Source organism: Puntigrus tetrazona, chromosome 1 (assembly GCF_018831695.1).
Source record: "Puntigrus tetrazona isolate hp1 chromosome 1, ASM1883169v1, whole genome shotgun sequence".
Classification (NCBI taxonomy): domain Eukaryota; kingdom Metazoa; phylum Chordata; class Actinopteri; order Cypriniformes; family Cyprinidae; genus Puntigrus; species Puntigrus tetrazona.
The window spans coordinates 3,660,756-3,732,844 of NC_056699.1; the positions used below are offsets into that span (position 1 = coordinate 3,660,756).

General features: G+C 36.3%; 1 protein-coding gene across 2 annotated transcripts; it reads right to left on the reverse strand.

Moving 5' to 3' along the window:
• Positions 1 to 34,409: 34,409 nt before the first annotated feature.
• On the reverse strand, positions 34,410 to 40,490 carry LOC122353624 (SLIT and NTRK-like protein 5). Of its 2 annotated transcripts, XM_043251470.1 has the most exons (3): positions 39,764 to 40,490; positions 38,955 to 39,169; positions 34,410 to 38,125 (listed from the first exon to the last, which is right to left on the reverse strand). In XM_043251470.1, the coding sequence occupies exon 3, from the start codon at positions 38,066 to 38,068 to the stop codon at positions 35,465 to 35,467; it is 2,604 nt and encodes an 867-aa protein (XP_043107405.1). In that variant the 5' UTR covers positions 38,069 to 38,125; positions 38,955 to 39,169; positions 39,764 to 40,490; the 3' UTR covers positions 34,410 to 35,464. The 2 variants fall into 2 exon arrangements, with proteins under 2 accessions (XP_043107405.1, XP_043107397.1); XM_043251462.1 differs by lacking the exon at positions 38,955 to 39,169.
• Between the last annotated feature and the right edge of the window lie 31,599 nt (positions 40,491 to 72,089).

Here is a 72,089-nt window from a genome sequence, read left to right on the forward strand (position 1 = left end):
GCACTGAACAGTAAATGCAGAGACGGTTTGTGTAATCAAATTGACATTAATCACTGGAAATTAAATGTCCCTAACTAAGCAAGCCAGAAGTGACAGAGGCAAGGAACCAAAACCCCATCCAGGATAGAATGGAGAAAAAAAATAAAATGACTTTGCAGAAATTAGGCTCAGTTGGGGGCCAGTTCGAACCACCACTTAACTCCAGTTCATGTCAGATTGTGTAAATGATTTATTGTATGAGTGTGTGTGTGTGTGTGTGTGTGTGTGTGTGTGTGTGTGTGTGTGTGTGTCTGCTTTCCGTGATCTGTCCGCGGGGCAAAGCTAGGTGTTGGTGCTGTTTGGTGATGTTCCACCAAATGATCTGAATACAAACTGAGAAACAGAATACGAAAGAAACAGACTAATATTAGCACTGATGCCATTATTTTTACAATGTGACAAGTACATTGTGTGTTATGGGGAGTGTTCTTAGTTCAGGCTGATTTAATTAATGCTGCCTAACAATCCTTTAATGGATTTGAATAATAGAAGCGTATTAGTGTGTTATGTGCAAGACAGTTTGAAGGCGGGTCTTTAATCTAGATTTAGACTGAAAGAGTGTGTCTGCCTCCTGAACAGTGTTAGGTAGATTGTTCCAAAGTTTGGGTGCTAAATAAGAAAAGGATCTGCCACCCGCAGTCGGTTTTGCTATTCTAGGTATTATCAAAATATATACTTTATTTATTTATTGACTAATTTATTAATTTATTCATTGAAAAATGACATTGAAAACCGATTAATTTGTATGTCACTTGTATTGTTGAGCATGTTAATAATGCAGTAATTAATTAATCTAAATATGAACAGAATGTGAACATTCAAGCCTTTTAATTTCATGCTTAGAACCAAAGCAATATAATTAACTTTTTATAGTAGTAAATAAATGTATTTTAAACCTTTTACCTTTTGTATCATATACATCAGAGATTATCTTGATGGAAAAAAATATTCAAATTATTTAATGCAGTTGAAAAAGTAAAGATTTTAAAACAAACAAACAATTGTTTAAAGAAGAAACTGAAACTTGAAAAGGAAGGAAAAAAAATATGTTTAGGATAAGTGAGTGGCATACGTATGCTGATTAATGTTAGAAGCATTTCGAGTGGTTTTCATTTATTTATTTATGATTTAAGGGAGATTTTTTTAAACACCTTTAGTGTTTATGCGCGGTGAATTCAAGGCCTTTTTTGTGAAATTTGCCAGAAAATGTATCAATATCACCTCATTTGTTATACTGATGAGACTGCATAGCTTTACACACATGATGAAATTCATTCAATACAGTCCAGCTTTTTTTTTAGGAATATTGTCACAGTTCTCAAAGACTAGTCAACACTCTGCCACGCATTACATGCCTCCATTTACTCCACACAAGCACAAATCAAAGAAACAAAGAGAAATACCTCCAAAGCTGGTTATTTACGGTCAATTAGAATTAAACGTTTCCATACGTGGAGAAACAGGCAACAATGATCCAGCATGTGTAAGGCTTATCCCCGTTACTCCATCCAAACTTATTCAAGTCGAGGATTCAAGCACGAACAGTTTGAGAACCTGAATTACAGCATTTCTGCAAAAGCCGTAAGCTGTTTCTAAGCCCAACCTTTCCAATTCCCCAGCTCACATGTATCGAGACACACAAACCCATCAATGACTATAGTGATCCTTTCACAGCAGGAAATGGCTTTGCATGCTCCAGACCCGAAAGCACAAGCCATTCTGGTGGAGGAAAATGAAATATTTAAAACTTACCAATAGCTTTTTCCTAACTGGATTGATGTGGCCAAGCAGTTCCGTCTTATCATCACAAGCCACACTTTATTGCCTGGCCTACCTCGACGAAAATTAAAAGCACCTAGAGCCCTTTGATATTTTCATGGTTGTTTAGTGATATATATATATATATATATATATATATATATATATATATATATATATATGTGTATGTATGTATGTATGTATGTGTGTATATATATATATATATATATATATATATATATATATATATATATATATATATATATATATTGCTTAGTAACTGTCTTAAAGCATAAACACACACGTTTAGGCTTCTGTACATGCATATTTTTTTATTCTACTGACATAATTCTTCTGAAATATTGCCTAGCTCTTCACTCATGAAAGCCTCTACATCTTATGATCAATTCTGATTATAATTTCCCCACACACGCACGCACACACACACACACACACACACACAGGGAACTAATTGTAATAAAATAAAATGCATTTATTGTATACATTTGTTCACTGTGAAAAAACAATTAATTCAGATAAAAGTATGAACATGGCATGAGTATCACTAGCTGTTAAGGACCAAAAAAACTACAGTTGATTTTCTAAAATATTGAATCAAATTAGACTCATTAACAATAACTTAAACCCTCTTAAATGTATTTAAATAACATTATTTTCCACTAAATACATCCTACCTGTTTCTCACTTGTTTTAATTATGAATCACTGACAAATATGCATCATATTAAGTTTATTATGTTAAAACACTCCAAAATATGGACCTTTCAAAGTAATTTGTAGTATCTTTTTTAACTGTGAAATAAACTTTTATGGTTTTCCAACCTGAGGGCTTGAGCAGTTGATCGTCACCTTAATTAGCCTTTCTCTAAGAGACTTACACACATATAACAAGACCATAAAGTACTTCACTAAGTGTTTTGAAGTTGTATATTCATCTAATGACATCATTAATTTTTCAGATTTACAACCCTTCCTGAAACATTTGTGCTGACGCATATTTCCTCAGTTTATTGTCTGCTGTAGTAAGTAGTGTCATTTTTTGGAACGAAGCAAATGTGTTTAATTTTGAGGTTTCAACCCTTGCTTCTGGTAGACACAATTCATTCAACCTGTCTAGTACATGTTCGATCACACTCTCACACACACACACACACACACATTACAAAGTAACACATTCAAACAGAAAATTTGATGTGACAATGAGTAATAATAAACCCAAAACAATCTCTCTCTCTCTCTCTCTCTCTCTCTCTCTCTCTCACTCTCTCTCTGTTAAACTTCCTCCAATTTTGTCAAGATCATTATGATGAAATTTGAAGAAACATCAAGCAATAACACTAAGTTTCTCACTGTGCTTGTGAACCAAATAATATTTTCAAAAACATCATTCATTGTACACTAACTTGTCAACAGTGAATAAATAACAGCATTTTTATTTTTTAGTACAATGCCTATATTTATTATGTTTGAGTGTATAATAAAGTGTAAAGAAATATAAAGTATATAAAGTATGAAGTAAAAAAATAACCAGCATCATCAATATTAAATATATTCATAGTTGAGGGAAAGGTTTCAGTCTATATGCATTTTAAAAACAGTCTATGGTTAGCGTATGCTTTTTGAATTACAAACTGCCCAATTAATGTACATAATTCTATAATCTGAGTATATTTATGAATGCAAGTACATTTTTTGTTAATCTGTCAATCAATTTCCCTTACAAGCTAAATAAATAATAAATAAATGCATGCATATATATATATATATATATATATATATATATATATATATATATATATATATATATACACACACACACACACATATATACATAAATATATACATAAATACAATAAATATACACATTGTGTCTCATTATTATTATACAGATACTGTATCATAATTAGAAGCATATTTAAGATATTATGGGGTTAAAATGCATTTATAAATGTCATTATTTCTACCGATGGGTTTCTCTACCTCAGTGAAATATAATTAAAGTCAAGAATCGCACCCACATTCACAGTAAACCTTTGATTACAATATGTTTTCCTGAGAGGAACATTTAATATATTCTGTGCTGTAGGGACAAGGAGGTTCAAAAATTAGGATTTCACGGTTGATGACTTTGATTCAGATAAGCTGTAATCCCTATTTAAATCCTGCATAATGACTTCACTATTGCATTTTATTGTATTTATAGCTCATCCGCCACAAGACTTGTATAAAACGAGTATTTTTATTCTGAAGTGTACCAAAGTGGTCTAACATAGCAGCAGCACCAGAGGCCTTTGGATCAACGAACCAAAGCAGGGGGATTGACACCGAGACGGTAATGAAGCTCACGGGTGTTTGAATACAGCAGCATCTGATTAATCCCATATTGAGCTACATGCGGAGCGCAGAGCTTGTCTGTTTCTGCGTGTGTCTTAGGTTTCAGAAACAGCATTCATTTCAACCAATCAGTCTTTAGGGTTAGCTTAGGCTTACGGTCTACAGAACCATTCGCATCATCTTCTCATTTGCCATTCTCAGACTTGGCATGAGAACACCGAGACTGCGATGTATTTGCAGAACGAGATCCAATGCTTGTTTCTTACTAATTTTAGTGCACTGGCTCCAAAAATAGTGCCTGTTTTGCGTGAGCATGTCACAATTTCTCATAAAACATTATGCATTTTGTGCCATTTTTGCTTTTTGCAACCATTTATAAGTCCCATATACACATACGTGTATACATTTATGAAGAATGTTGCGTTTATATATTAAATCTTTAATATGAATTTTATGAACTAATATGAATATAAATATTTTATATGTAATCGCAATGAATCATTTGACAGCACAAATTACACACACACACACACACACACACACACTATATTATTATTTAATTGTATTTGCAGTCAAGTTTTGATGATGATGATTATTGGACATTTATGCTGTAAGATAGATAAGGTTTTATAAGTTTCGACCCCAAAGAATAATGTATGCTAAAAAGATTCATATAGAACATTTTGACTCTTGGGTTCTTGAACTTGAAATGCTCTGAAAGAACATAGAGTTCATCACAAAAATCTCCACAGAGATTAAATGCTTAAGTAATAAGGTTCTGTCTGTGAAATCATGCTTAATTTTTTTTTTTACTCGTTTCTTGGGAGAACAATAAAAAAAAGAAACCGCAATGCTGTGCTCCCAGTTTGTCGGAGAGAAACTTGCTGAAAACATCTCTAAGGTGTTGCAGTGTATATATTTTTTCCGCTGAAGAGGGCTATTGGTGTCACCTCCGCCTGCAAAATTGAAAGAGGAAAACAGATTGCTCAAGCCACTCCCATGCGTTTGATCATGAGCGGCCTATTCAGAAAAACAGAAAAGAAGCCACTCTGACAGTTTGGAGGACAACTTTCTCAGACTGTTGCGTCTCATCTTTCAAAAGACGCAACAATGCCTTTCAGGGTGGCTTTACCTCAACAGCTGGGCTTGTAAATTATTCTTCAGACTTACACCATGTACTGGCTTCTTTCCACTTTCTGTGCCCTCTTTTCTCTCTCCGTGTCTTTCTTTTCTTCGAACAAAACCCTACTCAGCAGCCTGGCAGAGATCACAGGTGGAGGGGTAATGAGATACATTTGCTTTCCTGTGCTCAGCTATACCTGGTGTGGAAAGAGATGTAATTCATTATTGAGTCGACCCTGGAGACTGTTGCTGAGGGAGGAACTGTGCGAGTGATTGACGGGATGGGAGACAGCGACATCATAGAGTTGGTGGAGAAGATCGCCAGATAGACAAACTGACCGGTCTAACAGCTCATTTATTGTCCATTGATTCCATACACATAATCCATCAGTGATATCAATGCAGATGACAAAGAATTCAAAGCCAGGTATAGAAAATATGCTGCGTTCTGTTACGAACATTCTGTTATTAAAGTGCCCCTATTATGGATTTTTTTCGAAAATGAGCTTTCATTCAGTGTGTAACACAGCTCTAAATGAATGAAGAAAAAAAACATCCTGCAAAGTTTTAAATCTGTATAAAGTTATTGGCTCTCAAAAGAAAGAGTTGACTTTGATGTTGACGTCAACATGAAAGATTAACCCGCTTGTTGGTCTTTTCACGTTGGTCTGAATGAAAATGCAAATTAATTCACTAGGTGCTGCTTTTGGAGTTTTAGAAGCTTAAAAAGCGGTCAATCACTGGAGGGGCTTGGAAAAATGAATCGTTGAGCGAATCGTTTGGGATTTTATTATAATAACATCATATTAATTAATATTATAATAAAATAAAAGCGTTTTTTGAACTTGCAAGCATGTCAACCTGCTGTTTGGGACCTTTCATTACCCAGAATCGGGCTCTTCGTGATCTCCGATAACGTTCTCAAAATGTTAGCACAAAAATGTTATTTATACATCATCCACGAAACGCTCCCTAAAAGATTATTTTTACTTAGTGCAGGGGAAAAATACCAACAAAAAAAACAATTTATTCAAAATATACATTTTTGTGTGTTTGACAGAAGCTGGAAACACCCAGGTTTGGATAAACTTGAGAGTGGATAAATGATGACAGAACGTTTTGACATTCTAAAAAGTAACTTAAAAAGTAAAGTAAACTTGCAACTGCATGAAAAGTAGCATATCTCCCCGAAACCAATTCTTCTGAATCAAAGTAACTTTGCAAGTAAACAGTCCGCTAATTCTCTAGTGACAGTTAGTTCACATGTAGTGACTAAGTCAACAAAACATACCTGGCTTGGGCCTGGTTTCACAAACTGAGCTTAGTTTAAGCCAGGACTAAGCCTTAGTTAAATTAAGATATTTAAGTAACTTTTACAAAAATCCCTTAAATGAATACATTACTGGTGTGCATCTCGACCGAGAAAACTGACACTGATATATTATAAAATATGCCAGAGCGGGGATATTTTCAGTGGAGAGAGCTCAAACATGCATTTTAGTCTGAGACTATCTTAAGCCTTGTCTGTGAAACCAGGGGATAAAGTATAACTAGATTAAATATTCCCAGAACTTACTTTTGTTAGCCAGGATCAGCTTTCCAAAAAAAAAAAAAAAAAGGTATTTGCGTTTGTGAAAATGTGAATGGCGCCGCCGTGAATGAGACTGGGGACAGAGACGCTTGTGTGAGTGCGTGTTTGCTGGTGAGACAGCGAGTGTTTATCAGCCAAAGAGAAGGTGAGTCGTTAAGTGGTTATGTATTCCAGACGGCCTCTGTCCCCTGGCCGTGCTGTATTCATGAGATAGCATGAGCTCTTATAAATGGATCAAAGGACAAAATCAAAGGCATTGCTCATGAAACCCTGCAGAGAAGCTCCTGTTTACAGCCTGAGTGCCCCATCTCCACATTTACCTTGACCTGAATAAAGCACGCACCTGATTAAGGTGCTTGTCATGGCCCGGTACCAGCCGTACCATTGAAATGCCCCTTAAGAAAGAAAAATCTCAAATGACATCTATTTAGATTTTCCCTATACAGTAATGAGATGAAATAGAGGACAAACTGAGGCTTTTGCTCCCAGCTTCTCAGATTCCTCTCTTTAGAAAAAGACACTCTTTGTTTTGGGGGAGATCTCAACAAAGTGTGATCAGAGTTGCCAAGACACCGAAATATGTATGCAAGAGTTTTTAATGTGTCTTATCAAAGTTTCTAAAGTTGCCTAGTCAAATGCCTAGTAAAAGGCATTTCCCACTTGTTCCAAACCTGTGAAAATGTTTTGAAAAACGTTGGGATCTGTAGAGACAACTGAGCACCATTTATTTTATCCCTACTATGGAAGTTAAAGGGGGCTCATCAACTGTTCAGGTCCCAACATTTTTCAAAATATCTTCTATTGCGTTCAAAAAAACAACGAAACTCTTACAGGTTTGGAACAAGTGGGGAGTGAGTGAACGATGACGGCATTTTCATTCTGAAAGTTAACTACTCCTTTAATAATTTAGAGGCCAGAGAATTCCGCCTATTAAATATGATAAATTTGGTTGGCTTTACAGGGTTAAAACAACATTTGTAACGTAGCTTTATTATATCCAAGAACTATGAAAGAGCACTAGAAATTTCCTCTGGGGAGATGCACAGGAAATTTACATGTGACGGATTTGATAAATTCTGTCCAATATGACTAAATCGTGGCTCCAAATGACAATACTTCAACAGCTGAATCACAGACACTTTGGATGGATGACTTGTGGCTGTGTGGGCTCGTCTCTGCCAGTATGAATGACTTATAGGACTAGAGGAACAGATGGGTTGTGGGAGACATTCTCGAGAAGCCAGAGCGAGAAATAACGAGAAATGCAGAGAGAAAAAGACTAAATGAGTGGGACACTAGCAAGACAAACCTCCCTTAAAGATACAGGAAACAAGCAGCATCTTGCCCACGATAAACCTTGTTCTCATTGTCATCGTGGGTAGAGAATATTTTCCGATCCTAGCTGCTCGCATCCATTTGACTGCACCGAAATACGGCGGCTTTCTGTGGCAGGACAGGATAATAGTGAGGAAATAAACGCACGTTGGGAGGACATGTCAAAAAGATAACTCAGAAGGGAGACGCGTCGTGAGAAACACAGGAGAAGATCCGGGACGCTGACAGTCAAAGGAGAGAATAAACATCGGAGCATAAAGAGTAGCAGCCGAGCCGGTAGCAAAGCATCATGGGGATGGGCTGACAGGATGTAGAGGGAGATCATTAGAGATGATAGAGAAATGGAGCAGGGGCGCTGAGAAGAAAGACGAGGGAGGAATGGAGACCAGGGGTGGACTCAAAGAGAATAGATGATGGTGGAAGAGCAGATCAGTAGGGTTTGGATCGAGCTCTGATCACATTTCAGGGCTTTTCGGCTTCTGTGTTCCATTTCCATGCACGCTTAAGAGTTTTTCTGGATGTAGATGTGTGCGCGGGCGGGTTTGTGTCCGGTTACTGTCACAGAGGGTTCTGAACCGTGTCTAGGTAAACAAGATTCTTGAGAGAATCAATTGGAATCGGTCTCCTTGGCTCACATCAAAGAACTGCCCTGGAGGAGGATTGCAGCCCAATGCAGCGCTGAAAGATGTGGGAAATTCTTCACTCCTCAAGGATGCTCACTTGTCCCTGATAAACAAAGGGGTGAAGTCCATTTTTTGTTGCTTTTGTGTCAAGAAATTCCAAACTTTTGTCTTTAATAGGACACTTATGGTTTCAGATTATGGCATTCATGCACCTCTATATAAAACTGTATTCCCATGTGGCTTGTGCTAGCAAATGACTGTTTAATTAATAATAATTACCAAACCAGGAGATTTACAATGGTGTGTTCCATCTAGGAGTCATAAAATAGAAGTACACACACATGAAAGACCATAGTTTTTTTTTTTTTCTAAAATCTAAATATATAACAATATATACATATAAAATTATACATTTACATAACAGTATATAAATATATATAAATATACACAAAAAAATGTCAGAATGGACATTGCAGCAGGTTTCAGGCACAAACTAAATGCGCATGGGAAAAAAAAAAAAGTTGCATGATGTATTTTTATGTTGGTATCATTTCCTGTTGCTATCAAACACAATTCGTCAGTGATAGGCTGAACATGTGGAGAACTGACAACAAAAGAAACTTGATACGAATTTAGGAGGTAACAAATAAAAATTTCATTCAGCTGAGAGCATGTCTGGGTTTATCTTTGATCATCCTTCATCTTATTCACCCATGTGTTTCCAATCTCTGTTATCCCAGTGTGAGACAGAGGAAAGAGTGTGAAAATACAAATAGTTTTAAGAAATATAACTTTAAAGATATGTTCTTTTCACATATTTGATTTCACTTCATCAAAGTTCATCTAAAATGTTGCTTTCTTCTGGGGGGGGAAGGAGGGGTTGCACTTTCATAACTCGGTGCAACACATCAAATAATCTGGACTTGGAAGATTTGAGAAATGTTCGTGTTGAGAAACATTTTAACTGACACCTTCGTTTATTTGTTTGTCCGTCCGTTTGTTCATTCGTTCAGAACAGATTTGAAGCATTCCATCGCTTACTCAGTGAATGGGTGCCGTCAGAGTTCAAACAGCTGATAAAAACATCACAAGTAATCCACACCACTCAAATCCATCAATTAACATCTTGTGAAGACAAAAGATGCGCGTTTGTAAGTAAGTAAGTAAGTTCCTTCTGGCCAAAATACAGTCCATAATATAAAAAAAAATGGCAGCCTTTAACTTCCCAAGGCGTTAATTGATAGGTTGGAGTGGTGTGGATTACCAGCAGATTATTGTGACGTTTTCATAAGCAGTTTGGACTCTGATGGCACCCATTCACTGCAGAGCGTCCTTTCCTGAGCAACTGATGGAAGGCTACATTTCTCCAAATCTGTTCCCGTGAAGAAACAAACTCATTTACATCTTTAGCAGCCTGAGGGTGAGTACATTTTTTTAGCAAATTCACATTTTGGGTGAACTCTTCCTTTAAGACTCAGTTGGTCTCTCTCTTTAATCTTATTATAGTCGAGAAGAAAAATTGAGATATTAAAGAGACTTTGTCTTTGAGTCGTCACAGTGCATGAAATATGTGCATAATTATTTCCGATTTTCTCATATATTGTATATCATACTGTGGCGAGTAGCAGCAACAGAGTATTTTTGGAAGGAGAAAGAAAATAGAGGCGCATCATCTGAAACGCTGATGACATGACACCTCCCTGGAAAACTTTTGATTGCTTTCCAATTTCGGTTTGCATTTGGACTAATCATCCACATCCTTTGTTTCAGCAGGACAGTCTGTCATGCTGTAAAGATCCATGAGGGAAGTACTCTCTTTCTCTCTTGCTCCCTCTCTCTCTGTATCCCGTATTGGAACCTGTGACTCGGTTTTGTTTTCGGTGGCATTAACATACGGAACTGCATTATGGATGTAGACAAGTGCGGTGAATAAATGTGAAGTTGAACACAGCTCATAATCTGTGGCCTGCAGTTCAAGTGTCCATCTATATTTCGCTCCAGGCATGTCACATGCTTCTACGACTATAAGTGCATTTGCATTGGTTGTGTGTGAAAGCATTAAAATGGAGAATACAAATTAGAGGCCACAGTACGAGAAGTGCGGCACAAATGTGTCTGCCTTGTGCATTTATTTCTGCATGAACTCGAACAAGATTCTGGATAGCGAATCTAACAAAAAACAGATGATAATAATAATAATAATAATAATAATAATAATAATAATAATAATAATAATAATAAATAGCAAATAGTAAATAATTACTATCAATAAAATAATAAATTACATTAGATTTTGAATTTTTTCAATGATAAAATTGTATATATATATATATATATATATATATATATATATATATATATATATATATATATATATATATATATATATATATATTATTTATGCATTTGTTTATTTGTAGAAGTCAACATTAGAATTTTAATTCCTTTTTTTTTTTTTAACCCCCACTTCACTGTTACAAGAATATTTTTCTTGAGTTACAGCAATGCAAATTGTAAAAAAAATTAAATTAATTAAAAAAAATCACAAGGCAACATAAAATTAAACTAGAACTTGTTTATCTTTTAAGTCAAATTTTTTGAATTTTTTGAATTTTTTTTATTGAACTTTTTTATTCACATTTTGACGTTTAATATGACATTCTCGGTCACTTTCTTGGAAGTTGCCCAGATCACTCAACCCTGTAGTTACTTACTTCACGTTTCTCTGCAGTTAAAAATGAAATGTCCAGAACGTTTAACACATTTAACGCGTAACCGAGGCACATTTTTATTAGGCTTTTTATCAGGTATGTATTACAGTGCTTTTATAATGCAGGCTTTTCAGCGCCTGTATCATGTGATCTACCTAGTAAACCTACTTAATTAGAAAGCTCATACATATGTAGCTGTATATTTGAAGAAAACTTTATAAAGTATCAATTTTCAAATCGTTCAGGATGTTAAAATTGTTTTGAACTCGTAACATAACATTCTGCAAGTAAATGTGTGAAAAGGAGCTTTTATTATTCAAAAATGTACTCGTTAATCATATTTTGTGTGAAAAGGAATACAAGTTGTGGGAGTTTTACTGCCTCTAGTGTTCATTTTAACTGGAAACGTATAGGTACTTTTTTTCAGTTTTGCAAAAATGTATGTAGAGGCATGTATTATCAGCGAGCCTAGGCTGAGATCACTATATGTACTGCACTTATTGTAGAAGCAAACATTAGTATGTTTCTCCCATCTTGCCCTAGATACACATCGAGGCATTTTCCTGTCACTGTAGGCCTAATCTGCTGACTAGTTTACAGTGTCTGATGCGTAGTTCTCTACAGGGACAGGGGCTCAAACGTGTGTAAATGAAATATGTGACATTTCCCAAGGGCCAGAGGAAGTTGTCTTAAAAGAGCAATCAATTTTTCCTTCAATCCAGAGAGGCCAAACACAATGAAAGTACTCATTCATTGTCTTTCACCTTAATTAAGCAATCCATCATGTGACTGTTTAACAAAACGGGGGGAAAAAGAGTTTCCAAGAGTTCCTTATGTAAATGGAATGTGCTGAGAAAAAAAAAAAGAGGAAAAAGGATACATGATATGATACATTTTGCCACTACAATGTATCTGTACTGTAGTCAAATGACATACAATGTATGTACTATTTTCTAAGCCATACACTACCTACCTACACACACACACACACACACACACACACAAATCACTGATGCTGTGAATAATTTTTAATTTAGAAACTGTTAGTAAATTTCACAATTAATTAGAAAGGAACGCCAAGGAATACACTGAACCAAACGTGGCATTTTGAAGTTGAAAGATTCTAGTAGTGTTTTATTATAAAACAATAATATTTGTTATATTTAATTCAGTCACTCAATCAAAAAAGTTATTCGGCTCTCAGATGTCTTGTAAGGAACTGTGATAAATAAATCAATCCATTCCAGTTGATTCCAGTTGAGCTCAATTCCAGTTGATTCTTTAAAGTCTTTAAATTTAAAAATTAAAACATTAAATCCATAAATGCACAGTTTAATTACATATACAAGTGCTGTAAATACATAAATAACTAAACTTAATTCAGATGTAAATGTAATCGTACATGAAAATTATTGTTACATTACAAGATTTCATGCATAGCTTAATAATAATAATAATAATAATAATAATAATAATAATAATAATAATAGATGTTATTATATTTTTTACAGTTTCTTCATTGACACTTTTTGTAATTTATTGATATTTATTCATTTGGCAGACATTATGTAATAATAATAATAATAATAATAATAATAATAATAATAATATTATTATTATTATTATTATTATTATTATTATTATTATTATTATTATTACATGCTTTTTCTTTAATTTATTTGTATGTTTTATTTGTGAATTATGTCAGATTGCTAGTCAATTATTTAGGACACAAGAGGTAAATAGGTAAGAAAGGACGACCTTATTTATCGGCTTCAGAACAGGGTCAGAATGTGTATTTGACTGGGTCATTGTAGGTCATATTTTATTTTGGAGCCATTGCAATGTCAATTTGACCTTGCGTTTGCAGTCTTTTTTTTTTTTTTTTTTTGCCTTTTTTTCACAAACTAAATGCAAGCTCATTTACCACCATCATACTTTAGAGTTGGATTCGTATTCTTTGTCAGATATGCTGGACACATTTGGGTAATATAATCATAATATCAGTCGAATCTCTTTCAATGAGTGATTTATTTATTTTTTTTTTCAATGTGACCGCATGCCTAAAGTAAAGACATTTTTGCATAAAAAGTCGAAGATGCATATGAAACGCTGAAATGGCTGCATAATGTCTGCTTTATCACGCACTATTACTAACATTCAGTGCGTACGTCACAGTATGCAGTTAGCATGCTATTATTCCATTTCCAGCATAGCACCAATCTCATCTGACAACAGAAGCATCTCCTTCGTTGCAACTGGGTCACCATTATGGTTTATGGCAACTCCAGATGGTTCTTTTTGATTAATGGTTTATTTTGTGCCACCCTCCAATACAAGCTGTTATGTGTTGCAGGGCTCTTTATGTGCGTGACTGGAGCACTTACGCTCCATTCTCACTCGCTGAACTCGCTGAGCTCCTTCAAAGTGACTCGCTGTGGCTCCTCTCACAAGTCTCCTCCTCGTTCACGCCAAGGGTTTGGAGACATGACCTTTTCTAGGCAGCGTCTGGGTGGTTTGATACAAAGCATCCTCTTCCCGATAACACAGCCAGCACTGACCGCTGGGATATCTGAAGACACGGATGCCGTTTCTTTTGGTAATTCATTGATATTTATTCGTTCGGCAGATGCGTTTATCAAGGTATGCATGATAGATGAATGACACTGAAGTCCAAGCAACAAACACTGATCGTAAGACTAAACTTATAAACCTTCAAAAACTATAAACCTTCAAATCCGATTGGTTAATCATTATGTTGTTCCAGGGTCAACAAAAATGTTAATCTAGAAACACCTTGCACTCAGCAAAATCAGATCCGTATCAAGGTATACATGCTTTACCGGTGTGTGTGACCTTGGAGGCAGTTGAGCTACAGGTACAGCGACACAAACACAATTTATGTATTCATTTCACTATATTCCCGAATGTCTTTCAACTGCTCTTTAATCTTCATTTTCACAGCCGTCCTTCAGCTTCACAACATGAATAATGATCCCCTTACTGTCATGTTTTTGGGTGTTTTTTGTTTACTCTGAAAATGTGGGAGTTATTTTAATGGTCAGTCATAAGGCAACTGTGCACACACATTTTCACAAGCACTGAATACTCTTATTAAAATACACATCTATCTATCTATCTATCTATCTATCTATCTATCTATCTATCTATCCATCCATCCATCCATCCATCCATCCATCCATCCATCTCCAGAACTTGATGTGTGTTATTGCATGTAATAACTGTTATATTGTGCATTATGCATGCTACCATTTTTGAGATGTAGTGTATAGTCAGCCTAGGCTCATACATTTCTGCAAAACTGAAAAAAAGTACATATGCGTACGAATCGCTGCGGTTTCCGTTTATTCCTCTTCACTCAAAAGCATGATTTACAATTACGATTTTTTTTTTTTTTTTGCTTTGTTTTTTCACACTTGACTTCAAAACAGTTTAAAATCAGATTTAAAAACCTGAAAAGGGTAGGAACGTCGTTATGGCACGTGCAGCTTCACATGTGTGAGTTTTCTCATTTACTCTGTCGCTCACGTGATACGGCTTTGCGTTCATGCGGTGAAAAGCTCCGGTTTGTAGCGTCTGCTCGCTGCCATTGTTTATTATTAATAACATTGTTTGCATACGTTACATTGTCCTGGCTTCACAGTGTGACATCAGTAAAGCCGACCGAGAACGATGACTGGTGTTATGCGTAAAGAATAATACCTACAATACATTACATGTGTGCATAATGCATAAACGTATGGAATTTCGAATATCCCATATTCTCCTCTTCAGCATGATGTCTACTATTGGAAGTTATGCTTATGTTGGTATTCTAATATGCTCAGATATTTAGGGAGATTATTTTAGGCTGTTGCATTTTGTTGTGTTGATGTTTGCCGTCTGTTTTGACTTGCCACCCAGAGATTCGATATGGCAGGATTTTACAAGCAATGTGATACAACAATTTGAACAAACTGGCATCATCTTGTCACCCTGATGAGCTCCCCAGAGACCAGCATCACTCTTTGATCCCTTTTTCCGAGTCCAAACGGATGCTGAGAGTAGATGGCGGTGTCCTGAAATAGTCTGAGCTCAAAGTTTCCCATATCATCCAGCCTTTCAACCCTTAGCTGCTTTTATGCGAAAGGGGAGCTGGAGGGGGGCGACCTTGGCAGATCTTTCATTTATTTTGGGCTACTATGTGTAACTCAAAAGGAACATTTCCAAAACACATGGGATCTCTTTTATTAAGAGTGCGTATGCAAGAGCTCGCGCGTAAGAGCTGCGCGCGAATTTTTTTGTGCGTGTGTAAAATTCATGATTCATCAGTAAGACTGCGCTTTTCTGACGGAAATGTTTTCTCGTCACATAAGCGCAAACGTATACACTGAGTTAATAATCAATGAGACCCGTTAAGCGCATTGACTATTTTCATATATTTCAAAAATGCGGTCACACCGGGAGCTGTGACCCCGGATCACAAAAAGCCCCCGGGGTATTTTTCTTGCAATATCCAAAAAACACTGTATTGGGTTAAAATTATAGATTTTTCTTTTTGGCCAAAAATCATTAAGACGTTAGATAAGGTCTTGTTCCGTGAAGATATTCTGTAAGTTGCCTACCGTATATCAAAACTTAATTTCTGATCAGTAATATGCGTTCAACTTCATTTGGACAACTTCAAAATGAATTTTTGTTCTCCCCTATTTGGTAGCACATGATCAGTATGGATTCCCATGTGAAATTAACATGCTTTTTTCTCAACGACTCAGACTCCTAGTGCAACTGTGTTTGTGTTGCTTTAACCTTTAAACATAACTTGACTTTGTATTTGTTTTTTTCTATAGTTCCAATATAACATGAAACACTAGAACGATCAATAATTCACTTCAATGCAGGACTACCGGAATGATGCTCGACAATTGCATTGGAAGTTAAGGCTGAGGTGAGAATCATTACCTTATTCCTTATTCAGTTGCTAAAGATTTCATACGGTGTGCTTTTTCAGCAATCATACATGGGGGCCAAAATCAATTAGGTGCAACGATAAGCCTTCTTCATTTTCTCACAAAGAGTTGTATTCGTGCATATTTGATTTTCCTACCTATTCCCGTCCGTTGATTGTAGCGAGCACGGCACATCAGTATCTGGCCACCCACCGCTGTATAAAAGCACTAGAGCGATCACTGCCTGTGAAAAGCAGTCATCCTCCTTCAGCCAAAAGCCTCCCCTCAGCAGAAAAGAGCAGGGTTACGGAAGCTCAGGGGTACAGTAATAACCATATAACCACTCAGCTGTGCCTAATATAGACAGAAGAAGGGCAGATAAACAAAAGGTCAGTAAGCATCATTCTTTCCAATTTACTTTACCCAGTGGGCGTATAGGTGGGTTAACAATTTAGAGATCCTTTATGCAATCTCAGGGTTTTTAGAAAGCTCTGGGACAGAGAGATTTCAGAGGGCCTTAGTGCATTTTAGATTTATTTGGCCTATAATTAAGTAAATCAGTTTTACATATATAAATATCGCAGTGAAAGAAGACAGGGAAAAATAAATATATAAATATAAAATAAATATATATATATATTACAGCATTTTCAAGAAACATTACTTACTGGTAATCAATGTTGAAAATAATTTTACATTTTTTTATTTTATTTTTATTCATTTATTTATAGAAACTGATCTATTTTTCCAAGAATTTTGGAAAACATATTATTATTATATTTTTTAATAATTGAAAGTTCAAATGAAAACATTACAATTTTTACAATTTTAAACAGACTTTGTGGTCACAATTATGAGTATGACTTAAACATGACATTTCTGAATTTTACTTATATCTAACATATTTGAGGAAATATGATAAGAAAAAAAATACTTTATCCTATATTCAGTGACTCTCTCTCTCTATATATATATATATATATATATATGTATATATATATATATATATATATATATATATATATATACATATACAAGCATTATAATAAGAATGCAATTTATAAGGTAATAAATGATCATTAATAAAAATCTATCTATTCAGAATGCATTGTAATGCATTAGTCCTTGCTGAAATTGATGAAAACACTGGAGAGTGGACATCATGTGACCATATAATACATATATGAGACATCTTGTTACCTTATTTATTGAAACGCCCCGGTCATCTGCTGAATATAGCACTGATGTAATGTGTTTCTTTTTTACTTTCCCCTTTGAGTCCGGAAGGTCTCGGCTCTGCAAGGTGCTATGCTAGTGTGTCACAAAGACATGAAAAGATTCTGGCCATAGATGTGGAGGGATGGAGACGTCGATGGACTGCGGTAGATGGAGCTGTAGGAGTCCGCTCTACGTCCTGTGGTTTTCATCTGTCTGCACACTGCTGTCCACTGCCTGACTGAACTACAGCCTGATCACTTCTCGACACCGACACAAACCGCTGCACAATCAACTAGTCTGACTCAGAAGCCGTATGAAGACTCTTCACACGACATGACCGATACAGCTGATCAGATGAACTCGCTTCCTTCATGTGCTGGAGTTATAAATTGGCTCATTCGTGACTATGAATTGAATTGACCCCCATTATGAAGCTAGTAGTAACAGTAGTAGTAGCAGTATTTAATCATTTGTTTATTCATTATTTGTTAATAGAAATAAAGCTGAAAAATTAAAAATATTCTAAAAAACAAACAAACAAAAAAAAACTATGGAAATTAGAAGTGTTACAGAAATAAAATAAGTTATCTAAAATGCTACAAATATTAAACTAAAACAAAAATTGAAAGTAAATTAAAAAATTAAAAGTAATTTTAAAAGTAAACGAATAAATACACACAAACACACACACACACACACACACACATAAATAAATGCGGAAATAAATAAATCCTTAATAAAAGCTAATTCTAAACACTAATAAATGATAAACTAAAAAAGTTTGGTGTATAAATGACGTACTCATAAAACAGAAAATAGAATCAGAAAGTTACCATTGATATTAAAAAACAAAAAAACAAAACCAAAAAAAAACTGATTGTATTGTAGTGTATACTCCGATTAATGTTCTACATATCTATTTCTAGCTATTTATATTTGAAATGCTATATAAATAGCACTGGTTCACTAAAAAAAAAACCATTTCTTTAAATTTGAATATCTACTCAAACAAATTCACTTAATCACAAAGTTAAAGGAATAGTTCACGTAAAAATGAAAATGATCCCATATTTTATTCACCCCGAAGCCATCCAATTTATGGAGCTTCAAAATAATGGCTGCTATCCAAAAGAATTAACAAGCTTGGAAGAGCCAGGATATATTTTTAAAAAACATACATCTGAAAGAAGAAACCTAGGATGGCTTCGGGGTGAGTAACATATAGGGTCATTTTTATTTTTGGGTGATCTATTCCTTTAACCACTAACAGCACAGCATAACATTGCATAATAATACAGCATGAATACAACATCTAAGTACATCTCTTCAGTTAAATCAATTAAATGTTTAAGTATGTTTAAGTATATATTGTTTAGGTTTGAGTTTATTTACCATTTAGCTTCATCAATATCTTTGCACATCATTCTGTTTTATTAATAACAACTAAATAAACTGAATGGCACACCATCCCGGTCAGCACACTAATTTTAACGCTACGGAATCTTCTCTTTGACTTCTCAAAGTCCTGCTCTGACCTCCGAATGAGAGACTTCTCTCCATTATCGCGGGGAATGATCTGAACGCCCTTTTCTACAACGTGTGTTGAAAGGGGTTAGAAAATTGGAGGACATGGACTAAGTGTCCTCGACTTGCTCACTTGAAGGTCAAGCGGTGAAAGCCCGTTGCAATCTGAAACGACCGTATGGAATTATCATATCGTTTGCCGCGTGTTTCGGTGGAGGCGTTAAAAGTTAAACAAGTGCAATGAGAGGTTCACAGAGAGCTTGTCCTTGCAGGCATTTGCCAATAAGTATGCTTCAGTGAGCCTTGAGTGCTTGACTGTGAATTGTGGGATTACCTTTATGTACAAAAAAAGAAGAAAATGATTCAGGACAAAACATTGAAGATAAATCCGACTTTGGGAGCTCATCTGGAATAAGAAGGCATTGTTGATAAGAACTGCCTTTCAACAGACCAAACATGTATGCGATGTTTAAATTTGCTGTTGAGAACTCTGCTGAGAATAAGAGATTTGTATCAAGAATGAGAATATTAACAATAACCATTATTATTAGTATTACTACTACTAATAATAATATACAGGTACTGTAAAATAATTTAATTAATTAGGAAAATAATTTAAATAAAATAATTGAGATTTTAATGTAACATACATGATAATGACACATAAATTACAAAATTGCATCATCAATAATAATATCAAAATCAATAATAATAATAATAATAATAATATAATAATAATAATAATAATAATAATAATTATTATTATTATTATTATTATTATTATTATTATTATTATTATTATTATTTGAAGTACACTTTTATAAATTTGCTTTAGAAATTACAGTAATTTATTGGCAGCAGTTTGCCAGTAACTTACTGTAAATGAACTTACAGTGAAATACCGTCATTCTGTAATACTGTAATACAGTTATTTGCGGGTAAGTAACTGAACAGTAGTTTACTGTAAATTGTAAAGAAATGCAGTAATGACAGTATTAATCCTTTGCTCTTTACAGTAAAATGTTGTATGCACATTTTATAGTACATTATTGTACGTATTAAAGTAAAATACTGTTTAAATTGCAAAAATTGCCCCTCTTAGCTGATTTTTATTAGAATGTGGCATACTTTATGAGTGCAAAACATTATGAGTGCATTTTTTTTTGACAAACACATAAATAAATATTCTATAACACAAGTCCCATGTTCCCATGTGTAATGTTTCCGTATTGTAGCTACACTGTACTACAATTAGCTACGCTACTTGCAGCTAATTGTAGCTAATTGTAGCTATAAACACGTATCACATTTTTTAAAAAGTCTATTTTTCTGTGTTACCCAACACGATCGTACAAATGCTGTCCAATGAATCTGTAACATGCTTTAATTTTCCATATTGAAGTTAACTGGCTTCATTTGCATAACCCATCACCTTCTCACTAAGGCTAATCTGATAAAATGATGAGTAAGTAGAAACAAGCTGGAGACAATTACCTTTACTAACAGCTGCAATTACTCGCCCTGGGTGTATTTTTCTATGTATGCACAAAGATGACATATTTATGGCTCCTCCATGGAACACGTTTACGTCATGGGTCCTTGGGGCCAAAATACCTCTCGGCAGCTCTCCTCACATCTCTCATACAGACCCAAAGCACAAAAGAACAATGCTAAAGCAATGCTGGAGATGTATTATAAATGACCCTGTGCAATAGCAGAATGCGTTGTGTTGCATTGTATTGTGATTTAACATGTTTAATAAAACTAAACTCTTAATAATAAATTGTATTTATATGTATTTTTTTATCATTAGGTTGTATTATGCAGATATCTGCATTATATCACTCATTGAGATACTTGCTATCTTGCCCATGTGACAGCTGTGAACCCAATCATAGTTTTAGGTATCACACATTCTGATTTATAAGGGTCTTTTTCATAATTCTCTGTGGGCAGTGAAATAAATGTCATTGAGAAGAACAATTTAATACAAAATTTTCATTCTGAAAAGAGGTCTTTGTAACCCTTACCCACCTCAAATGTGTATTTTTCTGCTGACAACTTATACTGTATGCTATATTATACTAGTCTTGACTACACCTGCCTGTTCAGAACATATATTCTGCCCTTCCAAAAAAAAAAAGGTCTTTTGGGGTCACAGGAGAAATAAGACTTGATTTCTCTGCTGTAATGTCTTCAGAATATATGCTAAAATATTAGTCTGATCTCTTAGTCTTATTATTTTGTCATTATTGCTCATACTGCATGCACATAAACACAGAAGCAATTAGGAATAACCAACAGCATCCCTGTTTATTTCTCATTTTAATTCATGTATTCATTTGAAGCAACACTGGCCTCAAAAACTATTTGCTAAATGCACTGACATTCAACCTTTTTAATGTTGAAAAAAGATGAATGTCATACTATATTAAAGCCAGGCCATTTATTTCAGCTGAAAAAAAAAAAGAACCATTTTTCATTATTACTATTTTGAAAAGCATGAATGCACATGATTTCTGACCTAAATCAAACTAGGTGGAAATTTGCTTTGATAAAAGAAAAGAACAAAAATGCGTCTTCCGTAATTATGTCACATGGCTGGCTTCCGCTTTGTACTCTGCTTTACAATGGGGCACATTTGGTCCTCTAATCAATTTCATGGGAAGATTTCCAGTAACAAATTATGCATGCTAAATAAATACACCTGTATAAAAAGAACATATTCACAGATGTCTAGTTTCCATATGGTTGTGAGAGACTGCCTTTTTACCTTGTCTTTATATATTCAGAAACTGGGGGGAAAAGTGTAAAGATCTCCCATAAGATCATGCTTTTTTCCCTTCTTTGGTCAAAATATTTCAAACAAAATATGGAAAAATTGTTTTGACTAACCTAACGGTTAATTTGCACTTTCCATCTTACAAATCATTTTAGTTAATGCAAGAAATAGTTCTCCCAAAAATGAAAAATTGCTGGAAATATACCCACTCTCACACCATTCAAGTGTTTCTTTACCACAACAGATTTGAAGAAATGTAGAATTACATGACTTGCTGACCAGTGGATGTTCTTGAATGGGTGCCATCAGAATGATCCAAAACATCATTAATCCACAGCACTCCGGTCCATCGTGTCTTCTGAAGTGAAACGCAGTGTGTTTGTAAGAAACAAATTTATCATTAAACTGTAAATTCAAATTGCTGGTTCAAGGCTAAAAGTCCTCTACCCATAATGTTACTTTCCCCAGTTATCTCATCTGAACAGGTGAGAAATATGCACTTACTAAAGGTCGGTCATTCTGGGACTCTCATTCTGTCGGCACCTATTGGTGAGCAAATGATGGAATGCTATTTTTGATTTATTTTTTGGTGAACTATTTCCTTTAGTGACATCATCCTCCGTCGTATTTCTTAAAGGGGGAATAACAGCAAAGCATCAACACTTTGGAATTAGTTGGTTTGTTCCACTCTAAAAAACGGCATCCCGTTTGATACAATCACTTTAAACACCATACTAATATTAACCTATCATTTTGATTGTCCGAAGGTTCATAAGGTATTGCAGAAAACGAATGACCAAACACGCTCACAATTTTGCTGCTATATTGCTGGCTTTCTTGGCAAGCTCTGCTAAATGGGTAGGAGCCTCTAAGGGAGTTCTTTTGTCCATGGTGATATTAAGCCCAGAACATGAGTGGTACATGCTCTTCCCACTGATCTCATCCTTTAAACCTGCCAGGATGTTGTGTTTCGCTTGTCATCCTTCCTGACAGCATAAACAAGAGGAGTTTATTTTCGTAAAAGAGCATTATTTTTGCTCTCCGTGTAGTACAATATGCAATCAGATACAAACAATCTTCTACTGAAAACGGAATAACAAGTTATACACGTACCTGTATCATATAAAACAACCAGGTGATGAATGAATGTGATGGCATGACTCATACATTTCAAACAACTGGCAAACAATTCGTGAAACTCGTTCCATTTTAATTTGTTTAATCTCATTGCATTGTAATGGAGAAGGTTACTTCTGATTCACAACTGGAGTTCAAATCTTCTAAAGAAAGGTCCGTGCAACATTGCAGGATTCTAATTAAATGCGACACATGCAAGCGCAAATAAGAGTGCTAAATTGACGTAAAACAACACAAATAATAACTGCAATACAAGTGCATTGGTCGCAGCATGCAGCAATCAAATCCGATGGGAATTCTGGTGCAATTTCCGTAAAACGCATTCGGTGAATTCTGTCGCCCAGTTTTGAGCAGCTGCATTGCACGAATTTGCGTGTAAAGGTTTGACTCGCTTACCTCAAATGGGTTGCTAAATCAAGCGATAAATCAAATCTGTTGTATTTATATTTCAGTTATTTAAAGCCAAATTCCAATTCCAAGTTGTTTTTCAGGAAAATTAGCATAACAGATAATCACTCGGTGGCAAACGCTCCGGTACGCCTTCATTTATCATGCTCGTTTAGTAAAGCATCTCGACTCATTTTTAGGATTCTACTGCTGTCAACATCAGTCACTGGAAAGGATACAATCAATCATTCCTTTGAGAGCAAGTGATGGCCGTTCGACAGGGAGGGAACATTAGTCAGTCACTTTTTTGTTTACGCCACACAACGCCGCCTGCCAAGCCTTGGCCCCCGTGAGCGCCACTTGTTTTAGTTGGAATAGCTGGATGTGGAATTTCAATCCATTAGCAGGCTGGCTAGCCTTCCCACCGGCTTTACTGAGAGTAGCAGCCATCAGATGAATGTGCATTCATTAACACCAGCGGACATTTTCAGCAGTAGCTAACATACAGTCTCATGTTCGTGGCGCAAACGATAATTGCTACATGACTAAAGCTTATCTTCTTCAAATCAAAGGCATGAAATATAACCCGGAGGAAAATTGCACGTTTTCATAGCTCAGGAGATTGAGTTCTTATTAATGCTTTTTCCTGCCTCAGATGATCTCCTGAAATAAGAATTGCATAGAGCTGTACAATTAATAGCAGCATATATTATTATATAAGGACATCTCTTATATAGGCCTACTAAAATATGAAAGGAGTGGTAGCTTTGTATATACAAAGACAGTTTGTGCTATTGTAAGTGTGATTTTTTTATTTCTTTTTCCTCTGGAGGCTCACAATCTTACGGCTGTCTAGGAGAAACAATTGAGATATCAAACAAGATCTCTTTTGTGATTTTTCTTTCCTACGGGAAAGCTGCTCATTTAAGGAGAGGCTGGTTGGCCAAATGTTGCACCAGATGGATTTTGTTAAGATTTTCTTTCTTTTTTTTTTTTTTTTTTTGTATGCAAAAGAGAGTCAGTATGCTTTTGTAAACTGTTAAAGATTTATTGAGTGCCCACCTTAGCACGGATCTCCTATGGATTTCTCGATAGATCTGTAAAACAAATCATTATTTGCCAAATTAAAGAACGTACTGTGGAGATTTTTCTGCAAGATAGTATTCTTTTGTGACAGTCGTGGCAACGTTTTACTTCAGTGGTTGTTGTATGCGTGGCAGCACTTTGGAAATGAAATGCCCGCTGAGTAGGGTTAAGGGGTCATTCACACAGAATGTGTGTTTTTTTGTTTAAAAACACGAGACACTGCGATCAGAAATGGTTTTAAAAAGCGCAGAATGCCTGCTTGGCAGTGTTGCTGTCAAATTGCTACTGGTAAACAAAATCTCGCTACACTTGCCCCGCCTCCGGGGTCTTCTGATTAGTCTACTGTTTTAAAAGTGGCAAAAAGTACAAATGTCAGGGCATGTCAAAACTTCTTCAGGCAACCAAAACACCCCCAGACACCAGAGGGTTAATAAGCAGTACTGCATGTGAAAGTTGATATTCTCAAACATCAAAATGTCGTCATATGTGAGATAAAAACACATTTTCTGAAGCAACCATACAATTTTTTTTTTTTTTTTTTTTTACAAGTCTTTAGTAAATAGTGTTTTATCATCACTCATGTGTTGTAAGACATACCAGGTGTTACCTAACATGTTTCTTACATCAGAAAAGCCATGCATTTGTACACAGTAAAAGTGCTTCATGATGCCGCAGAAGAACCTTGGTCTAAATGGTTTCATAAAGAACCTCTGAAGAACCTGTTTCACAAAAAATTCCTTTGGCTCTTCAGATCAGATAAAAAGAAAGAGATGTTCTTTTCAGAACCTTTGATTGAATAATTCTTTCAATAAGCTGGAATATTCAGTGAATAATGTGAAATTTTTAGGTAGTTTGAGGCACGATTTCACCAATGAGCCTCTAGTTGCATGGTAAATAAGTTTGTAAAATAAATCAAAAGTATCTAATGATGCTCAGTGAATAACTACATCCAGTTAGTGGCAAACGAGAGCCATCTATCAGGCTTGAATGAACATTCTGTAGTGCAAAAAAGGAAGTGCAAAGACCTTCAGTGGGAAGAAGGGTAATTAAATGGACCAAAAACAAGTATGAATCAATCCTCGCCTCGACCAGGAAGCCCTTGGGGATTGGAGCTAAGCTTCGTTCTGTCTGTGAAGTGCTGTAGAGGTGGAATAATGACCATGGCTATAACAAACACTGTCTGCCTGGACGCTTGATGGATCACGTGAAAGTACCTTTAATGTCCCAACTCTTAATCCTCTTTCTTCTTTTCTCATGTGTTCGCTTGTTCGTTCGCTTATCCCTCACGGCCTAATAAGCATCAACTTTGGCCTCTACTGTGTTTCTGGTTGCTTTCATATACAGCTTTAAAGTTTGCTGGACTACACAATGTGTCTGGATATGCCCAGTTGTATAAAGTGCAGTTTTTTGTACTTAAAAATCAAAACTTTGTGCATTCTCTGGTTGACGCAGAGATGTACTAGTCAATACAAACATAGACTCTTCAGTTTAACAAGACAAACTTAGCATTAAAGAACCAGTGCTTTTTGGTTTATAAAGAATTTTAAAGCTGCATGGATGAATAATTGATAAACTTGTTAAAGCATAACCGAATCGTTTTCCTAGCATTGGGCAACCAATGCGATACTGCTCAAGTATGCTTACTGTGGAGGCCAGCTGTTTAGAAGTTGACGAAAGGGTTTGTCCTCTGTGTCCAGACAGCAATAAACCCAAAATGTTTTTTTGTGAAGATCACACTTTGGATTCATACTGAAAAGGATTTTAGCATCCTCAAACATTTGACCGAAATGAGACGCTCAAAGGTAATACAGAAAAGTTAAACCCGACCTTTATGAAAGCAAACATAAAAATCCCGCGAGGACAAGAACGATCACGACTCTCCGACCAGATCCGTTGTCCTCCTCAACGCATCTTTGATCCATTTACCATACACCAAGAGCTTAGTAGAATTCAGACTTCTCATGTAATTTAAAACAAGAGCTCTTACCGTTCTCCATCCAAATCTCAAAGTATTGATAATTACTCATGCAGCAAGGAGTGACGGTTACATAACGTTCTCACAGTTGGGAACACACAGATACGTGGGGGACCAACACAGATTGACTAAGAATTATGCAAGCGATGCCATTGGAAAAAACAGGCCATGGAGCTATATCTGTCTGCAAACCTGTGACCTTGCTTTTGCAATCAACTATAATGTACGTGTAATTAGGTTAGCTCTCCGAAAATGAGAGTTATTTGTCATTATTTATTCACCTTCATCTCATTCCAAAAAAAAAGAGCTTACGCTATCGTATTTTCCACACAACAGGAGGGAGGAACAAAAAGCCTTCTGAATTCAAACAATAAACTTACTGTATAGTATTTACACAACACATTTAAAATTATACATTTTTAAAATGATATTTGCAAAAATAAATAATGATGACTCGTTTCTAGGTTTCTAGGTTTCAAAGTTAAATTATCAGCATCATTTCTCCAGTCACATGATCCTGATTTGCTTCTAAAAAATATTTCTTATTATTTTCAACGCTGAAAGCTCTTTTTGCTTCCTAATATTTCTCATAATAATTCTTCAGGATTCTTTGCTGAACAGACTAGATAAATAGAAAAAATAAACGCAATAAAGTGGTCAAAAGTCACTTTATTGGATCCTTACTGAATAATAGTGTTAATGTCTTGCAAAATCAATCAATCAATCAATCAATTTTTACTGACCCCAGTTCATTTGTTCCTCACACAGAGCTGTCGCTGTGTTTTTTAATGTTTTGAACTGAAGTGAACGACATACATGTATGAAACGAAATGAGGATGAGCAAAGAGTGACATTATTTAGATTTTCAGCTGAAGTTGTCTTTCGGATTTGGATTTGAGCGGGGGAAGTTGGTCACGGATTGGCGTGAAAAAGCAAATTATTTGGGGAAGGCTGGTGCTCGACGTCCTTTAAACTTGATCTGAAGGCCTTCCTAAGTCCTAGAAGCTGACGGTACGATTTGAGCGGATGCAAGCCTGTGATCAGCTAAACAGGGTGAGTTCAGTGCTGTAGCTGTGATTGGCGGGATTAGGGTGAGGCGTCTGCGAAGCATCCATGTTGACAGACAAGCAGAGGAAGGACTTTAGTGCTTAGCTCGCTGAGGTTCAAGGAGGGGAAAAACATGATTGTCGGGCTTCAGAGAAGGCCTGGGGATCAGAGGCACTCTAAATGAGTATAATTATCCATTTCTGTTGCCCCACATTCCCAGAGGGCCATTAAGAAGACAGTACATGAACCTGAGACCCTTCTGAAAACATTTTCGAGAAAAACGGAAACGTGTGCGGAGTGTAAAGCGCGGTTAATATGCCCAACGTAACAATATTTGCTGCACGCTACGGTTTTTGAATAGTAATGCTTAAAAGCGTGCTGACAAAAGCTCATCTTGTGCTCTGGCGCTACTAGTTAAAGCTTTTATTAAAGCAGCTTGTACAAATTAATAGTACGATTCTGACTCAGTTTAATAAATCTAGAAGCCCAGTTCACTATGTTGACTCCTAATTTACTAATTCAATATTCCTTTACCTGGGTGTTCCTAGAGGAAATTGAAAACATTAGTTCAAGGTAATTGCTCATGAATTATAAAATCACCATAGTTTAAATTAAATGCTGCTGGAAGATTGAAAGCAAACATTTTATAGCACGTTGTGTACAGCACTTATGGTACTGATCGAGCATTTTAGGTGAGACAATACATTTTAGTAGTACTACTAACAATCAGTACTAATTATGATATCCAAAAATGAAAATCCTGTCGTCAACATCTATCTATCCATCTATCTATTGTATAAGAACAGCATGTTAACATACAGTACAGTTCATGTAGTAGCAATAGTAGTAGGATGTGATTTACAGGAATTATTTAAGCTATATCAGAGGAAATGAAACAATAGCAGAATAATAGGACAGCTTATGAATTAACAATCAGATTTTTTCTTTGGAACATAAGAAAAGCACATCTCTAACGAGAGGCTACAGAAAACTGCAACAATTCACATAAGAATAGTTCATAAATAGGGTCCAATGTACTGTGTTTATATAAGAATTTTCCCTATTTATTTTTCACAGGTGCGTTACCTCTATTGCACTTTCAGAGGGCAACATATAATAACAATTTTTATATATTTTTTTATATCTTTTAGTTTGTCTTTCATGTAGCATCTTCATTAGGACAACATCAGTCTTACGCAAGGAGGAAATTACATTGTCTCTTCACCAGCACTTCATTAGACATGCTATCTCATGCACCCTGTTTCATTTTGAGAGCCTCAATTTGGATCATTGTTGTAGCTCCTCGCTGCGCTTTTTGCTAGAGACAGCAAAACCAGGGCAAGACAAAACGACCGGAAGAACAAAATCACACGGGATGAATTATACAGCAAATAAAGCTTGGCTAAAACATACAAACGAAACATACATTTCTTTTTTTTGCACTGCAAGAGGACAAAAAAAAAGACAATAGACAAAAAAATATGCTCTGTAAATGCCATAGGAAACCATCTCCATATAATGGGCATGAGTCATGCATGAAATCACATTGTTATGTACGGGAGATTATGTTTCAGTCCAGCATGATATGTGCACATAACTTTGTGTGTATCTGCACATGTCTGCGCTGAATAGGGAATTGGAGCCATAAGCCATTTTTAGGCAAAGTACAACCCATAAACCTCCAGAAATGACGCATCAATCTATAGAGACTTGTCCTTCACAAAAGGGCTTGAGATAAACGCAGATAAAAAGAGGCAAATAAATAAATGCAATGCTTGACATAATAATTAAAACTATAAAAATAATTAAGTAATAAAAAAATAAAAAAATAATAATAAATCAATAGTATTTTACCTGCTTTCAATTTTGCATATCATATAATCCACACAGCTGATTAAATTTAAATGTCTATAACTGAAAGCAATTTTTTTAATTACATTGTGTACCAATTTTTTTTTTCTTCAGTATTCCACAGCAAGGGTCATCTTTTTTTTCATCTTTAAAATGCAATTGATTGATTTAAAATATTGCGTAAATCAGTGTGATGATACATTACACTCGAAATCATATGTTAGTTAGTAAACACTGTGAATTTTATACGAAGTATAACACGATTTATTGTACTGCATGGAAGGGAGAAGAAAAAAAAAACCAAAAACAACTAGTTGTTTGCACTCAAACTGCCCAGAATCACGGATCAAGTACAAATTGAATGAGACAGTGCAGTTGAATCCTTACAGGCTGTCTTTTTACATTACAGTACGGGAGCTTTTCTTCAAAGCGACTTACAGTGGGTTTGAACTTAACATTGTTCCCGTGGAATAAACTCTAAAGTTTAAACTCTGCCTGCTGGAGTATTGCAGATGCAGGTTCATCAATCGATAATATACATACAGTACATGACATCAGAAAACACATTTACACATTATTCCCAGGTAAGTTCACCCAGTGTGACTTTGGCCGCTCTGTGACTGTGATGTTGTTAAACGGCTTGAAACACTCGAGGAGTTATACATTAACCTGTTGTATTTTTATTTTTTGTATTTTTTTTTGGCCAGACATCACAAGGGCTGGGATTCAGGGAGTCGGTACTGCAACGCTTGCCATTTATCAAACGACAGGGTTACTGTGGATGCCTATCGCTAGGTGCAGTTTTGTAAACAACACCAAAAAAGAAAAAGAAAAAAAAATCATAAATACAGCATGAAGTCTAAACCAACACAAAACCCATCAGGGTGTCACAGGCCCCGGTGCTGATAAGGAAATACAATAGTGGTCTATTGAACCCTGAATATATTTCAGAATGCTACAGGATCAAATCGCACATAAAAACATTATATCAGGCTCCCTATATGAGGTTGATCTCATTTGTATTTGCATTTATGCGTGAGCAAACTGCGTTGTGCTAAATAATTGCGACTGTCTCGTTTCATTTTAGGAATAGCACAAATCCACCTATTAACTGGCTAAATGTAATATTGTATGAATCTCGAAGGATGCATAAACGTTTATACATCTATAAAGTTTAAAACGTAGGGATTTGGATGCTTACAAATACTAATGAGATCACATTTCCGAACACATACAAGAGGAGATTAGACAGAAATAACATGTCGGGTTATTCACACAAGCTGTTAAAATGTTATATTTGGTAACAGATAAATAACAGCAGCATAATACGCCATTTAGAAAACACTTGAGGATAGTCAAAGGTTTGCGGCGTCCTTTTAAGAAAATTACACATTTGCAATCGTTTCATTTGTCTTTTGCTTTGACAGAAAGAGGTGGATGGTGTCGCGGAGGAAAACAGGTGCAGGTGGACAAACATTCATCCACTCACAAGTTTTAGGTAAAAACACAAATCTCCAAACTCACGCTGACCTACATTAAATTATATTTAGCTCTCGAAAAATGAGAACAGCATCGCCGCGTTGACGTCAACATCAGGCTTTCCTTTCTAATTCTCTTTGCTTCAGTTGTTAGTTTAGTCCAATGAAATCTAAAGGGAGTTGAGACGAAAACAAATTAGTCGTGTTTTCGCACATAAAACAGCCTGCGGCTCCTGCAGAGGGGCCTTTTTGGTGTCTCTTTGTTACGCTCGTTTCTCTACCAGTTTAAAACTGCTAATTCGCCGAAAATCTACTAATTAAAACAATTTTTACAACAATCGGGGAAGATGAAGCCACATCGGGTGCCATTTGAGGAATATGAATGCAGTTATATGAAGCACTGTTAGCCATGTTTATGGTAATTTTCCTTGGATTAGCCAGTAACCAACAGGTGTCTAGTTGCTATGGCGACTGCTGCCAGTTACCAGCCCATAAGCATGGCTAACTGTGTTTCTCACAGCATCCGAGAACTTGGCCACGAGAAGTGCGCTTTATTCGCTTGAATGGATGAAGTATGCAATCTGAATACTTTAGCTTTATAAACCACTTTATTTGCTTCTAGGGGCCCATTGAGGCCCAAATTAGGCCTTGTCCACTGTCCAAATCGACTGGATACTACTGAACACTTGATTTTAAGGATAAACACGGGCAGGAACAAACCCCTAAACCATTCAAAGCGTAATTATCTCCATTAGCTCCTGGCATAGCTTGTGCAAGTAAAGCAATATATTTCCAATTTTACATTACGTAGCACGTCCTTCATAACCTCAGCTGCACAAAGGAAATAAGCGGAGCATAACAGTATCTTGAATATAATATAGGAGTTCATGAAATAAAAGCACACTAAAAAGGGGCTACATTTAGGGTTTATGTGTTTGAACTGCAAATACAATTTCCATGCATTTGGATTACACTTTAACATATTGCAATAAACTTAATGTGACGCTTTTATAAACTAAACAGATTTTTGTAACAGCGCTAATAAACTGAGTGGATTTCCAATACCCAGTAACTCACTTTATATATTTAGAATTAATAATTCACATTTGTTTCAATCTTACATTTTACACATTGTTCTATAGGTAGCATATCTGAACCAAGTTATTTTTTCTATTTTTTCTGGTTCTAGGCAATTTGATTAAATGCATTTTGAAAATACGATTATGTAGCTCAAATCTAATAAATGCAAATAGCTCTTACATGTTTTCGTTCATGTGTCACATTACATTTACTAGTTTATGATAAAATCGTGTAATCACAGTGGATGGACATTTTGAATACATTTAAAATACTTCTTAAAATCAGGCCTAATGTTTTAGTGTAAAAACAACAAAGAAGAAAAAAAAAAATCAAAAGACTCTAACAACACCATACAGCAGCGACAGACCCGCTGAGATGCATGTAATGCAAAACATTTCATTAACCTGCTCAAAAACACCCACGTAGGGAGCCAAAGAATTGCATAATGACATAAATCAAAAAAAAGCAATGCACAAATAAATAACTAAACCATTCAGAAAAGCCATATGAAAAGGTGTGTAAACAAATTTGCAATGAATAGCAAACAAGACTTTGATCATCTCCAGGCCAGACGGCAAACTAGCATTGTTACAGAGTTATAAAATGACTCCCAACCTGCAAAATTATCGCACTTTAACGTTTCCCCACGGCTCAAGGAGTTCCATTAAATACCATGATTAAACTAATCAACAGACTCATTGGTGCCTGTCAGATATCATCGCTGCCTTCTCAATTAGCTAAACCTCCTTGAACTCAATTGCAAATGTCGTCAATCGCATGCCATCTCCCTCCCAGGTCCTCTCTGCTGCAGTGACCCCCCCTAAAACAGGATAAGTGAAATAATCAGCGGGGAAATTAAACATGGTAGCCTCCCCTGACGGCCCCTCCCAAAGCCATCATGCCGATTAAGAGGCATCATTTGCGATTTGTGAATTTGGAAGTATGCAACTGATGTTTTCGTCTTACTTTTGTGCCACCAAATGAGTAATGCAGCCCTCGCTGTTGAAAACATCCGTTCAGAGCGCACATTAGCTCGGTGGCCAAAAACAATATCGGCTAATGGTATGAAGGCATGTGTTAAAATTGAGCTAATTTTGGTGATGGGACTGAGAGTGTTCAGTTCCGTATTGCACACCTTTGCAATGCTTCCCAAAACTTTCGGGATTTGTCGACAACCTTGGCACCCCTGGCATTTGATGACCTGATGTAGATATCCTTGGATGCAAATGAAGTTTTCCTGCTGTAGAGCTTGAACCCAGGAGACAGATCCAGAGGACTCCAATTATGTTTTTTGAAGATGTTGTTCAGCACACAAAGTTTTATTTATTCCTGCTAACTCAGAGTTTCTTGAATAAAAATGACAGAGAAAAAAAGCAACATACAATCCAAAACATAAAAAAAAGGTTAAGCGTGAGAAAAATAAAATAATAATAAAAATGCACAGTCACCTGACAATCAACCCTTGCACGTTATTAATTACGTTAACATCCCTCAGCAGCGCATCAGTGTGTAACAGTATGTCAAGGTCGGTCCTTTCATAATAGCCCCTTTGTGGCTTTACAATGCTGCGGTTCGCCCTCCTCAGATTATAAAGACAAGTTGTCAGGTTACCCAAATTATTCAAGCCCCTCATCCTCAGATGCAGCCTTCATTTTCCACAGCTATAAAAAGATCCACATCATGCTCAAAGTGGAATAGGACCCTTGAGCCTAGTGAGGCAGTGGGTACAAAGCAGACCTCTTTATCATTGAGTAGAGGGCCAGGTCAGCTTCCCTCCCAGCTTCCTCTCAACACTCGACACAGCAATTTAAAATCCACCGGCAGATACAGCTGTACCAATATTTTAGTCTGTCATGGTATAGAGGGCAAAAATGGCGAAGTTCTTAAAGCACCTCTAAAGATCAAAGTGGCATCAAAATAATCCATCGATCCAACGGCCCAGCTAGCAATCTGCGAAAGGAGTTTGCGATGGTTCGATGCAAGCCCTCGTTTGGAGTCATATGCTTGCGTATCGCTAGAACGCTATAATTTCACCTCTTTGTAATAGTAGTTCACCTCTATTATTAGCATAAGGCAGAATAGCTGTTATCGATTTCTCGTTGTTTCCCAGACCGCAAGAACAGTTGACCCTGTTTAGCGGAGTATTGTGTGCGCCGCTCTCCTGCTTGAAGAATAAGGGGTTTGCGAGCAGAACCAATACATACAAACGACCTGAGTTGAGAGGTTCACCAAGTAGCGGGTTTGGTGTATTGATCTGAGCTATTGAATTAACACCTGTCAACTTACAATGGGCCTGCAATTGTTGGTTACCTGGTGAGAGCTATAATCAAGCTTGTTTTAATTTCGAAGAAAATTCTATAAGAACCGACATCATATTTATTGATGACATAAACATATTTTGGTCAATATAGTGCAATAAGTGCAAAGCAATCAAAACAATGGAAACGATAAGGGAAAGAGAATTGCGAATGCTTGTATAAAAATAGGTGTTACATTAAAATATCAGTATTACACAACATAATTATTACTTCAATTATTATTTATGAATTTTGATATAACATATTAAAAATACATATTAAGAATGAATACACATATTCATTTTTAATATATAATATTTCTTCTAACGTTAGCTGGGAAGGCCCTGTGGCCTTCCATCTTCCAAAAAAGTGCAGACAGCATACAAAGACACTTTTCCTTTGAAATTGTTAAATGATGCAAAGTCTCTCTTCGACATTGGGGTGTGCCACTGCTGAAAAAAAGCCACTTGTACAATGCAAGCTACAGTAAGTGATCGGAAACTACAAACAAAATGTTCGTACAGAGAATGGGACATGACACACATAATATTGATGAGCATTGAAAAAATGTTGAAAATACATGGCAAAGAGTATACCAATAAATACAGTACTTACTTACAGACTAAAGCAGAGAAATTGTCCTGCTCGATTGGATGCGCTGCTGTATAGTGTTTCTGTCAGAAAGTTGTGTTTTTTTTTTGTTTTTTGTTTTTTTTCTTTTGTTCTTGTTTGCGAAACCCCTCCCCGACCTCTTTAAATTCACAATATTTGTATGATTATATTCCTGAAAATGTATTTGGGTGAGATTAACCTGTACACTTAGATTTATGAGTATTCAATCATCCACTTAAAAAAATAGATTTTTGCATCGCCAGTTTTATATCACAACTCGTGCTTTCATCCAAGTTCCGCGAGCTCTATTTATTTGTTTTCATTCTTAGATATTTCTGTAATGCCATGTGGTTCTGAAATTAAAGTAACATAGTTCGGCACACCCCACTTAAGGATTTGGACTTTTTTTTTTCTCTTTACGTTGATGTATGTTGTGCCAAGGCACCCTCCAGTTTGAGTCAGTACAAGGGGAAAAATGCATCTACTGCATTTATAGATAGCCCAACATTTAAAACTGGCTCTGTGTTGTCTGTTTCTCAAGAACTTCGAGGTAGTCCGGCTCTATTTGAAGTTTTGCCTTTAGTTCCAAATAGTCGTTTCTATTGGGCTCCACAAAGACAGTACTTGGCGCTGTGCCATATAGCATAGTCTCTCGTATTCCTTCTGGATGTAAGAACTGGCGCCTGACGTCGAAGTTTGGTTGGTATGTGTACGGGACGGGGCCAGTGTACTTATATTCAAACCTGCTGCCAGCAGTCGATGGGGATTTATCCGGCTCCAGGATTCCTCGGAAAAAGTGTTCTGCATCCTGGACAGGGGACGGCTGCTCACGAGGCTCGATGGTGCTCACTGTGTAATTCGGGCTCCTCAAGGTGACCTCCTGGTCCTCGTCAGCATTACTCCTGTAGGTGACCTTGAGTTCGTGTAGATCAGGGTAATCCTCCACAGCATTCCCTTCCCGGGACCTGTAGATTGGGTTTTTGCACATGTGACCTAACGGATGGGGAATGTACTCATAGACATGACCCGCTGGGGCCTTGACCTTGGGAACGGAGCGATTGCTATAGAGATTGTACTGCAGGTTGAAGGAGCTCACATCAGAGTTGTTTGTGCTGGTACGGTCGCTCTGAGACTTTTTACGCCTCTTCATCACCACCACAAACAGGCCGGCTGCCACAAACACCGACATAATGAAAACAAGGAGGAGGCTGAGAATGAGGACAGACAAAGGAACGTTACTGGAATGGGTGTTAAACCTCTGGGGTGTCTCCGTGGTGGTGATCCTGTCTGCAGAAGGCTCCTCAGAAGGAACCACGGTGGAGACGATGACATCGGAGTAATCTGGACATAATTGCTCAGAGGGGACAACCCGCATATCCTGGCCCGCGAGCCGCTTGGGAGTCACGCATTTGACATCATTGACCACTGTTCCTGTGTTTAGCTGCTCCAGCCAGATCTTCATGCCGACCACATCGCAGGAGCAGTCCCAAGGGTTCTCAAATAGGTCAATCTGGACCAGTGCTTTCAGCTGGTCCAGAACTCCGCTGACAGGCAGGTTTTGAAAGTGGTTGCTGCGAAGGTTGAGTCGGGAGAGAGACAGACTAGAGAAGATGCCTCCTGGCAATGTTTTTAAAAGATTGTTATTGAGGAAAAGTAACTGAAGGTTGGGCACAAAGCGGAAGGTGCCACCTACAATCTCTCGAATCTTATTATATTCTAAATACAAGTACTGCAGACTTTTTAACCCAAAGAACATATCTGCTGTGAGTCTGTCAATCAAATTGCCATTCAAGTACAGCCTACGTAGGTTAATTAAATCCCCAAAGGCTCTGTCGTGTATGAGTGCTATCCGATTGTTTCCCAGGTGCAATAAATCCAGTCCCTCAGCCTCCACAAAGTCAGATCTACGAACGACAGGGATGTAGTTCCCTGTGAGATACATCTTTTTAGGATTGTATGGCTTGGGCTTCAGATCTGATATGTTTTCAATCTTCCTCTCCTGGCAGTTGACATTTAGCCCCAGGTCGGAGATCTGTAGATTGCATGTACATGTGGTGGGGCAGTCCAAAGGCACGGGAGATTTGGTCTGAAAAGCAATGATGGGCCCATAGTTGTAGGGGTTGGCTGGGATTCGAGAAGTAGGCTTGGACTTGGTTTTGCCGGGTTGCCGTGTGCCCTTGGTCGGCCTGGACGAGGATCGCAGGACGGCCGAAGATGTGGCTGATGCCGTCACGGCCGCCGGTGTGGTCTGGAAATAGCCGCTGGTGCTGAGTGGGGGTGGAGGCCGCATCTCGTACTCTGATATGGCCCTTCTGGGACACAGTTCCTGCTTTGAGACCTCGTCCAGATCCCTGCCATGGAGCCTGAAAGGAGTCTCACATACCACCTCCCCCACCAGAGCTGTGTAGGCGATGCTTTCCAGCCAAGCCTTAAGCGCAATGAGCTCGCAGGAACAATTCCACGGATTCTCCTCAAGCTGTAATTCCACTACTTTGTCCATATGCTCCAAAAGGCCGATGTAAGGGAACATTTTTAAGCGGTTGCCCCTAAGATCCAGGTGCGTCAAGGGCACATTCCGGAAAATGTTTGTGGGCAAAGAGGACAACAAGTTGTCATTGAGAATAAGCACAGTCAGTTGCTGAAGCCTGCTCAGAGCATTAGGTTCAATAGTGCTAATGAAATTATAGTCTATCTGAAGGTATTCTAGGCTCTCGAGTCCGACGAAAGTGTCATCCCTTAGCATGTCTATTTTGTTATTGTTCAAATGTAATCTCTTTAATCCTTGGAGCCCGTTGAAAGCCCCGGTCTCCACCTCAGATATGTCATTATTACCTAAATGCAAAATAGTAACTCCAGTATAGTTGATGAAGTCATTGACAGATAGTCTTTTCAGCAAATTACCTGTCAGCAAAAGATGGTACATAGAAAACTGAACTGGGCTTATTTCCGACAGCCGCACAATGCCCCTGTTCTCACAACTGACCGTCAGAATGCCTTCCTTCTCCTCGCAAGTGCACAGATTCCTACAGATCTCCCCATAATTGTCATACATCTCAACCAGACTCAGAGATGTGGCAACCAGCAATATTATTTTCAGTATCCAGATATGCATTTTCTTGTGCAGGAATGGCCCAGCTCACGGTAGTGCAGTTGCAGTTTGAGGTGTCATCTAGAAAAGGAAAAAACGTGATGAATGTCTGTTACATGAACATGCAATGTCTACATGTGAAAACTACATTAAACGGCGGACAATGCCATAATGTTACAGGAATATTTTAATGACAGATTTGCAGGATCCTTCCCATTATTGTAATGCAAACTCCTAATGCCTAACAGCCTAATGCAAAAGGAGATTCTGATGCGAATAACCAATGGGCTCTGTTGTTTAGCCTCAACTTTGCAACGCAAGTGGTCTTGAATTGGTTCAGTATTATTTTTAGGCTGTCTGTATTTAATCGTATAAATAATATATAGAATAGTCTCATACCAAACTCTATCCACCATATCTACTGTATGCAAATGCATTTATTTATTAAACACATCATGCACATTATGTAATACTCGTGATATTGCAAATACAATCTAATTTCTTTTCATTACGCATTCAGGCAAATTTACAAAGACATAGAAGGGGAGAACGAAGGAGGCAAAGAGAGAGAGAGAGAGAGAGCGCTCTTGCTCCTTTGAAATTTAAAGTAACATCGACTGGCAGAAATGCTCTCCAATGCGCAATTTGGGAATGCATTTCCAACATATTATCCGGCGGCATCTCAACTCAAAGATGCAAAATGTAAAGCCAGTTGCTCGTGCACTGAACAAATCGACATCTCCATGGTTTCCAACTTGAACATCTGCCGCTGAACGAGACAGATGAGCAAATCTACATATCATTGTCACTGCAAATCGCCTTAAAACATTAAACGTAAGTCTTTTTTATTTTTGTCTTAAACCAGAGACCCTCGCCGTACCCCAATGCAAATAATATCCCCCGTACTCACCCCACATATCCGACGACTTCAGTTTTTTTATCAACTCTCAACCAGTATCGAAGTTAAACCTCGGAGTGCACGACACATCTACGTTTCACAAAGGTGCCTATGTTGAATTTCTCCCTTTGATGCTATATGTGACAGTCATAGCTCATCCCTCGGGCGACAAAGACGCGAGTTGATTAAAAGCAGAAGCGACGTCATCGATTATAGCCCGATTCCATCTTGATGGGGAGCAAACAATACTATATTAAACCATTTTGTTGTGTAGAAGCATTCGTATTCATGCTAATCAACCCCTCACACACTCTCTGTCTCCCCCCTCTCTCCTACATAAACACACACTTGGATGCACAAACACACACACACACACACACACACACACATTCACGGATACAGCAAAGTCTAAAGCTCTGTAATACGATCCAAAAGTCTACACTGGCCATATTGATTTTTATTTTTTTTGTTACAGAAATTGAATGAAAAACGATTAAAGAGTAAACAGTAATGTAACTAAACCGATTAATCACAAAACGGCTCATTCATCGCGCACCAAAAGCCGGTCTTTCCAAAGCAACGCGTAATGCCTCATAATTGATGCTCCTAAATCTAACGCCCGAAGCTCGTGAAGCACATATGAAGTTGTGTAACGCATACATAACTGAATATTTCACAAGCCGACACGAGTGTTAAAGAGGCAGCTTTCTATGCCAGCGCGATAACTGCGTTTCAGCACCACGGACGGCTCCAGCCGCAACAAAACGGGGCTTCGAACGAGACGGCTTGCTTTGCTTTGGAAGACAATCCATGTTTCTTACCCGCTTAAACGTGGTAAATTCGAAAACATCATGAGCACGGCCAATCCATAACCTTGAAGACGCCGGTGCCTCTTTAGCCCGACTGTATAATAATCCGTGAAGCGGTTCGTGATCAGCCTGGGTATCGCAAACTCTCCCTGGAAACGTGACGGTCAGCTGGCTGAAAATAGGAAAAACGCAAGTTTAGGAATTTCGCTTGATGTGCGTTGCCCTTCCTTGGCAAAATCCAACCAGTGCAATGTCCATTTTAAACGAAATGTATCCACGAGCAAGGCAGTCTATCCCTTTTTCTCAGGAACGGACGCGCAAAGTACGCATCCCCGAGACGCTTGTGAGTGGTACGGCTGGTATCGCGTTGTATATTGCCGGATGTACATGTGATTTCTTCGCTGATCTCTGGTTCCTCCAATGCCGTGTTGTCTGTTTTCATATTTCTGTATTTTTTTTATTCTTGTTTTGGCAAGAGGTTCCCATAAATCCGTCTTTGGAGATGTGTTGCCATCTTAACTAGTGTTTCAACTAGTGGAACTTGGATTTCCATTGGCTCACTGTTGCTGTACTGTCGTCAGATCAATTGTAAATTTGGGGCAGGGTGGAATATTTATGAGAGGACTTAAAATAAGAGCTTCGTGCACAATGTTGCTCGCACACTGCCCTCTCTCTATCTTATTTTACGCAACAGCATAATTGAAGGGTGATGGCGATGGTAAGACAATCGGAGAGAGAAAGAAGAGGAAGGGGAAAAAGGCACTGTATGTGAGTGTGTGTGTGCGTGTGAGAGAGAGAGAGAGAGAGAGAGAGAGAGAGAGAGAGAGGAAGATGCCCATAGAGGGCAGTGTAATTCGGTAAAAAAAAAGAAAAAAAAATCTTTTTCCATTTGTATGCAGTACACGACACATTTAACTTGTTATATCCTATAGTTCAGTTTCATTTTGCATAATGGGCACAAAGCATATGCCAATCAAAATTGCAGCCAATTTACTTTGCACAAAAGAAAAGTACATCGATGCATAAGACTGGTAATGCAAACTTCTTTTATTTTGTCATTTCTCTCTACATTTGAGAGAGAAAGACTTCAAACAATGCTCCATCAACCGCATCGCCCTTAAGGCAGAGATCAGCAATGCTTCTAAGTTTGCATGGAGCAAGATTTTATGTCTAATCCCCAATCTTTGGGAGACAGATAAGCTAAATGACAGGCATGCTTCAACCTTGGATTACTGATGCATTTTTTTGTCACCAGAAGGCTGATAGTGTACTGTGTCATATTGACAGAAAAAAAATATATATATATATATATATATATATATATATATATATATATATATATATATATATGGGATATATATATGGACCCTGTGTACTGACAACTGAAGTCACACCAGCAGATGCCACTATTAGTTTACTACACACACACACACACACACACACACACACAGACAGCCACAGTTTAGCAATTTCTGAAGGGATGATTATAGTCAACCAAAATGATTAAAATTACCATTAAAAATGACTTGAAATAAACATTAACTGAAGAAGAAAAGAAAAGTTAACTAAAGGAAAAAAACATGTCTGTCAAAATCTGACAAAAATTGTTAGGATTGTAAAAAGTAATACAATATGCAATATTGTTTCATTTCATGGTTGCAGAACAGCCCACAGTTAATGTGACGAACTACACCTGTTGTTAAAATCACCGCCAGAGCAGCTGATTAAACACCATTAAGCAAAAAAATGCCTGGCAAAATAAGCTCATGCAGCATTTGTTGTTTGGTTTGATGTTCTGTCAGTCATCTACTGCAAAAACATTTTAGCGCGGCGTCCGAACACACTCTTTCTAGGCCTGCAGACCAGTGAGACGTTTTCTGAAACACATCGCCCTCCTTGTGCCGGCCTCAGATTTATAAGGGCTCAGCTCCAATTACACCTCAAGAGCCACTGAGCACTCCCAGCGTAAATAGAATTAACTCTAGCATGCTAAAACTCACATGTCCTAAGGAATCTCCTCCTTTGTCCTCTTTTGTATGCTAATTCGTAACGTCCACCTCCTTTCCCATTCCAGCGAGGACAGTAAGCGAGTGTGACATCTACAACATCTTTAGCGTGGCATCGAAATTAACCACTAAGATGCATTAAATTATTTAAGTCACAGGCTGTGGCTAATCGCATTAAACGGCTACAGTTATAGGACATTTCCTGTTGTGAAGGACAAATCTCCAGAAATGAAATACCATTAACGTAATCTTTCAGAAAGTCCCACTCAGCATACAGTTACAGCCAAAATACATTACCGTCACTGTTCCTCAAACCTCACTGCTTCGCAATGTATCTAGTGCAAACTTTACATAAATAGGCCACTACTTTTTCCAAAAAAAACTAAAAACACCTGGGCTGTTTCTAAGCATGATTTTAAGTAACTAGGTGAATATGACAAATGTGGTAAACATGGTGCAAGTAAACTAATACATTTACAATGCAAAATCAAAAATTTTAGAATGATTGATTCACTTGCATTAAACGTGCAATTACATTTTATCATTTTTAAGAGTTTAAGTTTCACGTAGATAGAGCTTTGACCTCAAGTGAGACATGTATTGAACAATTATGTGATGGGATACGCTAAAGAAAGCATTTTTTGAAGATAAGCAATTGTACGGATTTTAAAATTTGTCATAGGTCGACCGCAACAAGAAAAATGAAACTATATTTAATCAAAACGTCTTTAAATACTAATGTGGATGGCCGGAAGAGAAGTGAATTTGCTTTTAAAAGAAGGGTTTTACACTCTAAAATAATAATAATAATAATAATAATAAATGATTTCCACCTAATAGACAATACTATAATTTAAAAGTTACCTTTTTTTAAGCTTAGGTTTGCAACTTTAAATAAATGGAGGAGAAATGCATTACTCTGGATAATAAAGTTGGCTTCATAAAGTAGGTTTTGGTTCCAGAAAAGAGACAAATACGCTGTTTTCCAGAAAAATAAAATAATGCAACTCGTGCATTAGTATATGCATCTGGCTTCCACTGTGGTATTTTCCCAGAAATGCCAGGATAAACCACACTTTTTATGTATGCAAAAGCCTTTCCCACAAAGCACACCATAACCCCCGGGCCAAATGTCTCTAAACCTAACTTTACCGCAATAAAACGAGAGCTCACATATATGTTTCATTTATCAGCCAGTCATAAATCACATAAAGAGGTAGTGAGGCATAACAAACACATCACTCCTAGATATTACAGCCATGTGAGAGTGCATATTCCATCTTGGCTTCTGCTCATAATGCAGGTCTTTGAGGGGGTTGTAATCAAAAGTTTTAAAGTTAAACCGCAGCATTTATCAGCCGGCGCTCTGATGTAAAATGTCGACTAGGATTCCGACCGAGGGGAGACAAGATTACCTGTTTGACAGGTAAGACGGATTGTTGAAACACAGGGAAGCTGTATATGGGCTTACCTTTGTCACGGAACGCTGCTAAAGCGCAAGCAGGAAACAAGAGAGCGAGAGGAAGGAAATCTTCTCACTTGACACGCATGCGTCAGCGTTATCAATAACAGAATAAGTCATCCGAGTAGATTTTTAATTCAAGCGGTAGCCCGGAACAACAAAAGGGTGTGTTTGAATATAAGCGATTATCATTTAATGATTGTAATTTGTTTATATACAGTTACATCTGAATTATATTCTCTAATTTGATACAATCTATCAATTTTAAAAATGTTTAATTATGTATTTATTTATTTAACGAATCTCAATTGAGATCAAACATATATGTGTACACACACACACACACACACACACACACACACACACACACACTCATGTTGTGTTTCCATGTTTTATGGGGACACTCCATAGGCGTGATGGTTTTTATACTGTACAGACTGTATGTGTTATTGTCTTACACCTAAACCCACCCCTTACAGGAAAGTGCCGGCAATTTTAAATAAAAAAAAAATGTAATCCTGTATGATTTATAAGTATTGTTGTAAGTATTGAGTATTGTTTCCTCATGGGGACCTAAAAAATGTCCCCTTAAGGTCAAAACTTATTGGTATTCCTGTCCTTGTGGTGACATTTGGTCCCCATGACGTGATAAATAATCATTAACGTCATTCATTTTATTAAGATTGATATATTATTATGGAATTATTATTATGTTGCATTTACTTTGTTATATTAAGTAATATTTATTATTTTTTCTATTTACCCACCTACCTATATACCGATTTATATTTAAGCAGGTATTAATTATACTTTGTTTTCAAGTATATCATATTCCAATTGTATTTATTTATGTATTTTTTCCATTTTTATTAGTTTTAGTTACACTGCGATGCGTCTCTCGACAACATTTTTGGCGTTTTCGTCATTAGAGACTCATCTCCATCGGGTTAAATCGCTAACCCAAAGTACGAGCGATAGCACTTAGCCTTAGCAAACACCCTGAATAATTACACACCGCACATCGCTTTTGCAAGTGAAATGAGAACTGTCGCGGAACTGTGAAATCAACAAAATAAAATACATTATGCATGGCTTCAAATCCGTCTTAGACTGAACAACAGGGTTAATGTCATTCTGACCTTACGCTTGTTCTGCGTCATTTTCAACATCACGGAACATTTATTTATCTGTTTAACCCATGAGCACCGGCCTCTTATTGCCAAAATAACAAAAACTGCTGCTGTGAGTCACTCGCTGTGTGCGTCTGTGGATGCGCTCGACGCTTTCTTTTCACCACACTGAAATTATTAAAGACACGCTGCCGTCTATCAGCTGTCCGTAACCTCATGAACCTCCTCAGCCAACATTTTCTATTTATTCCCATTGTCTCCAGACAAAGAGGCAACCTGTGAAAGCAGAAACCGGCAGAGCGGGGTTATTTTTAGACCGATCCATCACAGCTTACTTTATATACATCATGACAGGCAAATGTGCCCCATACGTTGATTCAGATGACACTTCTATAACCGGACCGACATTCATTTAAAAATTCATGACAATATATTAACCGGTAATTGACATATAATTGAAAACAATAAATATTGATATTAAAGTGCCCCTGTTGTGAGCAATAAAATGTAAAATAACACTTTCATTGTCTTATGATAAGCATTTATTTTTTACCCTATTTGCTCAGTGACTCCCAAACGACTAGTTTAACAATTAATTTTGAACAAACCCCTTTGAGTGACACTGATCTGTGGTGATTGGTCCGATCAGTCTCATTTTTATGTCATCACGCCTGCAATGCCTGATAAGGTGACATTTGTGCACGGCTGTTTTGTGTACAGCGTTACCATGGAAACGCCTAGCGGCAAAAAATGAATCTGCATTTTCATTCAGACCAATGTGACAGATGGGCGAGCAATATTCTAACGATTAACTTACGGCTTAGGATTTTGTTTTGAAAACTATTGTTTTAAGGATTCTGAAAAATAAATAATAGGGGCACTTAAAGATGTATATGAATGCATAAGTAAATATATCCAAATTCCACATTTCCACGTTTTAATCAATTTAAGTTTAAAAAATCTCTATCTATCTATCTATCTATCTATCTATCTATCTATCTATCTATCTATCTATCTATCTATCTATCTCTGTCTTTTATGCTCTACAAGAATGTCACTATACTGCAAAATAATGAAAATACAGTAAAAATAACCTTAGAAATATTGTAAAATATTATTACTTAAAAAAACTGTTTTCTATGTGAACATGTAATAAGCTTTCTACAGAAATATGCTGATTTGCTGCAAAAAAATATATATATATTTCTGGTTATCAGCAATGCTGAAAACTCATATTCTCATATTTTCTGTGAAACTGTGACACTTTTGAAACTGTGATAGCAAAGTAATGAGAACAGCTTTCATTTGAAATATACGTTTACTGTAAAAAAGTCGCTGCTTAATAAAAATATGTATTCCATTCATTCATCTCTCTCCCTCTCTCCATCTTAAAGTATGAATATGTAATTTAAATCCTCAAATTTAAAACCTTTGAATACTACTCTTTATTTCAGAAGAAAGAACACGCTACTTTGTCAGCACTTTGATACTGCAAAATGGAAGCTAGTTGCATACCAAAAAAAAAAAAAAAAAAAGTACACAAGCATTTCCTTTGTGGCAGGTGTGGGTTTGAACTGTCTCTCGGTTGCAGACGCATCGGTGCAGCTTCTGTCGTTTTTACAGTACATTACCCCGCAATGAAAAGTACAAAATTTACACTTCTACTGTAGAAATTCAATCCGTCAGGAGGAACGGCAGAATCAAAATACAAAATAATATAAACAAACAGCAAGCCGCTCCTCTGCTGGATACAAAAGGTTTATTTATTTATATGTTCGTTCGCTGCTTTTCGGGCATCTTTGTGCAGAGAGTTCGGCGGCAGTGATCTTTTCCACCCGCTCGAAATAGCTGCTTGTTTCTCGTTCCGCTTCGAGTCTCGTATAACAAACAGAAGCGAAACTGTTTAGCATATGCAAAATCGCAAGATGAACCGTAATGGCTCTTTAATGACCTGATCATTACTCTACACCTCTTATTGAGAGTATCGCATTTGTTCGCCATTAGATTGAAATCCGGAGAAAGAGGAGGTTGCTTCTGCCTATTGGCGAAATTAATAGATTTCTTAACTCACGAGAGGAACTATTTGTCCTCCGGTTTAATTAAAACCACTTTGCGAAAAACGAATAAGAATATCATCGCGCACAAATCGATTTTGTTCAGAGCAGGCATTTTTTTTCCTTTTTCAATTATCAGTTGATAAGAACATTTGCATTCATCCAAGTAAATCTGTTATTTGTCCCGGACCGGCATAAATACGTGGGAAAAAAAATTCGAAAGTACATTTTTTCTTAACCTTATCACGTCATACACCCAACTCTCCATACAAAAGTAATACAGCAAATGATCTGGTTCTGGACTGCATTATTCACGGTACAAGCTTATAGAAAGGGAAATGCAAATATTTGTCTGTCACTTCAGAGCTGAAAGCCCTACGGAGGATTCAGTGGACACCAATGAGTATTTATTTACCATGGAAAATCACTATAGAGACCCTGCTGGGACGACTTTCCATGCAAAGACTGTGTCACTCTGCTGTGTGGATCATTGATTTCTTTGCCTGTGATTTGAATCCCGCTGATCACTCGGGTTCTTGGGAATGAACGCTGAAGGACTGGAGATGTCTTTCTCAATGGGAGAAATCCAATCTGGAGTCCGCATTCGATATACAGTATTGTTTTCGACAAAAAGATCGGTGTCAAAAGCACCCAGAGATGCTCCCAGCAGTGAGAATATTTACTGTTTTGCCATGCTAAATGAACATGTTAGGCTCGAATGGCTTGAAATGCTATCATCGCAACAATTACCCCTTGAGATAAATGATCTCTTAGTAGAAGAGAATTAACTTGGTGTTAAACTGTGCAGTGTTATGTCTTAATTTATTTGTTTTTTAGGTAAGTTCACTGATAAACGCAGAGGGTTACAAGCACGATAGTCTAATAAAAGAACAAATTCATACTGATAGCACAAGAGAACACGCGCTAGCAAAATCAACAACAAATGTATCACTGTTCTAGCAAACAGTCAACAATGTAACAGTATTAATTATTCATGGCCCAGCGCATGCGAGGAAAAAAAAAAGCAAATGGGTGGGACTTTTTGGCAAGCATTTCTCATTTTCATTTAGTTTACATTGATGCACTGAAATAACATTTAAAAAAAAAAAAAAAAAAATATATATATATATATATATATATATATATATATATATATATATATATATATTTTTTTTTATATATATATATATATATATATATATATATATATATATATATATATATATATATATATATATATATATATATTTATATATATATATATATTCACAAATTGCAAAAACACACAAAATTACTAAAACTTTAACTACAATGAAAACAAATGAAAAAAAAAATAGTATTGCAAAATAGCATTGGCTTGTTGGTTAAATCAGAGTATAATGTATTGCAGTGGGGCAAAAGCACTGAGTTGCTGAAAGTTTTAAAAGTTGTAAAAAACTACTACAAACTTCAGTAAAAAATAAAAATACAATAATCAAGGACATCGTTTTTGCTTTTTTTACAGCATTATTTATTTGATCTAAAAATCATTTGTACAGAGCACTCTCCCTTCAATAAATTGCACATAATACGTCTGAGTCTCAGTTTCTCATTATAGCTACATGGGGGAAAATAAGCAAAATGGCTTTGCCAAATATAACCCCCAAAAAGACAGTTAGGAGAATAAGAGCTGTTTTTCTGATTCCAAACCCTTTTTATTTGACACGACATACAGTGCACACTAAAATTATGAATGTGATTTTTTAAATGTTTCTGCAAGAAGCTTCTTATGCTCACCAAGGCTGCACGTTTGATCAGCACGTGTTCCTTGTGAGCCGACTGTGCTACAGGTTCATGTTCAGAGCCTACAAATAGCATCTCAGATCAGATACTTATTAACTTATACTCTGGTAAATTGCTGCTAACATAGACAGCCATATGCATATTATGTCTCCTGTGTAGGTTTTTAATGGCATGCAAAATTACCAGAATAAAATTGCAGCTTATTTTGATTCAAAACCATTATTTGGACATAAAAGGCCTGAGATTTTAGGGATGTCTTCAGTCCAGGTAAATCTGAAATCGAACGCGCATGATGCTAACATCACATCTTAGCGTTTTCACAGTCTCGGCTGTTTGAATTCAAATTGATAAAACGCAGCTTCAAGCGCAAAAGCCTCTCCCTTCCCTCGAGCATCACGGCCAGCCGTATCTAACAGTCACCAGTCCTCATTTTCTTTTCATTCACTGCCAGTGTTTCAAACCGGACAGGTCATGCATTGCTACAAGTATCTGATGAAATTGGCCCTTCTCAGAGCTCCTGGGCAGAAGATCACAAAGCAGACTGGCGGTTGAGTTCTCCCAGAATGCTTTCTGCCCACTGAAACTTGCCTTTTCTCGTGTCCTCAGAGAGCCGGGGCTGCCAGGCCACAGCAACAGCCCAAAGAAACAGACAGGCTGGGCTCCACTAGGTTGCTGGTGTAATGAAGGAAGAGCAACAGCAAAGGACATTCTGCTGAGTTAATAAGCGAGTCTCACAGAAGTATATAGACATGTCTGAACGTCATCTATTTAGATCTGTAACTACGCTTTTTCCCCATGAAAATGATATTAGTAGAGAGTTAGTAGACGTGTGGTTAAGCTACTTACAGTTAGTAAAATGCCTAAAATAAAATGCAACCAAGTAAATACATAAAATTGAATAGACAGCGAATGATACACACATGCTTTGACGGCAAAGTGAGTCTCGGGTATCCAAATACTTTTGCATATAATGAGGCGGGAAATCCAATAGCAAGTTATGCACTGTGATATTTGCTCTGACTTGGGTCCATTGCACAAAAACTAAGCATTAGTCAAAGGAACCTTAGGCTGAATGCATTGCATATGACTTGACTTAAATGAAACAACTTCAATCCGAAAGCATTTGGAAATAAAAAAAAAAAAATGCCAGGCCTGTTTATCTCATTACGTGACGATACAGAGGTAAAGCACCTCCATTTATGTCTCTAATCTCCACCATTAGTTATGTCTCTTTTTATTATCTCTCGAACATAACGACGATCGCTCCAAATTAGACAAGAGCAATTGCATATCATGAGCTTATAAATTAAATCAATTAACCGCGTACTGCGACGAAAACGGGCGCATATTGTCAGACAACCCAATTAGGTGACAGTAAAGCATGAAATAAGCACTGCTTTATGCAAGGCCGGGCAACCTGACGGCTTCAAATGCATTCGGATTGGGAAAATGTCATGAACTCAATCAAACGCGGCAATCTGAAGATAATTGTTTTTCCTGTTTCCGAATGGCTCTTTTGTGTCGACCCACACCGGTCAGGACGGAAACCCAACGCGCTGTCAGCTAGCTGACATCCCCAGCCGCCGAGCCACCGCGTGATTGCCTCCCAGTCGCCTCGGATTCTGACAAATTCATTTTTCCGTACCTCGCTAACCTTTCACACGTTCGCGAGCTACAAACCCCAGAGAAACATCCCCCTGCTTATTCGACACATTTTAAGGACTTGCCTCAGGAAATAAAGGAGGAGGAAAAAGAGCCGGAAGGCCTTTCTTTGATAAAGGTAATTAATCAAGCACGCAATAAATCGCCCAGCAGGGGAATTCACCTCAAGCTATCGCAATTACCTCGCAGGATAGCACAGACATATGTTTACATTTGCATAGTCTCTTCATTTCGCAGGATGAAACTCTGTGGAAGCTCTTCAGTAACGCAGAGGTTGCGCGACATGGGGACAGGCGTTTAAAAATGTGGATAAAACAAATTATAAAAGCATTAAGGTGCAAAATCGTGGCTTCGGCGCAGGTTCTGAATATATTTTTGGCATCTTAACTGGAATAAAGTGTCTTTTTGTTGGCGAGTCGCTTGTTCGTTGTTCTCCGTATTGACTTTTTTTTTCTGGGGGCTTGTCATGTTGTCCCCTAGAGAGCCGATTTGCATAACATCATATCTGTCCGCTGACTTGTTTGTACTGGGAAAGTTTGCGAGGGAAATAAATAAATAAATGAAACAAAGACACGCATGAAGGCATCGCAAATCACAGTTTCCCACCTGGTCTTCAAGCGATGCTTCTCACTACAGACCTTTGAAACATCATAGTGTTTGACAACATCTGAAGAGAATATTAAAAGGAGGTAAACTGTTGGGAAACTTTCAAAAACAACGCATGACAATGTGTGCAGGATCACGTCGCGGGTGGAGGAAACAAACAGGCGTGAGGTACTTTCATCAGCAGACTCCCTCTGTGTCAGAAGAACTTATTAATGCTGAAATACGGATGAAAACGGCTTGTGTTTTTATCGCTACTTAACTAAAGAGATCTTGGGTCATATCAAGTGTAATTCAGCAATAAAACTAGACAAGTTTTCCCTCGGAGCAATGTGAAGAACATATTGCTGTACCGAAAGCGCCGGCTTCTTTGCACTATAAACAGTTTTGGGAAATTTTATTTCAATAATCGTATACGTTCATAGAAAAGACTTATATAAACATATTAGTGTTGTCAAATAATTCATTTGTGATTAATTGCATCCAGAATAAAGGTTTTTGTTTACATAATATATGTGTGTGTTGTGTATATTTAATACGTAGATATAAATACAAACGCATGCATGTTTTTATATATTAAATATTTTATATAGAATATTATACATAAACATAAAAATGTATATGCATGTAATTATTTCCAGAGCATAAAGTTAATTTGTATGATTGTATTTATATATACACATAAAAATGCAAAAGAAAATTGTTATAATTAATCACTAATTATTTTCACACTTAATTATATATATATATATATATATATATATATATATATATATATATATATATATATATATATATATAGCAATTGAGGTCAGTTTACTTATTTTTAATAGAAAGCAGGTGCATGTGTACAAGCTAAACATAACACAACAAAGTTACAGCCATCATATAAAGCACTTGCTTAGTTTACAGTGTTAAACCTCCCGGTTCAGTTTAATTTATGAGGAGGACCTTCATGCATCTGCACTGCAGGAGAGCATTACTCATTCCAACTCTGGGCTTAGCAAGAAAAAAAGTTTGCAAACCACCTCTGGAGAACATTCATCCCATGTAGAGACTATTTAAAATAAAACAGGTACACCCTGAAAGGCTTTAGAGCATATTATGCACAAAAAGCCACTATAAACTCACTATAAAGGTGAGTCAGATATTTAAATCAGTCAAAGCCACTAGCAACACCGCATTCGTTCAGTAACAGACGTTTGTGTCGCTTCACATCAGCTGTAGTAACACTCTATTTGCCTGCGTTGTGATAAGCCAAATAATAAATGAGAACTGTGTATATTTGCACATTTGGACTGGTGTAATAATTTGTTTCAGGCAAAGCAGGATTTGTGTGTGTGTATTAAAAGATTGGAAATTCATCACACTGCTAGCAACAGGACACCTTTCCACATTTCCAGTTAAAAGCAGAATGCATCGACGAAACAGAATAAAATTAAGTTCAGAATGTGCATTTTTCATTGAATAAGACACCTATTCATTTGTGCTACAGGGAGGAGAAGAATGGAGTAAAACCTGTGATGTTACGTAAAAAAAGATAACTATGCGTTAATCGCTGAATATTTTCGCTATGAAGAAGCCTCCTAACAAGAGCACGTGAGGAACAGAAAAGAGAGGAGAGAGATAGCCAGTGAACAGGATTGAAGATTTATTATGTACAGCTTGTCGGTCGGTGTGTTGGCCGTTGACTGCATCTGTCAGCAGAAAACCGGGTGACAAGTTATTAGCTTTAAGGTCAAAACCGTACAGTACAACTGTTTAAAATTCTTTTCTGTTTGACAGAACTGAGTTTGCTAGCCATCATCTCAGATGTTAGGCATTGCAGATTCGTTTGCCATGTTGAAAACAGCATTGTTCACCTCAGCTCCTGACCTTAACAGGGTAGTGCAAGCCAAGAATGAAATAATAAAATAAAATAAAATAAAATAAAATAAAATAAAATAAAATAAAATAAAATAAAATAAAATAAAAATATTTAATTTAAAATAAAATACAATTTAAAATAAAATAAAATTTGATATTTAATTTAATTTAAAATAAAATAAAAATCAAATAAAATTTTGTCCTCCATTTGTAACTGAATTGCTCGAAAGTAGAATCACTAGACTCAATTCCCATCTCTAATAATAACAGATTTTATTTTAGGATACTCCTTTAGCCACTATAAAAGACTTTTATGAAACTTTCAAGGTCAGTGCATGTGGACTCTTTAAGCACCTCGTCTGACCATTATATTGACCCGCTTTAACTCAATGAACTGAAACTCCATTAAGGATTCATCTCCCATCGCCCTCTGAAGTTCTACTCTACAGAGCTCAGATAATGAAACGTTGCAGGTCCTTGGCAGCAGAAGTTCAGCATGTTCTTCAAGACACTGCTATAAATTGACTACTCACAATGTCCATCTCTCAATAGTCCTTCTGTTCAACACCAACACGCTACCTGCGGACCAGGGACTGATCAACAGACTCCCTTTTCAGATTCTTTCCTTGATTAATGAAAAAAAAAGTTCAGACTGTCATGTAACTGAAAAGTGCACGAAAAAGGCAAAAAGGAAGAAGGGGGAAAAAAAACCCAAAAACAATGAACACCAGCCTCTTTCACAAAAAAATAATGCCAAATGTCAAAGTTGCCAGACTCATGCAACGTCTTTTCATTTCAACAGAAGAGGAGCTGGTGGAGCGTACAGACAGCTTAAATCCTTTCCTCATGGCCAACAGTTACCTTTGTTACTGGAACATTTGAAGCCTTTCAGCTGTTGATTTCTCAAGGATGGACTGATCTGTGACCCGGCCTTGCCAGGTTATGGACTTTGTCTTTTTTTGTTAAGGGTTACATTGAAAGAAACTGTATAAAAGGACTGACATTTTAAAAGTATTCTGCTACCCTGCCATGTGATTTATTATGCACTCTCCGTAAAAAGGTACAAAAGCTGTAACTGGGTCTGTACCCTTTCAAAAGTACCTTTTACCCCTAAAAGGTCCATATTAGAACATTAGAGGTACTTTTCTGTACCTTTTGAAAAGGTGCAATGCCAGTGACCGCTTTGTACACATTTTTGTCAGTGTCAGTTTGTATAGTAATTACCGCTGTGTCATTTTTAAAATTTACATCTCCGAGACACATTCAACGCATAGACTGAACTTGATTTAAATATGACATAAAAAGACATGGGGTGAAGAAACTAGACTGAAAAAAAAATAATAATAAATAAATAAATAAAAATAAAAATTCTGTAATGCTCGATTATGACGTGAGAGTTATTACTGTTAACTCGATTTCAAATAAACCCTAAATTACAAAAAAAGTTTTTGGGTACTGTTGCGTGAACATTGTTTTAAACATGCCTAAAAACATTAGGTGAAGAAATTAGGTTAGAAAGTAAATGAAACTAAGCAATTGGAATAAACCATTTTTATTTTTTTACTTAATTAGAAAATAAGAAATGTTAAAATTGAGAAACTGAGTCAAAGTATGAAAGTGTCTAAAACTACTACTGAAATATAACTAAAGCTTTACAGAAATAATAATAATAATAATAATAATAATAATAATAATAATAAAAATAGCAAGCATGTGCCTCATACAGTATCACAATTAATATAATAAAATTAAAAAAGGAACAAATAAAAATGTAAGAGTTTATGTGATAAAAAATGTATCTTCTCAACAAACTGCTTTTTAAAGCAATCATTCATGTCTGTGGTGTAGGTTGAATCACACACCAAAGATCAGAGCACCACAGTAACAAAAAAGAGCTCTCGTTGAAAGCAATAAATGAATACCCATTTTCACTGAATATGGGATCAACTACTCTGAAATGAATCGTGGCGACAGATTTGGCAAGAACAACGTTTACAATGATCCCAGCTTCCCAAACCCGGTTAATGAAACCACCGCTAACAAATTTAGTCTTCCAAATAATTATCTGTCGTGTGATACTTATTTTATTAAAAAATCATATTAAATATATTTGTGCAAATATGAGACTTTGACAGTTTTCAGAGAGCTTCCCATGTTCCCGTGTACTGTATTTTTTTTTATTATATATACAATATAATGTTTAATGTTTCATTTTCTAAATGTTTTTTTTTAATTTTTAACTATGCTAATGACCAGAACAAATTAGTTCAATCCCGCTTTGGTAACACTTTATATTAAGTGTCTCTAATACCTGTGTGCATAGTAACTAGATGTGTACGTAGTATGTAACTACAGCGTAAGTACACATTGGTGCATACTGTAGTATATAAAGCTCTAAATTTTGTATAAATACTCATATATAAACGATCCATAAGTACAAATGTGTAACAGGACGCTTGTATAAAAAGTGTAATGGGTAACTAACATCACTTTATAGTAAAGGAAGTGTTAAACTTTATATTAAGTAAGGATTTACCATGTAATTACTCTGGTGTTACACAGCAGTGTCCAGTACGTGTCCAGAAAGTTGGAGTTACCATGTAAGTACACAGGTATTACAGTGGTGCATCGACTCTACCAACTCCAGATCCAAATCATCACACTTCATATATCTCCAAACCTTCCCATCTCCAACCCGTCGATCACTCTTTTACATGTTGTTGTTACAAAATGTAGTTATACATGTCCTGTTACACGTACGATTCTGAGCGTTGTTACAGAAATAGTACAGCTGTAGATACTAAGTGTACTAAGTGTGTAGTTGCAAGTAAAAAATTAGCAACACTAAATAAAGCGCGACCTCATATTATCCTAATACAACTTCTATCGACATCCATCCATATTTATGTTTAAACATTAGTTAATAATGTTGATTCTTAATAATTTATTTTTTAATTTTTGTATTTTAAAGGACATATATTTATTTATTAGCTTTTTATCTATTAGCTTCTTCTTCTTCTTCTTCTTCTTCTTCTTCTTCTTCTTCTTCTTCTTCTTCTTCTTCTTCAATTTGCAATTTGGTTTCTTCACCCCAGAATGGAAATTTAGTCAGTAATCATTAACCTCTATGTTATACCGAACCCTTAGAAGCGCTGTTCTTCTTTGGAACACGGTTTACGATATTTTGGGTGAAAACTGGGAGGTAACGAACGGTCCAGAAAAGTATGAACGACATCTCCGTCGACCGTGACATTATAAAGCGACTAGAATACTTTTTGTACGTAAAGAAAACAAAAATAATGACTTAGCGTCATTACTGTAGCGTAATTTTGGAGAATATCAACTGAACGCAAACAGCATACGCAATTATGTGCTTATACATTTTCTGAATAAAGTCTATAAAGTTTATTTTCTTTGTGTGCAAAAAAATATTCCCGTCGTTTCATAAAATGCACAATGAATCACCGTTAGTCTTATGACAAGTCTCCCAGTTTTCAGTTTAGAGTAAATGATAACATAATAACAATAAAGCAATAAATTATGACAATTGGTCCTTTTCAAGTGGATTATTCTATAGTCAAAGACTGATGTTCTGATATTCTAGTGCACTAAAATACATAATGCCAATGCAGCTTGGCCATAGGCTTCTAATTATATGTTTTCAGCAGACAGTAAATCATATTCCAGCATCATTAAACATCGCAGTGTGTCAGAGGCATGTTCTGAGACGTAGGAAGATTTCTCAAGAAAGTCATAGCATATTTACTTCATACTTGATTATGACAACTGTTGCATCATTAAAAACCCAAACTTTCATTTCAGAACAAAATACACCGTAGATAAGCATTGCGATTTTAATGACTAGTAGCTTCCACTCGATTAATATTAATGCTCGGGGATGTATGCTTTGGGGGGGGGTTTGGGGGGGTGTTCGAATCCCTTCCCCTGAGCACGAGAAATCGTAACAGCGGAGAAGGCATCGCTAAAAAAAATGGAGTGACGGGTAAGCGGAGTCCGTCGGGGAAAAGGTGTTGGCTAAGTGGAGAATCGTGATGGTATCGGCAGCGTTTCCGATGCTAATGAAGGGCAGGAGTTTGTATCGTCATTGTAGCCAGAAGCTTGCCGCTCAGAACACAGGGGTGCGCAGATTGCCAGGCGGCCCAGTTCGGATTTAGTTGGGATAATGACGCACAGGAGAGGAAGAGAGAGAGCCGTTTCTCCTCTGGGAGCTCCTCGAACTGGGACACCGGCACGTCTTTTGTACGCTACTCTGATGAGATTGAAGTTGTGTCAGGTGCGCGTTGCTTCCCGGCATCGGCTGCCAGTCATATCCCTGTTTTTCTGATGGAAATGTGCGCGTAGAGAGCACTCCGTATCAAGGCTTTAAAGTAGCACTTATTGTACGGTTCGATAGTCACTGCGAGGCAAAAAAGGACTTTGCTCCTGATTTACGAGTCTGTGAAATGCTGAGTTGACATCTTAACATTTTATCTCTACATAAATAGTCATTATTGCTCTCCAAAAGTTCTGCCCAATAAGATAAGCTTTAAAACTGCACAGGAAGCACAGCTTCTCCTATAATTGCATTTGAAAATGCGGCAAATGGCATGTATATCTGTTTAAAACTTTTGAGTCATTTCAATAAATGGGTAAAACAGCATACTGCATTATCCCGGAGTTTATGACGTGTTATAGCGAAGCACAGATCGATGGGTGGAAAAAACAAAAACATCATTTTGGCTGATGCACTTCATTTGGACTATACGAGGCCATAATGGTAATAGGACAAATTATTAATTCATTGAAGACTGTGGCTATAAATCAGTGCCTTTTTGGCCCAGCATATGTTTACAATGATCGGATATGCTCTTAAATGAGCAGGACTTTCATGTAACAGTAAGGCATTACACTTCAGTTAAGTAATTGCACAGTAATTAACTGTATATTTTAATATTTAGAATATATAACATTCTCAATTAAACTGTACCTAAGTTGATAATGGTACCTACTGCAATAGTAAATTTAGTGCTATTCTAAATATATACTTATATGTCATTTTAACATCTTAATGGAAGCTTTTTATCATATATATATATATATATATATATATATATATATATATATATATATATATATATATATATATATATATATATATATATATATTTTTTTTTTTTTTTGTATGTACTAAACTACTCTAAGGCAACTTCAACAGCTTACTTTTTGTCATGGCATGTGTCCCATCATTTGTAAAGCACTATCATAGATTAGAAAAGGAAAGAAAAAAGAAACAACGACCGAACATTTAGGATCTTTTTGGGATGCCTCTACCCTCAGCAGATCTGTCCTCCCAGATGCCAATTTCCTCTCCACTGTGACATGAATGATTACCGCCGACTGCCAAGAGTATCTTGGACTGCATTTTTAAGTTGCGTTTTATAAGAAACACATATAACAGTGAAGTTTCTCCAAGTTTTACTCCACAGCAGATATGCCAGTCATATCTGCAATCGAAGCTCAACAGTTTTCTGTTGCTGATGACCTCTTCTGCAGAGTTTCTCAAAACCGCTTCATCATTCTCATATCTCCAGCCTGTGGTCTTTATTTAGTTTGGTGGTTTAAGTTTCATTTGATTTGCTCATTCGTTCTAAGTTTATCACTATTCGGGAGGATTAAATGTCTTTCAAGTATTATGTTTTTGTGCAAAACTGCAGTTTTGTGTCTCATGTAACAATTTTAGGATGATTTGATATATATATATATATATATATATATATATATATATATATATATATATATGTATATATCAAATCATCTAAAATTATCTATAATATGTGTATATATATATATATATATATATATATATATATGTGTGTGTGTATATATATATATATATATATATATATATATATATAGTGTTGTGAAAAAATGTTGGCCCTCTTCTTGGTTTTTTTCATGTTTGTCACACTTTAATGTTTCAGATCAACAAATGTGACGGGTAAAGCAAACACAAATCCACCTTTTCACATGTGACGTAGATAAAGCACATCATCTTCCTGAACTATCTATCAATCTATAAATGTAAACATAGTCTATGGAATATTTGCTGACATACTACACGCACATTCATCAAATACTATTGCAAAATGAACCAAAATACAACTTTGAAAAAGTAAATCGACTATGCACAACCTCAGTTGTTAAAAGCGCTGCCTATCGGTTGCTTCACATCATTCACGATATAACACATACGCACCTGCCACTCGATTTCCCTACTATTCTCACCGATTAAACCAAACGAAAATGCACGCAAACACTTTAGTGTTTGTACAGCCCTCTGCCCTCATACTGTGATGCGGTGTCAATGTCGACCAATCTGCTCTTGTCAAAGCGTTAGCTTTAATTGGTTTCCATCATGTGGACTGTTAGCCTTAAATGATGAAGGTGCAAGGAAACCATTCATTCGTGTAATCCTATTACCAGGCCTGGCTCACCACCTCTGAGCGCCAACCATTCACACGGCCCAAGTTCTCTTCCAGCAGTAATACACCCAAACAAACTACCTCTGCTGTTCTCAGCGCTGTCAGAGGAGAGATTAAAACCCTCACCCAAAGGCTCGCCGCCATCCATGCGGTGATTGAATGCGCTCGCGATGATTCGGAGAGGAACACCGCGCTTCCCTTTTAAGACGGCTTCCCTGTTGGAAAGACCAGTGCGGCTCAGCGTGAATTTGTGGTTAAGCCTAGTTTGAATTCTGAATGTGGTCAAACACCGTGATTCAGGCGGATGAGATCAGCGCTAAAACTCTTATTAAGAGCATCTTCGCATAGACGCAGACATCTATTACGATCGGATTTATTCGAACTAAATGTAAACATATCAATAAACAGACAAATAAATAAAACTTAAAAAAAAAGAAAACATGCAAAAAATAAGGGGGTATTTTTCCTAAAATGAAAATGTAATAAATGAAATAAAACATAAAATATAAAATAATATAAAAAACGACATGATGCTGGTATTTCGTTAATTAGAAGTCTATTAGTAGTCTTGTTTGATTTTGGCTGTTAAATACTTTGTAAACCCTCCAACAAATCTATGTGATCCTTCAATACACTGATCATGCCCGTATCAGTTTGTAATCTCACACACACACACACACACACTATAACAGATGATAATCTCCTTCTAAACACACACACACACATCATCTACTCCTAGCATTCAACACCTCGTCTCGATTCTTTCATAAAAGGCACTGGTCAAAACTGAACGGCTCTGATGATTGTACCACCGGCGAATGATCCTCATCCAAACGGATCCTGTTGCACGCGGTGCTCGCAGCTCCCTTGATGCTTGTGGAACACCATGACGAGAAACAGCTGAGCGAGGAATAAAAAAACGCTAAAGAAAACATATTTTTAACCGCGTCAAATTCCTGCAGCATTCAGAGGCACCACTGTCTTCGCAGCCCGATTCTGTCAACCTGATTTTGATAAGTTGTTGCTTGTGTAATGTCTTAGTCGTCTTTCTTCCTCCTCTTCTCTCTTTCCTCTGTCTCGGTGTCTCTCTCTCTTATAATTTTATTTTTTTGCCCCTCACGTAGTCCAAAATTAGACCTCCCTCTTCCAACCCCCAACAGATATAATTAATCACAGTGGGAACGCAAGACATGTAATTATGTAGGTTACCTCTGAACACTACAAGCTCCTCCCACTTTATTTCCCACTGTCCCATGTAATCTTCACAATCACTCAAACGAAAAGTGGGAGTTTAAATACAAACTGTTTTTTTTTTTTTTTTCTACTCGGTGATTATTGACTCAAACATCATAGTCAAATACGATGCAGATCATTCTATTAAAAGACATTTTACACTTTTATTTTTTTTTACACATTTTTCTCGTTATGCTATATGACGAAGACTTTTAAAAACATGTTAAAAAAATTTAATGTGATATAAATATCTGTAATGCTCATTAAATTAAATGAACGGCATTGATTTTGTCGATGTCTAGAAAAGCTCCTTAACTGCTGACGTAATTTTTACACATTGTTTGCATTGATAACTTTCAAGGCTTTCAACGCAAGTAAGGGCATATTCTTCACACGAAGAAAACCCGAAATCTAGAATCAACCGTCTGTCCATTTGCTCGCACTCATTAAGATATGAAAGGAGAACTTTGAAGCACTTACCTTAAGCTATCCGATTCTACCTCTGCTAAGTTTCTCTCTCCTCTCACTGGGAAATCTGAGATGACTAAAGAGAATTGTAATGAGTGAACTGGCAGCGAAATAAAGTCAGCATAATATTTCAAAGTCAAGTACAAACCTGTGGGGGAAATCATCGCCTTACACATTTATTTTAATAAAGCATCCCGAAGCTCAGTGATGAAATGTACAGTTGTAAATCACATGTTTTATGAAACTTGTGGTGTGCAGAATTTATAGAAAGTGTATCTGATCGCTTTTTATTGTGATGAATTGTTCTTAATGTTTAATTGGGATAAGCGTGCATGATGTTTTTCAGGAGCTTCTCGTCATTTTAATAGCAAGTTATTGTTCATGTTTACGCCTAGTACATTAAATTGCTAAACTGTGTTCCCGATCCCATTCGAATGCTTAAAATAAGCGTTATTAGCGTAGGTGCTCTTTTGATGCATCGAGACATATTAACATTTACACCACGCTGGTCTGTAATTTGGCTTTAGATTTCACGCTGATCTGGAAGAATCCATTTCAAATAAACATGTCTCTAAATGTCCAAATATATACAAATAAATGAAAGATTTGTTGCTTTGCAAGTTGTCACGTTAGGTCTTTAAGTCAAAGGTCTGCTTCTATATATAAAGGGCCATTAGCATCGCCATACAGAAAATCTATTTCATGACTTTAACAGCCATTGAAAAAAAAGGACAATGGGTAAATACATATATTATACAGATATTTTTATTTTTTTACAATGCGTATAGTCGTGGCCAAAGGTTTCGGCAGCTTCAGTATCCGTGGATTATTTTTCCGCATGTTTCTATGGTACTGTAAAACAACAGTAAAATTATATGTTTTAAAGGTTTTTATTGGCAAAAAAAAGTAAAACAAAAAAGGAATCAATATTCAGCGTCGACCCTTGTTATTCATAACCTCTGCAAATTTGCTCTTGCATGCAGGATATTAGCCTCTGGGCCAAATCCTGACTGATGGCCATCTATTCTTGCCTTATTAGTTTTCAGAGTTGATCACAATTTGTGGGCTTCTGCTCGTCCACTTACCTTTTGAGGACTGACCACAGGTTCTCAATATAATCTTCTTTATCATGTGACAAGGTGCTCCATCATGCTGGAAAATCCATCACCAAATTGCACCAACTTTATATTTTATTTTAGTATTATTTTAAAGATGTAAAACTGTACACACACACACACATATATATACATACATACATACATACATATATATATATATATATATATATATATATATATATATATATATAGTAAATATATTTACCATCAATTAAACATTTCAATTTAAATATATATATATATATATATATATATATATATATATATATATATATATATATATATATATATATATATATATATATATAATTGAAATGCTTAATTGATGGTATAATGCTTACAATTTAAATTATGTTGGTCTTTTGTATTTATCAAAGAATCTTGAGAGAAAAATAAAATTATGAAAATATGACATAGCACAACTGTTTAACATTAAGTTAAAATTGTAATAATATCTCACAATATTGCTTTTTTATCTGCATTAAAAAAAAAACGCAGTCATGGTGAAAAAAACAACTAAAAAGAAAAAAAACAACCAACCAATCAATGAATCAAAATCAACCCAACCAGTCAAATCTGCCACAAACCCCGTTTAGAGCTGTATTTACGATGTTAATTCTGCATTTAGATAGGATCTTTCCTTCCGGTTTCATTCCAGTAAAGAACGAATCGTGGCTGATGAGGAGTCAAAGGTCATTTATTTAGGTCTCACCTCTTTTCTAACACATGCTCTCAAGGATGAGCCTAAAAGGCTTCTCTGAATTTCAGAAATGTCAATGGATATGCGCACAGCTCTCGGGTTGCCATGGCAACATGCTGCCTGATCTAAAAACAGAAAAAAACAAACAAAAAAAAAAACACGCAGGACTATTGTTCAGAGCATTTTAACACTTCACGTAAGCGTCCTCACATTCACGTTCATTGAAACTGGATGACTTGTTGTTTAATGTAACGAGAACATTAGCTTTCATCAAAGAGTTTAGCACTTTTTAGAATGAATGGCTTTTCATTAAAGGTTCAAAAACAAAGACATTTCATAAATTTTAACAAAACAAACAAAAAAAAAAGTCTTACATTTTACTTACAAACTATCCTGACTCAAGTTTCCTTTACTAATCTGTTCTCTTATTTACCTGCATTACTTTCTGCCATCTTTATTGTCCTATCAGAGAAGACAAATTGACTCAAGACTCAAAGATTTGTTTTGCTAACCTGGTTGGTGAGATTTTACTGTAGTGCCACAAAAAAAAAAGCATTATTTCTAAATGTATAATATAAAAATCACTTTAAACATTGATACGTATGAATAAATAAATATTAATACATTTGTAATAAAAAAAATGGGTAATTACTTTTTTTAAAAATACCTTTATATCTTTCAATACTTAAAATATTTTATATTTAAAACAAAAATCTGTGCCTTGCTTTCATTTAGATAATTTAATCAGATAATATGCGTTTTCGATATTCAACTTACCCAACGCTGATCACGAATATGTTGCATTTATGTAATGCAAACATTCGGCATTCGCAATTTTTGCCCCTCAGAGTGACTTGCATTGCATTCCAGGCATGCATCTAATCAGTCCATGCATTCCCTGGAAATCAAACCCATGACCTCGTTGTTGCAAGCACCATGCTCTACTGATTGTGAAGTTCTAAATGGAACAGAAGGCAGCGACCGATCTTTGCCATTCCGTTCACCTGCCTCACCTAGCCTTGTGATTGGCTGTGGGATTTAGGGGCTCCATGCAGCCTCACGGGCTCAAAGGGTTAAGGTTAGGCTGGTTAGAATGGGCAGGTAAGTCTCTGCAGGCATTATGAGCAAAAAAGCATGCATTTCATTGACAGATTTTGTCTATGCATGCTGGAATTGTTATTATTATTTTGCATGCACCTGCCATGCACCAGCTCATTGTGCATTGTTGCATAAACTGCTCTTCGTATGCACTTTTAAGCAAATGCCCCTACATTTTATCTCTGATGTTTAAAACCTCCCAAAAATCTCCTTACACCAATTATATTTCCTCCGATAACGGGTTCAACATCAGTTCATGATGAGATTAATGTGGAATAATGAACCCCATCCAGAGGAACACTCCTGACCGACTCACAATTAGAACGATTAGAGGCATCTGACAAAATCCCTCTTGACCAGGAACGAAGTTTGCATTGTGTGCAGTCAGCAACTAGATTGAGATTTGCCAATCAGATCACAGTGCACACTTCCCACAGGAAATATGGTGAACACTTGCTGATTTTGATGGAGTTGCAAAGAACTCCAACTTGGCAGATCACTTCTGTCATGCAGGTTGGTGTTTATGGGTAATGTTAAATTTTAATGCGATCAAACTGACTCCCTCGGCTCGGGTTGAAGGACGGTTGAAGAAGGGGAGGAGGATGGGTCTCTAGTAGCAGCTATTTTTTGCTACATCTTCAAATTGAAAATGTATTGCTTTTTATGTCATATTACTAAAAAAAAGTGCGTTAACCATTAATAGTCAAATTAAACATACAAATTAATGAATTAATTAATAGATAAAAAAAGCACAAACTGATCATCTTGGTGGAAAAGGATCAAACGAACAACCAAATATTATATATATATATATATATATATATATATATATATATATATATATATATATATATATATATATATATATATATGTGTGTGTGTGTGTGTGTGTGTGTGTGTGTATGTATATATATATATATATATATATATATATATATATGTGTGTGTATATATATATATATATATATATATATATATATATATATATATATATATATATATATATATATGTGTGTGTGTGTATATATATATATATATATATATATATATATATATATATATATATATATATTGGAAAGGCCTTTGGGTTCCATTAAAATCAATAAGCAAAACATACACAAATACAGATGCTTGTTGAATTTACTTTATTGCCGTAAACACTGGACCATGTCAGAGCTTTGAATGCCACTCACAAAATCATAACTATATCATAAAATCAAATCATAAAAATAAAATATAAATTCAGAAAATTGCACAGAAGTCTAATATACTACATAATAAATAAATAATAATAAAAATAATAATAAATAATAATAACAATGCATATATTAAACAATTTTCAACCGATATTTATGGATGATTGGATGATTCCGAATCACAGAATAAACTGTGCTTAGGGAGTAAAGACGGCGTTTGGAAAACAGCAACAGGTCTCCCAAGCATATGGCGTCCCCCAAGGATCTCACCATGCCTAAATATCCTAACACGGCCCCTTCCAGCGCTGTCATGACACCAATCATTATGCCTGCTTGCGCTTTCAGATGTTTCCAGCATGGTGTTTAGAAGAATGGCTTGAATGTATTATAAGTGAATAACGAAAGTACGCCACAGTGAAACATGTGGACACACACTGATGGATGGATGGATGCATGCGTTTCATTAAATTGTGGGGTTTAATTGATAAAAATTGTCATGACAATTTGCACTGCTATTGTTCTGTGCAGTTTACCTGTCACTGTCAATTAACATTTCTGCAAGTAAATGTAACAAAGAAAATAAGTATCTTCAGCTTGTAGTACGTTTTACTTGTTAAAACTTACTATATATATATATATATATATATATATATATATATATATATATATATATATATATATATATATATATTATCATCATCTTCTATCATCATTTAATATTATTAGATTAAATAGATTATTAGCCCTATTAATCATGAAACAACAAATGCATGAATGAGAATGACTAGAAAAAAAAAAAATATATATATATATTTGTCAAAAATAAATACAAATGTCATTTATACAGCTATTAGAAAGCCATCTTTCGACAGACAGAGCATTTGGGCCTTGTGATTATGCCAAGGGAGTTCCACATATTTCCATGCACTTTTTCCTTTAAAATAAGATTCTGATATCCGCTCAAACAGCACAGAGGGCTCATATGCAAATATCACCGGGGAACCAATCAAAAGTATCCTACGCTTAATTACTCAAGCGGTTTCCATGGTGACGAGGTACCAGGTTCCTCCAGGTGGAAGGAAGGAAGGACACATGTCTGACAGTCTGCTGGTCACAGCAGCTGATGTTCTTCTGGGAAAATACAAGCTAGTTTCTAATCGCTGTATGTCTGAAAGAAGAGGTCGTATAGGGTTGGTGGAATTATAGAAAAATAGTGCGCATGCAATGGCCGTTTGCTCAACAATGCCTATGATTTCTGAAGGATCATGTGACTCTAACGATGCTGAAAATCAGCTTTGATGAATTGCATTTTAAAATACACGTTACTGTTATTTTAAATAGCGATAAAATGTTACAGTATTGCTGTTTTACTGTTAGGTTTTGCACTCAACCTTCACGTCCGTTTCTACATTCAAAACAATGACGCTATTTATGTTGACTGCCATTTCAACGTGCCCTTGATGGATCTGAAAGAGCGGCTCGGGAGCGAAAGGAAGAGAAAAAAAAAAAGCGAGCGCAAAATAAAGAGCAAGAAAAGTGGAAAAATTGCAGTATATGCCTTTTTTTCTCCTCTGATTAGATTTGCTTCTTATCTGTTTGGGAGCGATAACAGTTTTACCCGGGGCTTGCCAACTGCATCCCAATCCCGTTCCTTAACCGGATGAGGAGCCATGCCAAAGAGTCTTTGGTGGGCTGTCACTGAAGATGCCGCCTCAGCCAAAAGAGTCACTCGGCCTCCCAGTCGCCTCTGATGGGCATAATGCCGCTACACGGCGCTTGGGAAATAGCGCTTTGAAGGACACGGCTGTTGTCTCTGGGCTGAAGGATGCACGCTTCGGTCTGCCAGTACCGAGTGGACAGCAAACAAAAAGAGGTTTTAAGGACCCTCAGGCACTCGAGGTTAAGAGCTAATCAGGCAGGTTTAAGGGAATCAAACCCGCCATCATATTAGGATTAGAGGATTGTCAATTGTAAGATTGCGTTTGCGATGGCGCAGCGATGCTCTAGCGCTAATTATGTCTTTTTGTCTTAGTCCCGGAGGAAAGAAAACAAACGTAAATGGGATCTTGTGCATCTCTCCGTCGTCACAATAAGATTAAATGAAGAGCAAATATTGCTCGAGTCTCCAGCTTCTCATATCCGCCTCCTGAGAATAAGACCCTGGTGATATCACACGAGACTTCAAACTGAAACTGAAAGCAGGTATCTCAAGATTTCTTATCAAGTTTCTCCAAAATGTGAGGTGAAATCTGCATTGAATTTGACTGCATTCATAATGTATGCCAAAAATGAAATAATAAAACAGCATAGCAACAAACATTCTTAAAAAAAACAAAAACCAAAAATAAAATTATATATATATATATATATATATATATATATATATATATATATATATATATATATATATATATATATATATATATATCTGCAGTCATGTATCTCAATGTAAATCTTGTGTGTCAAAAAACATAAAAAAAAAATAAAATCATGTATTTCATTTTAACATTTATGTTGATTATTGAATACCATTGCACTATATTCACAGTCAATTTTACATCAAAAATGAGTTTTAGGGAAAACATCTGAAATAAATTCAATTAAATCTCCCCAACTATGAAAGAGCAACAGGACAGCTGTAACGTTTTCTATCGGGATCTCACTTTAACCTACCAGACACAATTATTATTATTATTATTATCATTGTGAAAAAAAAATCGCAAGTCCCTATAATCACACTGAAAGCCGCAACACACGGTAATACGACATATATAAATATATTAACACAAACAGAACGTGTTCTTTCAAGTGCTGAATGTCTGAAATCCAGCGGTTCACTCATGTTAACACAGATCTGCTCTCTAAAAAGGGAAATGAAAGATTCCTTTGTTTCATCATACTCATCAAAAATTAATCGCTAGTCCATTGATCAAACATGCCGCGGTTATAGAAACTAACACACTCCTGAAAAAAAAAGAATAATAAAATAATAAAAATCTGAATAATACGAAACTCAAAAAGGAAATGGCTCTCGGATAATGGGTCGACAACAGGAAATCTAAAGCAATGTGCTTACGGAGTCATTCTGCCAGAGCTCATTTGGTGTAGCTCAATTTGAGAAGATATTTTTGAAAATTACAGAAACAAGATTAGTCAGTGACTGATGTATATACTTGTTATATATATATATATATATATATATATATATATATATATATATATATATATATATATATATATATAGTCATTTTTGTCTTTTGTTGAAATGTGGATCCTTTTTTACACTCTGGAACGGATGTACTTTCTCTTTAGGAGCTTGACGCTAAAACATCTGACATGGCTTCATGAAACACTTGAGTTAAAAAAAGCCGAGACTTCCCAGTCGCACAAATACATCTAGTGTGGTTTAAACAGTATAGCAGATTCTCCACCGAACGACTGCACAATACATTTATACCTCTAACCCTACATTATAGTGCAGTCATGTACCTGAGAGAGACCACAAAAACAAGATGGGTTGTGTATTAGATTATCACCGTGATGGATGATACCATATGCTGTTTTATGTGGAGGAAAAAACGTACACTGCGCTTGATCAATAATGCGCACTTGCAAGTGCACTTGATCGATCATTTTTCCTTCAATCAGTGCTGGAAAGGGCGTCTCGGGTAGTACATAAATCCTTAATGTTTTTGCATAATAGTGTTTGCGTAATTAATTACAGCGTTTGATTACTCACAAACTTGTTTTTGCAGGTCAAAAAGCTGCAAGTCACAATCGATACCGGCGCACTGTCACTAAAGTTTCGTGTCGCTGTGAACCATCCAGGCGATGTCCTTAAAACAACATTCAAGGATCCTCTTGTGCTCTCAGGGGCCTGTGTTATCTCCGAGACTTCTTAAGAGAGACTTTTGTCCCATTTTTGCTAACATTAAATACTTTGTCATGTTTGTACCAGATACCGCCATACCCTTGAGTAATCTATTTTTAAATGACAAAAAAACATGCACCTGTTTTTGTCACGATTGTGTTGCATTTTCAAAAAAAAGGCAATGCTATTTTATCTTTTTTTCTTTCTTCTAAATAAAAAAATACATTTTAAATATTATTATTATTATTGTGATATCTGCATATATAATTTATTGGCACATTCATGCACAACGCAACCTTCTGCAGCTTCACAATAATGTTTATTTCCACGCACTCGGGTGAAAATCTTGTAACCATTGTTAAAATTCAGAGTTTCAGAGCAGTGGCCCTCTTGGCTTGTGAAGTTGAGTAGCGCTGGTCGGTTCATGCATTAAATCAGGCAGCTCACCGCTCATTTCTCCGACAATAAAGTCAGTCTGAGGAGCTCTGCAATTTTTTTTTTCTCTTCCTCATCATTTATCCTTAGAAACAGCTTGGCGTTTTTTTGTCTGTATCACATAATGACACAGTCCCGTCGTGATCAAATGTCCCAAAGCCGCACGAGAGGCAAAAATGACATCTTTTATCATGGTGTAGCAATAATCAACAGTTTTGTTGTGCTGTTTGTATTGTGGGAGTTCTTTGCTCAATCTCGGGTTTCTGAAGTCTCCCAAAATGATAAGTGAAGAGCGGCTTCTCCATTTCCTCACCTGCTATCTGTTCAGCCGGCCTCTGCGGCACAGAACGCTGTACAGCCTGACCAAGATAAAAGATGCAAACTCTGGAGGGCAACAGAAGCGTTTATTTTATAGGATATGATTATAGGGGAGCAGGTTTTCAATAACAGTGCGGCATACTGGAACCAAAGTCATTAATATAGAACAGATTCCTCCTCCTCTGTTTCTTCTATTTCTAATAGTTTTCACTTTGTCAAAAATTAACTGCCAAACCTTTTTTTATTCATTTATGTGTGTATGCAGTAATATATATATAATATATATATATATATATATATATATATATATATATATATACACACACATATACATATATACACACATATATATATATATATATATATATATATATATATATATATATATATATATATATATATATATATATATATATATATATATATTTTTTTTAACTGCTCTGAAACTCAGAATTTTCAAGAATGTTACAGTACGTGAAAATAAATGTTATTGTGGAACTTGGGGCTGCAGAAGATATTTAGCATCTTCTAATTTAGCATAATCTACATTTGGTTGATTGATTGATTGATTGATTGATTGATTGATTGATTGATTGATTGATTGATTGCAAAGAACGCTATTAGAATGATTTCTGAAAGATCATGTAACACCAAAGAGAAACATCAGCTTTGCATTACAAGAATAAATTATACATCCTATATATATTTATATATTTAATTTAATTTATATTATTTTATTTCACTATATTTAATATATTTCACTATATTTATTTAGTATTATGTGTTAATAAATGTATAATGGGCAGCATTAAGTTATTAAATAAATAATAAAGGTATTTATATGATAGATATAATAATATAAAATAAAGGATACTTTTTTAATATCCAGTAAGTGTGACATTTGAATGAATGAATGAATGAACGAATGAATGATACATACATGGAACAAAAACATTCTTAACGGATCACTGAAACATCAAAAAACAAAGGTAAAAACTTGCTGATGGAAGCATGGTGCTAGCAACATCAGGGTACGTTTATGTACATGTATTCAAATATGAATCAATCATATTCATTCATTGGTCAACTTCAGCCAATCTGACAGCATATGCCGCTTCTCTGTTCGCTTCACAAACTCCCTCATCTTCATTATCAATTATATCTAAGTAGAACACACCCAAATACTATTATAGACCAGCTGCCCTGATGGCAACAATCATGAAGACCTTCAGAAACTTCAGTCTTGGCCAGTGTCAAAGCTTCCCCTGACCCCTGGCCAGACCTTCCGTACATTTGCTTGCAGAGCAAACAAGTCAGCAGATACCGGCGTGAGCTTGGACCAGCACTTTGTTCTGCAGCACTCGGATTGCGTGCGAAAGATCCCGAATCAGGATTTGCTCATTGACTTCGGCATCGCATTTTAAACTGTAATCTGGCAGCTTCTATAAACCGAGCTGTCCCATCTGGACATGTCAGACTCCATCTGTCAGTGGATCTCTGACTTCCTGCGTGTGAGGCTGTGAACGAACACCTCTGACGCCATGGAAGCTCTCCTCTGTTCTGCTCTCACAGCACCAGACAATGCGGCTTTTCAAGTCTTCTCCTGAAAGGGCCAAATTCTCGTTGGCCTCATTAATTAAGAGTGATGAGCCTGCTTTCAGACGCGACGGGGAACACCTGGTGCAGCTCTAACATACTGGAACTGATCTCTCTGAAGACTGCGGAGATGCTTTTGAATCTAACCATGACTGACTCGACTTCAAGTGTAGACAGAAGAAAGACTAAACTTCTTGGAAAGAAGTTTCATTAAGTTAAATTGCGTAAATCAGCGCTAATTGGCACATTTGCATAACTAAATATTTATATATAGCATCAATAAAATTGCGAGCCGACGGATGAATGGAATGTGAACAGGAATATCTGTAAGAGCTTATGTGAAGACATTAGATATATGACACGTCAACTTGGATGGATGGATAAATAATACAACATATGCAAGATAATACAACAAAACTACTAAAACTAAGTAAAATCGAGAAAAAAATTACTCAAACATTCATGAACAAAACTATAACTGTATCTGAATGACACTAAAATAATAGGGATATTTTGTTATTTAATGAATAGTCTCACATACCTTCAGACTGATGGCTGAAGGTCTGGAATACATGGCAGGTTTCGCTGGCCAAGGCCGGCAAATAAGACTGTTTGACTGACATGTCAAACAACCAATCACAGCTCATTTCGTTCAGGGTTATGTTTCGGGCGTGAAAATAATGCCACAATAACAGAGCATTGTGTAAAATGTGGTTTAAAGATTTTATGCTGCAAACTTTAGATATTTCATGTGCCTTTAGTTGATCCCGATAAGCGCCCGTCGTCACATCTTTCTTCTTTCGTGAGGGACACTGTGCCACGGCGTCTTTGTTTCCAGGTGGAACGTTTAAGAACAAAACAACAGGAAATCCTTTATAATTTAACCAATCCGACAACGACTTTGAAAGCTCTGAATTGTTTCCAGATTAATGCGCATTTGCGTCAGACGTTTAGCTGGTTTAGCTATTTAACAAATAAGCCTACTTCTATATACTTATAGAAACATTTCTGAATAGTAATATCGATTGATCTTGTGTGTTAGAGGGGACTTATACTCTCACTTTTGATCAGTTCAATGAGTCCTTGTTGACAAAACAACATCTATAAAACTACTGACCCCAAACATTTCAGTCTCTTGAATGAATTAATTCTTTTCATATCATGAAAATCTAAAGTGCTAAAATCAGGTCTCGGGTGCTTCTACCAACCGAGGAAATGTGAAAAACATTAACCCAGTCTGATCTCTGACGTTGCAAAG

Coding starts and splice junctions, on each gene's coding strand:
- LOC122353624 (XM_043251462.1), bottom strand. CDS start 38,068: ATGCATATCTGGATACTGAAAATAATATTGCTGGTTGCCACATCTCTG.